Here is a 71886-nt window from a genome sequence, read left to right as displayed (position 1 = left end):
GCAGACAACCAGACTCCTTAGAACAATTAGGTGAAAATCACGGTGTCAAGTCCAGTCAGATAAGTGAAGAACCATTACCACTTCAAACAGTAAAAAAGTCAAAAGAAATTTGAAATTTAACAGGCCAGCAACTGAAGGCCATGCACTGTCTGTGAAGCATCGGATAGGTTGTGAACCTGGATTCCCCAGTCAATGGGGAAACAGGGGAGGGTCCCGGTCATCGAGAAATAAAGTATATAAACCATACTGTGTGACTAGTAGGAGCGCTCCTGCTTGTGGGACGCCTGCCATTGCAATCGCGAATAAATTACTACTTCACTGAGATCCTCGCCTGAGCCTAAGTTATTGGCTACAGAGTGTTTCTCACACTAGTACAGTGGTTAATTGAAACTGCACTATTGAAACAAATGACCATGGAGCCACCACCTTACTCAGGTAAGATGATGATATTAGAGGAGATGGAAAGCAAAGAAAGTGAAGAAGAGGAAGATATCTACCAAATTACACCTTAGAGAAAAGTTCTGCAAAAATCAACAATTTATAAAGAAAATGGGGGAATTGTGGGAATAAAAATGTTGTTTTTGCAGAGTTACATTGTTTAGAGGGAAGGAATGGGGTATTGGGATATGCTTGCAGTGATAAGAAAGCTTAACGGACAACCTTGTAAAATGCAGACAACCAGAATCCTTAGAACAATTAGGTGGAAATCACTGTCAGAAATATTACCACCTCAAAGAGTCTGTGAAGCACCGCACAGATTGTGAACCTGGATTACCCACTCAGTGGGGAAACAGGGGAGGGTCCTGGTCGTCGAAAAAAGTATATAAACTGTGTTATGGAACTAGTAGGCATGCTCCTGCTTGTGGGATGCTCGCCATTGCAATCGCAAATAAAAATGCTACTTCACTGAGATCCTCGCCTGAGCCTATGTTATTGGTTAGAGTGTTTCTCACAAAAGCAAGCCAACTAACCCAAAAAGTTGACCAAAAAGCCATTGATAATATAACTTGCCAACTTCTGTAGTGTATTCACACCAAAGCACATTGCATCGGAAGCACCCTGCTGGTGCTGTCTCCTGGGTCAGGACTTGAAGACGTGTAGTAGGCTTAATTCATCTAAACAAATGTGCAAACAGCTGCTGGGTTAAGCCAAAATGACACCTCATTTTGGGGGGCTGAGTCCTTTGCACCCATCTTTGTCAATGGAGAAGACTTCTCATGTTGCAGCAGCCAGGTATGCTGTTGGAGCAGGAGTGGTTTCACATTGTGTCTTTCTGTATTGCCTGCACTTTGTTTCAGTTTATGATGAGATTTATTGCCATTAAAATATTGCAGTCAATACAACTTCACACAAAGCTACTACAGCCTGTCATAGTTTGCCTATCCCTGTTAGCACCAGTCAGTCATGTAGTGCTGTAAGCATAGCAGGATGACTACTTCAGATACCTATTGTCAGTTTAGTTTAGTCCCTTTATTGTTGCTATTGCCTCTGGATCTGTGCTTTCACTACCATGACAATATGAGCTTTTCCTAAAAAAGTGTAAACAATCAGAAATGGGAAGTGTCATGTAGTCCCAGTCCTAGCTTCCAGGTAAAGCTGTTATGGGTAAAAATGGCACAGGGTGCTGTATAATCTGCCTCTGTTGTTCCAAGAGCAGATGTCTCTTGATAAAGTGTTTAAAATCAAAAGTTTTGGGTTTTATGGATTCTAAAAATCCCTGTTAATCAGACAGAGCCAGCAGGATAAATAAACTTCAAATGAGGATAATACCAAGTCAGCAAATTATAGACAGTGTTTCTGAAATAATTAGATAAAGGGAGGTTGCGGGATGAGGTCTCTAAAAGGGATTTGTGAGGTCTGCATAGTTTTGACTATGAAGTGAGGTAAATAGGCTCTTAGTACAGCCTTCTTGACTTTAGTATGAAAAAAATAGGAAGTTAATACCAAAAATTAGAGGTGCACTCTTTTAACTAATTCTTGGAAATTCCCAGTTGCATAATGCTGTTATATATCTTGCAAAACAAATAGAAAAATGCACAGTTCTTACTACAAGCCTGACCTTTGGAAAATAAAATGATGTCTGTTTACACAGAAGTAAAGCACAGTAAATTGCATGCATGTAAATATTAGTAATTATCACCACTGTGAAGCCAGGGATAGAAGAATGGGGGCTTGCTTAATCGCTTTAAAATAGATATTGCTGAGTGTCTTTGCTTACTACTGTGCAAATTAACCGAAACAAGGAGTCTCGGGGCCCCTCACAAAGGATGGTTCCTGACAAAAATGGGGAACCTGTCTCAAAAACCAGCTGAGACCGACCTTGTGGTTTGGACAAGAGCCAAGGAGCAGCTGAGTCTGTACAAAGGCAGGGGGTCAACTAGTGGTGATGAAGAGGAGTTATCGGCCTTCATCCCCACGACCCCCCGACGACCACCACCAGAAGGCACTGCGCAAGCGCAGACAGGAGGAGTTTATGGAAATGACTTCTTGGAGCTAATTTTAATACAAAGCAGGGACAGGTTATGAATATGTATAGGTGTATTGGGAAACGTCATGCATATGTATTTTTTTACTGCATATAACCAAAGCAAGTTGCCGCGTTAAGGTGCGCATGCCTTTGGGAGCTATCCCGCATGTGCCCGGCGCCGAAATAAACCACATACCTACTTTATAACTTATTTGCTTTGACTTATAGAGTTCTTCCACGAATCAACTGTGCAAATATCAAGGTTGTCAAGCCATTTATTCATGGAAGATGAACAAATGATCTCTCAGTACTTAATGCTTAACAGCAAGAGTAAAGACACTCCACACAAGATGGTCTCCATATAAAGAATATTAATGTAAAAAAAAATATTCTCAGACCATGACATAGCTTTTGTTTTCAAAGTTTTTTACTAACTTTCATATTAGAATAGTAATGGCAGTTCAGGTCTTTGCAATTTCTATCTGCTTTGCTTTCTTATAGGTCAATACCTGGTACACAAAGAATGCAAAGGTTTTAGGAGTATCACGTTCAGATCAACAATTCTTTATGCATTTCTAATCAAGTCCCTCAGCCTTGAAATAAATCAAAATGACTGAAAGAAAGAGATTTTTCTGCTGGATCTTAATGAGTTAACCTCTTCCACCTGCAACATTTCCTCCAAAGCTTTTTTTTTTTTTTAAAAAAAAAAAGCTTTAATCTGCTGCTACATCTGTCCTGACCTCTGGTGGTCAAACAAGCCAGTTGAGAGTCTAGTTTTTGAATAAACTCGAAGGTTCCCTCTAAGAAATTTTACCTACGTCTACTATTAAAAAAAAAAAAGTCCATGCTTGTTCAGTTTTAGTCCTTTAGAGGGAAGATTCAAAGATTTAGAGTTGATTTTTTTTGTTGTTGTTTAAACTACAGTCTTGGAGTCCTGTGGTAGTGGCAGGGATGTGCATCTTAAAGTAGGACTGATGCCACTGCATGTTAAATCACGGACTTCTCACTGTATTTTGGTGATCTCCTTTCATACACATGAAATGAAGGTCAAAGATTTGTTTTTCTTAATGCTAGCTTGCCATTTTTCTCTATGATATTTTTAGATGCACTGAACTTTGGACAAATAGAGTGCTATTTAATCTCAGTTTGAAGTTTTGTGTTCCACTGTATGTTTTCATTCTGGAAATTCTTGTCTGTTGTTCAGTAATTTTAATAGGAACACAGGTTGAGAATTTGTTTTTCCTATTTGGAAAAAAATCTTTTGAATGTTTCACTAAAGCTTTTCTGCCTTTCTCCCTCTGCCGCATGATTTGCAGTTTATCAGTCCATTTATTTTCCTTCCAGTCAAGGATATAGAAATAGGTAAAGTTCAGAGTGCCCTAAAGGATCTAATCTAAATGTATTACTGTTTCATTTTGCAGTAAATCTGATATACATAAAACAAGATCACATCTCTGTATGATAAACCACTGAAGTTTTTTTAAGTATAGACTATGAATCTGATTCTGTGAGCTAGTAGTAACATAAACAGATGTTATGTAATGGTTCACAAAGTCATTAAGAAGCATCAGGTTCTTATTAGGAAACTGCTGAGAGAAAGACTTCTACCACTCTTTTTTTTTCTCCAAGAATATGGCAAACCTTGAACATTTTTTCTGTCATGCATAATAAGTGTGGCTTCTCATAACGTCTTATAATATTTTTCAAGTGATATATGCACTAAAGATTCAATGTGCAAAATTCAATTGGAAAAGTAATCTGAAAGTTCTGCTGAAATTGCAGCTGAATCGAGCTGCCAAACAGGAGCTTCTGCACAGACATATGCAGTGCTGAAATCACAACATATAGGATGGAATATTTAGATTAGACTCCTAGAAATTACTTGGATAAAAGAAGCTATGAAACCTAAGATAGAAATCTATTATGAATAATAAAGATTTATTTTTCTTCAGCTTTTGAAACTTGTCCTGGTTTCAGCTAGAATAGAGTTAATTTTCCTCCTAGTAGCTGGCAGGGTGCTATGTTTTGGATTAGAATGAGAAGAGCGCTGATAACATGCTGATGTTTTAATTGTTGTAGAGCAGTGCTTACACCAAGCCAAGGACTTTTCAGCTTCTCGCTCTGTCCTGCCAGCGGGCAGGCTGGGGATGCAGCAGGAGCTGGGAGGGGACAGACCCAGGACAGCTGACCCAAACTGGCCAAAGGGGTATTCCATACCATCTGACGTCATGCTAAACAATATATAGGGGTGGCTAGCCGGGATGGGGGGGCCGGCTGCTCGGGGATAGGCTGGGCATCGGTCAACGGGTGGTGAGCAATTGCATTGTGCATCACTCGTTTCGTACACATTATTATTAGTAGTACTATTATCATTATTATTGTTATTATTATTTTCCTGTCTTAATAAACTGTCTTTATCTCAACTCAGAGGCTTCACTTTCCCATTTCTCTCCCCCATCCCAGAGAGGGAGGGGGGAGGGTGAGCGAACGGCTGTGTGGTGTTTAGCTGCCGGCCGGGTTAAACCACAACAGTCCTTTTTTGGCGCCCAACGTGGGGCCCGAAGGGTTGAGATAACGACAGATTTGACCAGAGTGTGTTAAACTAAAATTGGTATAAATATTAGACCTGCTTAATAGTTGCTAGTCACAATGTTGATTGCCTTAATCTCAAGTCTGCTGTGCCTGGTTTCCAAATTGAGTTGTATAGCACATTACTTTCTGTATGTGCTCCCTGTCGTGCTGTTTATCCTTTCCGGGCCCTGGTTTAAGATTGTTATGGTACTGTGTGGTGTAACAATGGCTTATGATATAATGAAATTCCTGGTCATGACTCTAACCTGGTATTTGTACTCAGCACTGTCGTCGACTCTATGCTTTGGAAACCATATCTCGGAAACTATTAGCAATTACACCTATTGCCTTTTTTCGTCAGGGAGCCAATCTGTGGAGGGGACAGGGGAAGATATTTTTTCCGACTTGTTCACTCTCCCTTTCTCCTTCACCACCCTCTTATCCTCCGAGCTAGTTACGATAGTTCTCCAAGATGTTGAATATCCTTGGAATACTCAGACCAGCATGTTCTTGTTGTTATGTCTCCTGAATGTGCTTCAGATTTTGTTTAAGGTTAAACAACTACTTAGGAGTGTCATCCAGAGATCTGTCCTGAGGCAGGATAGTTGTGAGTGGCAGGGAGTGTGGGAGGATATGGGCAGGTTTCTAGAGCAGTGGGCACCTCCAGTGTTTTGGACATTCACCCCTGAACAACTGCAAAATCCTAAAAAATTGGCAGAATGCTTGAAAAAGGGGTGTCATGACTCTGGCAGTTCCAAAGTGACACAAATCACTGTAGCGTGCTGGGGTCTGGCCTGTGCCTATCGAGCTGCAATTGATGCTACTATCAACCTAGTGACAGACCCTGCGGCCACTCCAACCCCTGCAGCCACTCCAGCTCCTGCGGCCACTCCAGCCCCCGTGGCCTCTCCAGCTCCTGTGGCCTCTCCAGCTCCTGCAGCCTCTCCAGCACCTGCGGCCTGTCCAGCTCCTGCGGCCTCTCCAGCTCCTGCGGCTTCTCCAACCCCTGTGATGGGCCCTGTGGTTGTTCCAGCTACTGTGACGGCCCCAGCGGTCATCCCAGCTCCTGTGACGGGCCCAGCGGTTGTTTCAGCTCCTGTGGCTGGCCCAGCATGTATTCCAGCCCCTGTGGCAGGCCCTGTGGCTGGGTCAGAGAAACGAGCTGTAGCAGTGCAAGTTGCCCCTGTAGACAAGGTGAAAAGATGGTATAGAGATTCAGGTAGTTTTGAATGCAGACAGTCTTCTGCTAAGACTAGGTATAGAGAAGACAAGGCCGGGCCATCAGAGGAGCAGGAGGATGAAGATGTCAAAAAAGCAACAGTGACTACCCGAAACCTATACCAGTGTGAGCTACGAGATGCGCAAAAAGATTTTGGTCGCTGCATAGGTGAGCAGCTTGTCACCTGGCTGCTCCGGTGCTGGGACAGCGGAGCCAATTGTCTGGAATTAGAGGGCAGGGAAGCCAGGCGGCTGGGATCCCTTGCTAGGGACGCAGGCATTGACAAAGCAATTGGAGATGGAGCACGATCTCACAGCCTCTGGAGGCGTCTCCTGTCAGCTGTGAAGGAAAGGTATCCCTTCAAGGAAGAACTTGTATGTCTACCAGGCAAGTGGACCACCATGGAGAAGGGAATTCAGTACCTGAGGGAATTAGCCACATGGGAGATGATTTATAGGGACCTAGACAACGAACAAATATCCACGGATCCAGATGAAGTCCAGTGTACACGACCCATGTAGCGGAATTTTGTACGGAGTGCACCATCATCATATGCCAGCTCATTGGCAGTAATGGCCTGGAAAGAGGATGAGGAACCCACAGTGGATGAACTGGCTAAACAACTCCGACAGTACGAAGAAAGTCTCTCCTCTTCCTTACAGGCCTGCATCTCGGCTGTGGAGAAACTTTCTGAAAAGGTCCACCAACTTGAAGAGAGATTATTTTCCTCCCCACCTGTACAAACCAGTGTCTCAGCTATCACGGGTAAGCGTCAATCTGAATCAAAGAATCACAGAATCACAGAATCGTCTAGGTTGGAAGAGACCTCCAAGATCACCTGGTCCAACCTCTGACCTAACACTAACAAGTCCTGCACTAAACCATATCACTAAGCTCAACATCTAAACGTCTTTTAAAGACCTCCAGGGATGGTGACTCAACCACTTCCCTGGGCAGCCCATTCCAATGCCTAACAACCCTTTCCATAAAGAAGTTCTTCCTAATATCCAACCTAAACCTCCCTGACGCAACTTTAGCCCATTCCCCCTCGTCCTGTCACCGGGCATGTGGGAGAATAGACCAACCCCCACCTCGCTACAGCCTCCTTTAAGGTACCTATAGAGAGTGATAAGGTCGCCCCTGAGCCTCCTCTTCTCCAGGCTGAACAATCCCAGCTCCCTCAGAGCAGCTCCCTCAGTGCAGCTCCCTCAGTGCAATTTGTGCAAGGAAGACGATATAGTGGGTACACACCCCACGCCACCCTGTGGTTTTACCTACGTGACCATTGAGAGGACATGAGAAAATGGGATGGAAAATCTACCTCGACCCTAGAGGCACGGGTACGTGAGTTGCAAGGAAAAACAATCGGGAAAAAGGGGTTCTCTGAGAAGCTTGCTGCTCCAACTTCCAGCAGGCAGTCCTTCAGACACAGAAATGAAGATTCTGACCAGGACTAGAGAGGCCCTGCCTACAGCCAGGGGGAGGAAAGGGACAACCGAGTTTATTGGACTGTGTGGATTCGATGGCCTGGCACGTCAGACGCACAGAAGTATAAGGCTTTAGTAGACACCGGTGCACAATGTACTCTAATGCTATCAAGCTATAAAGGGCCAGAGCCCATCTGTATTTATGGGGTGACGGGGGGATCCCAGCAGTTAACTGTATTGGAGGCTGAAGTGAGTCTAACCGGAAATGAGTGGCAAAAGCACCGTATTGTGACTGGCCCGGATGCTCCGTGCATCCTTGGCATAGACTCAGAAGAGGATATTTCGAGGACCCTAAAGGGTTCCGCTGGGCTTTTGGCATAGCTGCCTTAGAGACAGAGGACATTAAACAGTTGTCTACCTTGCCCGGTCTCTCGGAGGACCCTTCTGTTGTGGGGCTGATGAGGGTTGAAGAACAGCAGGTGCCAATCGCTACCACAACTGTGCACCGGCGGAAATATCGCACGAACCGAGACTCCCTGATTCCCATCCATAGGCTAATTCGTCAACTGGAGAGCCAAGGAGTGATCAGCAAGACTCATTCACCTTTTAATAGTCCCATATGGCCAGTGCAAAAGTCTAATGGCGAGTGGAGACTAACAGGGGACTATCGTGGCCTGAACGAAGTCACGCCACCGCTGAGTGCTGCAGTGCCGGACATGCTAGAACTCCAGTACGAACTGGAATCAAAGGCAGCCAAGTGGTACGCCACAATTGATATCGCTAATGCATTTTTCTCCATCCCTCTGGCAGCAGAGTGCAGGCCACAGTTTGCTTTCACTTGGAGGGGTGTCCAATACACTTGGAATCTGCTGAAACGGTTATTGTTCTAAGTGGTATATCCTTGTAGTATCAATGAGAAGTGTAAGGGGCCTCTTTGTGTGATTGCATGATTATGCTGTGTGAGTGAGACGCAGCATCGCTGCGAAACGAGTGCAGAGTTCCAATCCGCGGTTCTGTATTCTCCGCAAGTGGAATGGCCAGTGATGAACGAAGCGCATGACAGATCGAAAGGAAGTGCTGTTTTATCCAAGTGTTGATTGGTGGTGCCCAATATATGGGCCTGGTGGTGTGTCTTGTAATCCTTTTTTGTTCTTAAACATTTTTAGTGTGACAAAGAGAAAGGCAGTAGTGTTATCTCAGTAACAGTTTAGAAGTTTTGGTATATTCGTGTATATTCGTGTATATTGGTATATTGGTGTTTGGTCATCAGGGGGGGGGCTGACTGATCATCAAAGTGGTAGAATGGAGAGAGTCATTTCTTTGGTGGTTTGGGCTTGAGTCCCGGGAATTTGGTAAAAAGGGGGGAGAGCGAATTTATTTAGGAAGAGTGTAAAAAAAATAAAAAAGGAAATCAAGGAAATTGGTAATGCTCAGAACAAAGGCATTTTAAAGAAAAGCCCTATTGGGTGCATATTGGCACGCTGGAAGGATATTGTCGGAGCTGGGAGCACAGAAAGTAAGAGAACTCTCATTAAGTATTGCAGTCAGTGGTGGCCACTATATAAACTAAATGGTCACTCTATGGATCAATCGACTATAACAGTGTCTTGCAATTAATGTTGTTTTTGAGGAGAGAAGGAAAATGGGATGAAGTGTCGTATGCAGATATGTTTTTCACCCTCCGAAATCATTCGGAGTGGCAAAGGGACTGTGGAATGGTGCCACCACAGGACCCTATGGTACTCGCTCTTGAGCGAGAAAATAATAAACAACTTAAAGGTAATTTGAAGCGGTGCTGCTTGGTGTGTAGCTTTGGACAAAGATGTACTAAAATAAAGAAAGCCCGCCAGGCATCAGAACAAGGTCTAACTGATTTGCTTAAGCCTCCCCCTCGATCGCAGGAACAGGATGCGGACTCGGATGGAACCTCCACTCCCCCAGATAGCCCTGTATCCTCGTGTACCAGGAAAAAGTCGGCTCTAACAGTCTTACAAGCACCTCTCTGGGAGGCGGTAAGGTCGGATGGCGGGACAATGCTAATTAAGGTACCATTTTCCACCACCGATTTAGAAGCATGGAGAAGGGTTGCTAAGGATTACAGAAATGATCCGGTAAGTGTAGCCAAACATTTTCAGTTTATTATAAAACAGCATAATCCTGATTAGAGTGATGTGCAGTTATTATTAGACTACATGACTGAGACGGAGAAGCAATTAATTTTAAAAACTGCAGGAAATTTGGCTGAGAATCATTATGCAACTACTGGAGGGGATGTTAAGGAATACTTTCCCCTTCAGGATCCAAAATGGAATGCAAACAGATCCGCAGATATGGAGAGGTTACAGGCATATCAGGGGTGGATTTCAAAAGGAATGGAGAGGGCCATTCCCAAAACCATAAATTGGTCAACACTATACGCAATCAAACAAGGTCCCTCTGAGTCACCATCCGAATTCTTAGATCGACTAAGGGATGTGCTGTGCCGCAACACACCACTGGATCCTGGGTCAGAGGTAGGGATACAACAGTTAGTCTCCTTGTTTTTGGGACAGTCTACAAGTGATATTAGGCGCAAGCTTCAGAGGCTGCATCCCACAGAAAGCAGAAACCTGGAAGTATTGCTAGATGAGGCATGGAGAGTGTTCAGTAATAGAGAAGAGGATTATAGACGAGGACAAAGGAGGGTGGTGGCGGTTGTTAGGATGAAGAGAGGAAACCTAGACAAGGACTGTTTCGATTAGGCAGGGACCAGTGTGTGATATGCAAAAGGTTTGGCCACTGGAAAAATGAATGCCCAGAAAGATGGAAAGGCAAGGAGAAGGGACAAAACAACCAGAAAGGAAGAACAGTGGCTCATGTGAAGGAAGACTGACGGGGACCTGGGGAATCTACTACTACTACTACTACTACTTAGGAATGCCATCCAGAGATCTGTCCTGAGGCAGGAGTATATATAAGGCACAAACCACTCAGCCTGTGCTCTCTCCCTCCCAGACCCCATGAAGGGGTCGGGAACGGTCATCGATGGCGGGAGGCCCCTGCCCAGCATCGCCACCCGCTCTTTTGCCCCTATACCCGGGTAACCCCTTCTGTATAAATACAAGATGAACTACTGTGGTGGGTGCGCACGATTGTGGTGGGACTACCCCCCTCATGCTGCCCAGCGCTGAATAAATATACCTACTTTACAGCTTTACAGGTTGTGGAGTCTGTTTTCTGCAAGTCAGAGTATAGATATCCCACTTATATATCCTGAGTCCATTGAGGATCTAGTTACAGGTCATGTCCTGTAAGTTCTTCTATGCAGGACTTGTATAGAGCCCTTTCCTGAAGTACTCTGGTATTCAGTTGTACTATTAGGGCTTTTGTTTTTCTAAGCAATAGCAATAAAATGTGTTTACCCAATATTTGCTTTCTTCACAGAACAGCACTTTGACCAAAAGTGCACAACAAAGGTCAGAAATTTATTCCTTTTCCCATGCAAGTTCCTTTTCCTATTGTGCTTGATTTGTATAAGAAAGAACAAGAGGTTGTGGTGGTTTTACTGTGCTAGGCAGCTGAACACCACAACTGCTCTCTCACTCCCCCTCCTTAGAAGAGGAGGGGAAGAAGTAAAGGAAAGAACAACTCATGGGTTGAGATAAAGATAATTTAATTAAAGGAAAAAAAATAATTATTAAGGAAAGATTATTATTAATTAAACAATTTAACTAAAGGGAAAAAAGGGAAAGGGGAAAAGGGAGGGGGAAAGGGAAAACAAAACAAAACAAGTAAAGGCTGTGTGGAAGTGCAGAGGAAAGAAATTACTCTCTACTTCCCACAAATGAGCGATGCTTGACCACGTCCTTGAAGCAGGGCCTCAACGCACGTAGCCGGTGTTCGGGAGGACAGACGTTTTCACAACGAGAGCCCACCCCTCCCCTCTTCTTCCTTTTTCCACCTTTTATTGCTGAGTGTGACATCATATGGTATGGAATATCCCTTTGGTTGGTTTAGGTCAGCTGCCCTGGTGATGTTCCTTTCTCACTTTTTTTGTCCACCCCCTAGGAGGGTTAGAGAGAGTCCTGATGCTGTGCCAGTACTGCTCAGCAGCAGACACAACGCTGGTGTGATAGCAGTGCTGTTCTAGCTACAAGTGCAGAGCACAGCACTGTATGGGCTGCTGCAGGGAAAGTTAACATCCCAGCTAGATCCAGTACAGAGGTACGGTGTTATTTAGTTCCTATGTGAAACTAATAATAATGACCAATGAATTACGTTCAGTGAATTGGCAAGGATGTTTGGCATCTTAAATACCTATGCTTCATACGTAGCTGTAATAATGTAAACTTCGGATGAGAAATTACTTTTCTCATTTGTTTTATGAACAAAAATATCTATGTTAAAGTTTTAGAAACTAAGAAAACTGTACTTTGAGGTAAGGGAAACCTGTCATTTTGTAAGAACAGTGGGAGATCCCAAGTAGGGATGTTTTGAATAGGTGGAGATTGTGGAAAACAAATACCTCTGAAGTGATCAGTTCTGAATTAATCCAGAAGTGCGTGTTTTATGAGCCTTGGTTATTTTATGAAAACTGCACATCATAGTGCAAAACACACAAATGAAATGAAAGTATTTAAGGATTTAAGTTTTGCTGTATTCAGAATTTTGAGAAGCAGCCACTGCTCAGAGGGAAGGTTTACCTAAAGATGAAACGGTCACCAGGAGGAACAGAACTGCACAGGTGCAGGTTCAGTCACCCAGAGGTTACTTCATGGCCTGCAATATGTTGCCCAACAGTTTTTAGGAGCAATCTGATGGACTGTTGCTGCATAGAAACATCAGATAAATGTGTCCTGTACATGCAAGTCTTTACCTTGTGTGTACAATAAGCATAGGGGAACTATGGCACAGTTTGTGGACATGCATCTGTTAGCGTTCGCGAGGACACGTAACCACAGAGTGGTTATATGAAGGTGCTTTTATTAGGCGCCGGAAGTTAGGGGCATGTCTGCCCAAATCTAACTTCGTTCGATTTGTACACACAAGACATTTATACTATTTAGAAACACACATTTGCATAATATACTCGTAATCATCAGTTATCTTCATATTCATTGGATGAATGTATATTCCATCTTCTATAATCACAGCCCCTTTATTAATCTGATTGGTCCCTTTTTCAGTTACTTAGATACTTTACTGATCTCATTAGATTTCAATGGTATTTACCTTAGTTTCCAAACCATTTATTCACCTAGCAATAATCTCCCAGGTACCCCTAATATTTATCCTAACTACTATCTCTAAATCAAATGAACATTTATGGTATGCATTGTTAGCAGCAATACTGGTTTTACTACTAATACACCTGTTGCCATGTGAACTTTTACCAACACATCTGCTGTGGTACCTTGGGGACAGATCTGACTAGATGTGCACATGGCTTCAGTTGGGTGACAGTTACATTGCTTTTCACTTGTGCAGTTGTGGTAGTGCACCATGTGAGACAGGGAACAAGATAAAGGATCTTGATTCCTAGTGAGAGAGGGAGTTAGGAGAATCTTATCAAGTAGAGAGAGAGCGCTGATGGCATTAAACTAGGATGCTACTTAGTGTCTTTGCTAACTATGGTGCATTGTGCAAATTAACTAAAGCAAGAAGCCTTGGGCCCCTTACCAAGGTCAGTCTCCTAAGAAGAGAGTGAGCCTATCTTAAGAAACTGGTAGAAACTGGTCCTGCAGATGGCCAAGAGCCAAGGAGCAACTGAGTCTGTGCAAAGACAAGAGGTCATCTAGCGGTGACGAGGAAGAGTCATCAATCTTCATCCCCACGACCCCCGACGACCACCACCAGAATACACTGCACAAGCGCAGATGGGAGGAGTTTATGGAAATGACTCCTTGGAACTACTTTTAATACGAAGCGGGGACAGGTTATGAATATGTATAGGCATATTGTGAAACTTCATGCATATGTAACTCTTTACTGCATATAACCAAGGCAAGTTGCCGCGTCAGGCGCGCACGACTTTGGCGGGACTACCCCCAGTGCTGCCCAGCGCTGAATAAACATACCTACTTTACAATCTTACTGATTGTGGAGTCCATTTTCTGCAAGTCAGTTTGGCGAGCCAGCCAGGAGAAGCTCTGCTCGGCTGCGGGATCGACTGCGGAGCGGATGCCCCTAGGTGCACCCCGAGTATTTTCCTCGGAGGAGCCTCCACTCTCAGCCGCTCACCACGGGAGCAGACAAGGACCTCCTGAAGCTGCGGACAAACGGTATGTTTTAGAGTACAGGAAGGGCCTGTAAGTCGTACGCGTGGCCGGGGCAGCTGGTAAATCACGTAGAGACAGCTGGCGTGCAGCATAGTCCCCGTAAGGGAGAAGGGTACCCTACAGGCTGACTGATAGAGCAGTCAAGGGAGATTTGGTGGCTGATAGAGTCAAGGGGGATTTGCTTACTGGTAGAGCGGCCGCTAGCAATCTTGGGAGTAGATCAAGAAAATCCAAGGTTACCGCTGCATCCCAGTTTTGGGAGGCAGGACAGACCTGCTAATGACTGTATAAGAAGCAGGAGAAGGGTAAGCGGGCCTCCCAAAATTGTGACAAGGTTATCTGGGTAATATTTGAAGCTGCTGGAGGGATATTAATTGGAGTGTTAATAATTGTATGTCTTATTTGTGGATATGTGGGTATCTCAAGTTGAAAGCATTTGTGTAAGTGTTTGAGACAAAGTATTGTTGTGAAGTGAGTTACTCCACGAGGAACAAGGCCGGAGATGATACAAACAAGTTTGGTTATTGTTTTAAGTGATATATTCTTGTGGTATGAGCGAGAAGTGCAAGGGGCCTCTCTGTGTGATTGCGTGATTGTGCTGTGTGAGTGAGACTCAGCATTGCTGCGAAGCGAGTGCGGAGTTCCGATCCGCGGTTCCGTATTCTCCACGAGGGGAGCGGCCAGAGACGAACAAAGCGCATGACAGATCGAAAGGAAGGAAGTGCTTTTTTATCCAAGTGTTGATTGGTGGTGCCCAATATACGGGCCCGGCGGTGCATTTTGTAATCCTATTTTGTTCTTAAATGTTTTGAGTGTGACAAGGAGGAAAGTGGGAGCATTATCTAAGTAACAGTTTAAAAGTTTTGGTGTATTCGCGGTGGTGTTTGGTCAGTTTCCCAAGTATGGGGGGGAGGGGGGCTGACTGATTATCAAAGCGGTAGAACACAGAGAGTCACTTCTTTGGTGGTTCGGGCCTGAGCCCTGGGAATTTGGTAAGAAGGGGGAGAGTGAATTTATTTAGGCCTCAATACCTTTTAAACCCCCATCTTGACGGATACACAGGAGTGATTCCTTGTTTTGTGTGGGCTTACTAACAAAGTGCATGAGAAAAATTAGCATTCGGCTTGAAATTCGGTCTTGTTGAAATGTAAATTTTGTGGAAAAGGTGTTATTGTTTGTCTAGAAGACGGAAGGCTGAGTGCTTCAGGTGTTTTTCCGAAGTCCTGTGGATTTATGATTGGAACGGGGCTCATTAATAATCTGAAATAGTAAAGTTTGTATGTGGAAAGAAGAGTTTAATCCCAGAGAATTGGGACATTTGGGAAGAAGATTAGGAAAGATAGTAAAAACCTGCAATAAAAAGGTTTGCGTGGAAATTGAAACAAGGGACAGTAACTAATATAAATAAATAAAAGGGAATGGGAAATCAAGGACATGGGTAAAATCCAAAACAAAGACGTCCTGAAAAAAAAGCCTCCTTGGGTGCATATTGGCACATTGGAAGGGTATTGTTAGAAATGGGGGCACAGAAAGCAAGAGGACTTTCATTAAGTATTGCAATCAATGGTGGCCACTATATAAACTAAATGGCCACTTTATGGATCAATCGACTATAACAGTGTCTTGCAATTAATGTTGTTTTTGAGGAGAGAAGGAAAATAGGATGAAATGTTGTATACTGATACTTTGTTTCAGCATCTTGGAGGGAAAAGGTATGGAATTAAGTTGGACCCTGACTGAGCCTTTGGTGTTGGCATTAGAAAAGTACAGGCTGGAGGAAGATAAAAGAAGTGTTAAAAGGGTTGTTGAAGGTGTTAAAGGTTGTGTGGCATGTAGTATTTGACAGAGCTGTTTGAAGTTGAATGAGCAGGGAAAGAGGATGTAGGAATGTTAATAGTTCCGCCTCAACCCGAGGCTGAGATCTCTAAATCGCGGGTGTGAGCCCTCTGGGGCAGAGGGACCGTGATGGGTCCGAGAGAGTTGTCGTGGAAACAGAAAAGCAGCTAACTCTTAAAACAACCTGAGTTCATGTGTGAGCTCAGATTGCCAATGGGACCGCTCAGGGAACTGTCAACGATTGCATTCCACTGACCGACCCCCCCCACTGAGACCCTAATCACCCCGGAAATTATGAACGGTTATACCAAAATCTGGTTAAACTGGGAGTTGAGAATCTGTTCCAACAAGGTCCAAAAGAAACCCCTATGGAATTTTTGGACCAACTTTGAAATGCAATGAAGAGCAAAAAAAAAAGAAAAAAAACATACAAAAAATTTGGACCAGGCTTCAGAAAACAAACAGAGGCAATTAGCCAATTGCCTCTTTCTAGGGCAATCAGCCCCTGATAGCAGAAAGAAATTGTCTTAGGTTGCAGGATAAACTTACAACAGTCAGGAATGATGGGGACCTGGGGCATCTAGCCTAGCAGGTCCACTGGTTGAAATAAAGCTAGGAAACGAAGAGAGAGGCTTGAATTTTTTTGTTGGTTATGGGAGCTTCTTTCTCTGTGTTAATTAGTCTGTAAATGTAATAGGAGCAACTGGCCAACAGGAAAAGGCATTTTTTGCAATGCTTGAAATTTAAGTTGGGAAAAATGATTGGAATTACAAACTGAGAAAAACAGTCAAGTTTGGTTCATGGTACTAGATTTAAAGGACGCCTTTTTCTGCCTGCCCATGGCAACTGAAAGCCAGAAACTCTTTGCCTTTGAATGGGAAAATCCTAATAGAGGATGGAAAACTTAGCTTACTTGGACAGTGTTACCACAGGGGTTCAAGAATAGCCCCACCATACTCGGGAAACAACTAGCCTGTGATCTTGAAGCTTGAAAGTCCCCTTCAGGAAAAGGGGACACTGTTGCAATACGAAGAAGAAAAGGGATGTGTATAATGGACTATTAGGTTACTAATTTTTTTTTTGGCACTAATACTGTGAACCCAGCCTCTTTCCTTAGTAACAGAGTTTCCAGATCACCCATTCATGATTGCATCAAGACCATGGACACGGTATACTCCAGCTGACCAGACCTAAAGGATACACCCCAGAAGATGCGGAGGATTGGTATATAGATGGCAGCAGCTTCGTCCGCCAGGGACTTCGCCTCACAGGATATGCGGTAACAAACATCAGCCCAAAAGGTGGATATCATCGCCTTGATAAGAGCTTTTGAGCTGGCAAACATTTGGACAGATTTGAAATATGCCTTTGGTGTGGTGCATGCACACAGGGCAATTTGGAAGGAGAGAGAGGACTTTTATCTTCCTCAATTAAACATGCAGAAGAGATACTGAAATTACTCCAAGCAGTATACCTGCCTACTAAAGTTGACATTAAAGGACATCAACTAGGGGATACTGATATTGAAAAGGGAAATAGATTGGCTGATGCAGGAGCCAAAGGGGTGGCTGAACGGGCATCTGAGAGTCAAATTTTGGCACTAGTACCAAGAACAGAAAATCAGGCATTAACAAAAGCTTTAAAAAATGAAGTAGAATATTCTAAGATGTAAATGGAAAATGTTACCTGCAGGTTTAACGTAAATAAATGATGGGAGAATTGTGATACCATATTAAATTGAATGGTAATTGGAGAACATCATAAAGCATGCTGGGGAGCTGAAGTAGTATAAGAGTTTTTAAATAGAAAATGGATAGGGCCTAATTTGTATACCATTGTTAGACAGGTATAAAAGTAATCAAGCTCCAAACAGCAACAATTTTTTTTTTTTTTGAACTCCCAAGAAAAGGGGGGTATCAGTATTTATCGGTATTAACTGACACCTTTTCAGGATGGCCAAAAGCATTCCCGACTAGAACAGCCAAGGCTCGGGAGGTAATTAAGATACAAGAAATAATACCACATTTTGGAGTTCCAGCAACTATATCCTCTGACAGGGGACCACACTTTATCTCAAGAGTGGTACAAGAAATTAGCCATCATTTGGGTATAGACTGGCAACTTCATACTCCATATCGCCCTCAGTCGAGTGGCCAAGTAGAAAAAATGAACCACTTAATCAAACAGCAAATTGTGAAACTGGGACAAGATGCAAATTTGGTCTGGCCTCAGTCTCTTCCTTTAGCCCTTTTGCGTATACCAAGGGCAAAGGAAGGGTTAAGCTCCTTTGAAATCTTATATGGATGACCCTATGCAATACAAAGAGGGATATCCATGCAAGCTGGGGATGAAATTATGACCTCCTATATGGTGGCCTTAGGTAAACAGCTCGATGAAATTGGACAGCATGTGAGTGGGACTCGGGGTAGAGGGTTAGATGGACCAGTGCACAATATACAACCTGGAGATTATGTGTATGTAAAGTCTCTTGCAGAGAAGACCTTGGAATCTCAGTGGGAAGGACTGTTCCAGGTCACAGCGATCAGAATCAAGGAGCAGAATGCCTGGATCCATCACAACAGTGTGAAAAAGGCACCCAAGACCCCATGGAAGGTTACTCAGGTGCGACCTGGAAGGTTACATTTCTCACGGTCTTAATGGTATCATTGGTCAAGGAAACTGAACAGTGGGTGCACAATACCTATGTGAAACTCACCCAGGCAGTGAGTGATAGTTTCAGCCTTTCTGACTGTTGGGTGTGCACACTGCTGCCTAGAGGCAACCTAGAATTCCCCGTATGGGGCATACCCAGTATGAATTGGACATTGACCTTTGCGCACCCAAGAAATGGAACATGTCCATTTGGCAAGGATGATCGTGAACATCTAGGGGAGAGATTTGAACTACTCCCACGAGAAAATGTTAACATATACACCAGATGCTTAAACGATAAAATCCCATGCGTAGGTACAGGTCCACTTAGTTATTTAGCCCAGGAACCTGACAACTGTAGTATGGCAGAATATGTAGGCTTACTAAAATTAGAGATTATGGTGTAGGTGTCAACGAACTCAGGATCTCACGGCCTCAATTTTCTCACGCAAATCTGCAAGCTACAAAAAGGATTCTATTGGCTATGTGGAGATGATCATGCTAGAAAAAGCTTACCCTTAAATCGGAAGGGTCATTGTATTGGGGGCTATCTTAGCCCTCGAGGGGATATATTCAAATAACCCCTTCGTGATGAGACCCACAGGATTCCATAGTTTTGTAAGGTGGTTGATTCCATCTCTGGGAATAAGTGAATTAGAAAAAGCTGTCGTAAATATCTCAGCCACAGCTGATGCTCTTTCGGCATTACAGGAAGAAATTTCCTCCCTACACAAAGTAGTGCTTCAGAATAGGATGGGATTAGATATACTTTTAGCCAAGGAGGGAGGATTGTGTACAGTCATAAACCAAACTTGCTGTGTATATGTCAACAAAAACAGATTGAGACTGACCTGGAGAAGATTTGGGAAAAGAATAAAATTTTGCATGCAGTAGCTCAGGATGATACATCCTGGGGATTTATAGACTTGGTAGAAAAATTAACTTCCTGGTTGCCAAACCTAACCTGGCTGAAACAGTTGTTTATCACAATAATCGTGGTCGTGGTTTTGTTCATGGTTCTTTGTGTAGTGATCCCATGTACCTTATGGTGTTTTAAGAGTACAGGAAACTCCTACAGCGAGTGGAAAAAAACAACTCAGACGGAAACTGGAGTCTAACAGATATTTTGAAAGAGTGATAGATAGAGAAACACTATATTGAACCTAGAAATAGTAAAAGAATTTACTAACTTTTTAGAAAAGGGAGCACTGAGAGAGGGAGTTAGGAGAATCTTATCAAGTAGAGAGAGAGCGCTGACGGCATTAAACTAGGATGCTACTTAGTGTCTTTGCTAACTATGGTGCATTGTGCAAATTAACTAAAGCAAGAAGCCTTGGGCCCCTTACCAAGGTCAGTCTCCTAAGAAGAGAGTGAGCCTATCTTAAGAAACTGGTAGAAACTGGTCCTGCAGATGGCCAAGAGCCAAGGAGCAACTGAGTCTGCGCAAAGACAAGAGGTCATCTAGCAGTGACGAGGAAGAGTCATCAATCTTCATCCCCACGACCCCCGACGACCACCACCAGAATACACTGCACAAGCGCAGATGGGAGGAGTTTATGGAAATGACTCCTTGGAACTACTTTTAATACGAAGCGGGGACAGGTTATGAATATGTATAGGCATATTGTGAAACTTCATGCATATGTAACTGCATATAACCAAGGCAAGTTGCCGCGTCAGGCGCGCACGACTTTGGCGGGACTACCCCCAGTGCTGCCCAGCGCTGAATAAACATACCTACTTTACAATCTTACTGATTGTGGAGTCCATTTTCCGCAAGTCACTAGGTCTTAGCTAGCACAATTGTATGTTAATGACCCCAAAGATAAGGGAGTAAAAGATTGTATGCGTAGATAAGGGAACCAGAAAGAACTGGCTTGACTGCTGAAGTCTGTCAAAGACAGGAAAGGCCAGAAGATTAGCAGCAAGGAAGACTTCTGGCCTTCAACAGAAGACCACCAGAGTACGCTGAATGACCACCCAAGGACTCCAGTACGCATGCAAATAGAGACGGAACCTATGTTAATGATTCTTCTTGGGAGACCTGATGAATATACAAGAGACTAATGGGAAATGAAATTAATATGTATTTATACAACTAATATAAGCACACTGCCAGTAACCGTTGGTGCGCAAGTTAGGTGGAGCCCAGCGTGTGTGCGCAGCGCCGAATAAACATACCCGCTTTATAACTATTCCGAGGTTATAGAATCTGATTTCCGCAAGTCACATGGGGCCCAGGTAAATCTTAAGCTTGGTCGTTGCAAATTAAGCCAAGACATAGGTTTTGCAGTGAGCTCTGCATGTGTATGGTAGCCATGCATGCTGCCTTCTGGCCATGTAGCCTTGCAAGCACAGAAACTGGGTACTTGCTGTGTATGTCAGGGTTTGGGTGGGAATGTGCTTCAGTGGGACAGCCAGGTGGTACTGACACATCCAGTACGTTCACAGGGACAAATAGCGGTACGTGGCAAGTGTGACGGTGACCCCTTTCACCTGGACTTCGGCTACTTGGGTTACCAACTGCTGTGTGTTCTGCCTGCATAGGCAGGAATGAGAAATCGGCCCTATAGTTTGCCATATAAGTTAAGGGGTACGTCTGTGGTGTGATTATGGGCGCAAAACACGGTAATGGAGGGAATAAGGAGGGCGGTACATGCAGCACTCCCTCCCGCCCGGGCCTCATGGAGCAGGACTACACTTCCCAAGAGCCTTTGCACATCCCGCGCATGCGCGGCAGCTCCTGCGGCGTCAAGCACGCGCTTCTGCGGGCGAGGGCAGCAACGGGCCGAACTACAACTCCCAGCGGCCCCTCGCACATCTCGCGTGTGCGTACGGCGCCGGCCCGGCCGCATTCCACTGTTGTCGCCGTAGGTGGGTGGGGATAAGGGAGTGATTGTGGTTGTGAGGGGGGGGGGGGGGGGGGGGGGAGGAGGAGGAGAGGAGAGGAGAGGAGAGGAGAGGAGAGGAGAGGAGAGGAGAGTTCAGTTCAGTTCAGTTCAGACCAGACATCCTTGCTGTTGCTACCTCGGACTCATGATTCCCATATGCCCGGTAGTTTCGTTCACCTATGGTAAGTAACAGCGCTTGGGGGGGCGGCTGCGAGGCGGGGGAGGGGGGAAGTGGGGGTCCTGAGGCACCGCGTCTGACTAGGCGCTGCCGTGCTCTTTCTGTCTCTTGTCCGTCTGTCCGCTTCTCTTACCCCCCGCCTTCTCTCCCTCCTTCCTCCTGTTATGGCCCCGTCTGCCGCCGCTGTCTCTTCTCGGTTACCGCCGCCGCAGTGCCCAGCCGGCTGGGAGAAGATGCCAAAATGGCTACCGGCAACTACTTTGGATTCACCCATAGTGGGGCTGCTGCTCAGTACAGGTAACTGTCGCCACTCTTCACTTCCCCGCCCCGCCCTCCCTCTCTTCTGGCCGGGCCCGCAGCTCCCTTCTCCCCTTCTCTGTCCGTGAGGGGGCTCTCCTCGCCCCCTCGGGGGAAGCCTGTGGCTTGCCGCCTTTGCCTGTCCCCCTCTGGGGGCCTCCGCTGCACCCCGTCTCCCCGGGCTGGTTGTACTAGGGACCCTTCTGCTCGCCCGCACTGCCGCGGGTGTGTTTGTTTATCCTGCTGCTACCCGTGTCCCCTGTGGTGTGGGGGTGGAGAGGTGGAACTGGGCACCACGGAGGAGGAGGAGAATCAGTGGCAGCATCAGGGCTCAAGGCCTTTAATTTAAAATGGCTACTTGCAGTCAACAACACCAGAGAGTTACCGCCTGATGCCCTGGGCCCTTCTCCTTCAGCTCCAGCGAGGATGGGGCTTGCTCCCTAGGTCTTTGCTTTCCCCTCTGTCAGAGTGGGAGGACAGAATCCTTCCTAACGTATGTCAAAATGATACCAGCCCAACCTATGGAACACTGGATGAGTAAGGCAAGAGCTAAAGCTCCAGAAAATACAGGGGATCGTCATATTCTACTGAAGCAATGTTATAATTTATGTTCTGTCTGAGAAAATAGAGAATGTACTTTCAGGGTCAAGCAAGCACCTTTTAAAAAGATTTTCTTATTTGGATATCTAGGACCAGGGGCAAGTCTTAGAGTGGAGCTCAGGGACCTGAAACTGTACCGCTTCTATGTATTATGACATACTCCCTTAAATCTTGGTATCTTTGTGCATCAAAGATGTATTAGAGTTGGGGAAAAAAAAGTAATAATTGGTAGCATCTATTGTCTCTTTCTGAAATGAATGTACTTAATTTGGCAAAAAATAAATAAATAACCAGTAACATCTTTACATTTTTAATTTGTATTTGAGTAGCACCTTGAAGCCAACATTTGAATCCCCATTATTTGTTTCATATATCTCTAATAAAGATCATCTTCGACACCTAAATTTGACTAATGGGAAAGACAGAAGAATAAAGCAAATATATCAGAGGTTATTAACAAACAAATACAAATGTGTGCTACTGTTAACCAGCTAGTCAAACTTGCATACGTGGCGTAGTTTCAGGAGAGTACAATTTTATGGAGGTCTTGCAGTGACGCTCAAGTTGGTGCATGTGTTCTTTCCTGGAAATGGACGTAAAATACGTTTATTTTCATTTACTTCCAATGTTGAATAGTTAAAGGAAGGGATTAAACTTAGCATGTCTTCTAGTTCTTTTAAGATGAGTTGCTCACGGCATATTTGTGTTACTTGACAGTTATAGTGAAATCTGAAACTGGGTCCTCGTGGGATGTAGAACAGTTTTTAAATAGCATAGAGGATTTTATTTTCTTGATAAGAAAATAAATGATCTTTAAGTGAATAAAAAACTGAGATCCATACGACTGCAGTTATGAAGTGGAGATGAATTTTTAAAATTATTTTTCCTTTTGTTGTGGAGCTGAGGAGGTGTATAGATTTAAGAACCCAAACAACTCAGTTGGAGTTTCCTTCTGCATTGCAGTATTAAAGTATAATTGGAATAAAGTTCAAGTTCAGAACTCTTTTCCTAGTTAATCACAAATGCATTCTTGAGAAAATGGAAAAACTGATCAAAAGGTTTTTCCTTTCCTACCACAAGTATATCAGTAAGACTCTGTTCTATAAATGGTTTGTATGTGTATCATGTCTGAGTGTGATGAGAGACAGTGATTGGTGTTCAAGTGGTCTTTTCATAAGAGAGAAATTTAATGTTTTGAGCAAAAAACACAGAAATTGCTTAAAGTATCTGAAAGGGGGTCTTACCTTCATAAAGCAGGTTTGACAGGTCCTTAGTAGCTTATTTACTGAGTACTACAAAATGTATGTTCTACTCTAGCATATTTTAGAGGTAATGGCATCAAGGTAAGATAATTGAAGATGTAATATTGCAACAAGCTTTTTAAGATTGTTACCAGTATTCAAAGTATCATAACATAAAAATAATAAAATTCCTGCCTCATTAGAGAACAGGCTTGTAGAGAATACAAATGAATGTTTATCTGCTAGCTATCACGCAGGTGGGCCTCATAACTCTACAGTAGACTTTTTCTGGCCACAGAACTACTCCGTGGTTTTCAAAAAATTGATCAAAATAGCAGGTTGTTTTAGGAGAGTAAATCAGACGCTTGCAACTGCAGACCTTATTTTTTTGACATAGGCTTTTTAGAAGTTTTATTCCTGTGGGTATTATAGAATGTAACAAATGTTCATAATAAACATGATTAGTCACATTTTTGGGTTCTCTCTTGACAAAATGGCTGTCAAAAATTCTGATGCATTGGGAGAACTTCAGGATAGAACTTTAAAAGGAATCTCAGTGCTTCTTTATGATGATTTATAGAATCCTGTTGATTTCAGCACTTCAGTTAAGTGCAAAAAAGTCTTTGCAGTTCTTTTTAGATATAGGCCTTACTTGGAATATCTCAAAGTGAAAAAAACTGTTAAATCTTCAGTTGAAAACATGCAGATGGGGAAAAAAAGAACTTTGCATCAAAAAGTAGAGTCTAAATAGTTTGAGATATAATTTCAAAGGAGAAAATCTGACATGCTAACTAAGTGATATTTGAAAGGTGTTTGCAATAGAGGTTTTCCATGCTTAATTGTAGACTCATAGATGACCAGAATGAAGCCTGTTGGAATTCTATTTTATCAAAATGATAGGTCTAATTTGCTTTAATGGTAGTTAAGATCCAATGTATTAAAAGTGTTGGGCTCAAGGAAATAGCTTTGTAACATCAAGAAATGAAAAGATAATTAAGCTATTATTGGTATAGAAATTACTATGCATCTTCCTATTATTCTAGGTTGTTTGTGGCCATGGTGGATCACTTAAATACTCTCCCATCCTTTGTGTGCTGGGTGAATGATTGGTAGCTGCTCAGATGTTAGAACTTGGGTTTGGGAGATTCATGAGCAGAGCGTTCAGGAGTTGATAACATGTTTACTGTTGTAACATGTAAGCAGTATAGCTCCTGAAATGACTAGATAAGAAAGGGAATAGATGTCTTTTTTTATTTGCTCATAAATATTAGTTTTCATAAAGCATGTTTGAAATCTCTACCTTATTTCATACTTAAGGGCAGGAAAAAGAGCTAAGTGCCCTTTAAACCTATAAATAATGGATTAGAAGCGTTCTTGTTTCTTTTATTGTTGTTACTGCATAAAATTTCCTGCTGCCCACTTCATTTAGAATTCTTCTATGAACTGCACATTAATAATATCATGACTTAATGAGAGAAGAACTAGATTATGCAAATACCCATACAGGAAATTTCTCTGCAATAGCTTTACTTTCTGCTGATGGTGGTATTAGGACCTAACATAAATCTGCATGCAGTGCAAAACTCATCTGTTACTTATTTCAGTAACTGTATTAATCTATTTAGGAGTCTGAAATAAATGTGTAATTTGGTGATACCAGTCCTCTTCTCTTGTGTGCGCACACTCCATAACTCACGTGAACCACTGTGTATCTCCAATTTGAAATGAAGAGCTTAATATTGGCTTGTCTTTCACGTGTAAAAAAAAAACAATATTCGCATTCTTGATTTGGTGCTGTAGAGTCATTGTTATGCTTTTATTTTAAAGTTGGCTGATTGAAACGTGGGGATGCTGGTGGAGAGATGAGAGCATTGAGAAACATTTGGATAGAGAAGTGAGCTTTTCTTTGCTTGCAAATGTGATGGTCTCATTTAACCAACCTTGTGTTAAAATTTTGGTTTCAAGAAGATAGAGTAACTCTTCGAATTTCATCTTAGTGATGTTCTTACCAAGGCTCTGCTGTAATGAGACAGGTGGGAGATCCTTGGGTAGTTAGGAGTGATTTGTTAACTTTAAATTGCCATCAAGTAGTGTGAATATTATACGTTCAGTATTGTGAGCTGTAACACATAAGGGCAAAGGAAGCTATTTGGGTCCAGAGCAGATCATGATGCCTGTGAGTTTAGGTTACGATGCAGTCTTCTAGGCAGCCATGTGGAAGTGAATTCTTGCAATTATAGCTAGTCTGGCATTCAGGTGCTGTGCTTAAAATGAATGGGGAACAAAAGTAATTGTAATTTTATCACAGGATGAACCTACTTATATTAGAGTGTAAAAATTGTAAATGCTTTCTTTCTGTGAATTTTATGACTGTGGTGCCTTGAATTGCATCACATCTTAAAGGTTATACGTTTTTAGCAAAAAGAGCTTCTTAATATGATCAAGCTGTGTATGGTGCTGATTCTCCTTTGCTCAATCTATGATAGTCTTAAGTGTTGTCTTAAACATGCTGTTCTGTCTTGCTTAATGTACACAAGAAGCCTCCATTAAGTTAGTGCTGTTTATGCAAAGATTTTGGTAGACTTGTTTCCAAACCAGTGAGGTGCCACCCTCAAGTGAGATATGCCAACATTAGTAAGGCAGTAAGGAGCTCTGGGTTTGTTAGCATGGGCTGTGTGCCAGTACTGCAGTCGACTATTGACAGGGAATCAGAGGAGGTGGTGGTAACTGGGGAGGAAAGGTGCCTCAGTAATCAGAGGAAGCTTTGTCATTTGTAAGAGTGAAGTCTGCAAATGAGGTGAAATTTGCAACAGGCTCATGACTTTAAGAACCGAGCACTTGGGAAAACTTTTCTGTTAATGTTGAAGTCCTTTGTAGTTGTAACCTCAAAATATATTGATGATTGCAGGTTTAACTCTGGGGTGTTAAATTATTTGTAAAAACTTGTTACCTAGATGCAAAAATGGTAGGGTAAAGTGTAGTTGCGTTATTGGTACCTAGAAAAGCAAAGTAGTGGCTAAAGGCAGGAAATATAGAATGCTTCAAGAATTGAATACGTTTTTCCTTACTAGTGAAGTTTCTCTCACCTAATAGAGAGCTTGCCAATTTTATTTTATTTTATTTTTTTTCTGACAGGGAAAATGTTAGTAGCTAGTATTTTTTCAGGCAGATGTGACATCTTGAGCTCAGTTCTTTTTGTGTTGTGCTATCATCGTGAACATGGCTGTTAACTAGACTCTTGAATAAAAGCAATGTTTTGATGATGAAGGAAGTAATATACGGAAGAGTCATCTGTTGTGTGCAACTGAGTATGGGGGTGGTAGATACATAGCATTTATTGCATCACTGTTGTAGATGCTTGCAGTTATGGTCTGATGTACAGAGATAAACGTTACCTGATTTGATTGGTTTTAAAGCAAGTAGTGAGAATAAATGTGAAGATTAAACAGTAAAAGTATATTCAAAACATGAACATATTAATCTTTGAGATGAATTATTGATAGCACGTGATTTAGCTATATGGTAGCAATCAGTACTTTTTGTTTGTAATAGAATGATAGAAGGATGTTTTTAGAAACAAAGAAGAGAAAGTTAAAATTGCTATAAGGAACTGTCTTTTTCAGGTCATGTGTAGTTGGACTGTAGAATGCGTTACCAGGAGCTGCTAAAATTTAACAGGATTCAAGAGAGTTGTACACTTGCATACCTTCAGGTCTCCCTTTGGTTTCTTAGTGAATTGCATTACAGTCAATATTTTGTTCACAGAATTGTAATAATAGGAAATATTTTTTGTTAAAGTTCTAAAAAGTTATATTCAATCTTCATTAAAGTTTGATGCTTGTATCGAGTGACAGGCTGTAGAAAAACAGAAGTAAAGTCTCTTCTAAAATACAAAATAACTTACTGTAACCGAATATTTTATTTGACCATTTTATGCTGTTTATTGTTAAGTGTGTTCAGGAGAAAAGAGTTGAATGATGATTATTATTTTTCACTCTGCCCAACTTTCATTAGCACACCTGAAACTTCATCTGACCAGTTATTCAGTAGTTCCTCTTTATCTGCTTCTCTAAAGAAGCAGCAGGTTGTAGTGCTTCATTCAGTTTTTGGAGAGTTAGGTCATACTTGTTTCAATCTTAATATCACTGAAAGAAAAACTGCACAATTATGTTCTTAGACAGAGCTTTGCTATTCTGCTATTGATAGAATAGTCTATGAAACTGAAAAATCCTGCAGTTGGGTCTCAATAAGTACAGTTTCCTTAATGCCAAAATGTTCTAAGAAGTTAAAGGTTTTCAAGAAATAAGGCTTAATTGTTTTGTCTCAAGTTCTAGATATTTGTATTTTTAAAATTATGCTTAAGAGTAGTTTAAATGTCGTGTTAAGCTAGCCTGCAAATCGCTTCTTTAAATGAAAAAATATGCAAGAAACATAGTTAAGAAGTTATTTCTGAGGAAGTTCATAATTTGGATCGAGACAATTGGTTTTAGCCTTAGTTTTAAATCTGTCAGAATAGCACTCTTCAGAAAGTTAAAACTAAATATACAACAATGTCCTTTGCCTCTAGAAAGAGTTTTCTGTGTTCAGTGCTCTAAACCAAGCTGGAATAGCAGCAGTTAAAATGTACATGTTGGTTGTTAGTACATAGATATATAGGAGATGAGCATTTTTATATTCCTTGGGCTTACGTGCACATGAACCGTAATTCATTAAGTTAAATCAGTTGGTGTGATGAAATGCAAGGCTTATAGGGAGCCTTATTTGTGCTATCCTTTTTATCTTTCACGTGCAGCGTACTCTGTATGGAAATACTGTTTTCTTCTGAAAGTAAATTCCCTTGACAATAAATGCTAAAGATATTGTATTAAGTTTCTTAATGCACGGCTTACTTTATTTTCCACATTAGGATGTCTGTGGAGTATCTTACAATCTCAAGTCACCTGAAGTTATTACCTGATAAAATAGACAGCATTATATCCATGTGTTAAATTCTCCTGATATTAATAAATAAATGAAATAAAACAATAAATAAATCTTTCTACCTTCAATGTATTATTTTTTTTAGCAAAGCTTCACTTTTAATAGAAAAGGCCAATATCTGGAAAAGGACAGGAGCAAAGTGTTCTCAGGGGAGGGTTTAATATTTATTTCTTAAATTTAAATGCTCTTAATTCTCTGTCATTCTTGGGCTGATAAATCACAGGAAATCGAAGCCTTCTATCAGTGTTGATCTATAAAAGTAACAAGGGACGTTTCTGCTGTATTAGATCTAACAGTTATAAGTTCTCATCTAAGCTTGTTTTTGTGAAAGGATGTTGCTCACTTGAAAACCTTTATTATGTAGATATTTAAATTAGACAAACCTGTATTGTTTTGGAACTGGACAATAATGTTTTGCGAAGTGGACACCAATTCTTCATTAATTGCTGTTGATCAGCAACATCTGCTGCTTAGTCAACTTCTGATCTAAAATAATTTTAAGCTTTCTACCATCATATGGAAAAAGAAATACGGACTTTCAAAGTGGAAAAAACACTTTAGAAGTCTGTGTTTCTTTTTCTATATCAAAAACACTGCTGCAGTTTCATTGGTGAAGATCTTTGTGCAGTTCAAAAGAGGTTTTCAATTGTTTCTTGAATTTTTTTTTTTTTTTTGAAAGGGGAATAAATCTGACTGCCCAACAGAACCAGAGTTTTAAGGAATTTGTTCTCAGGGTGTGGACTTCTTGGTGGTGGTGTTTTAATTCAACTTAACCAAATGTAAGTGTTCAGGCAGGAATTTTCCAGGCTAAATATCTACATAGAAGCATGCTTTTCTTTTTTTTTTTTAACTATACTGCAGCTTAATGGATTTTGCAGTGTAGAATTGGGCAGAGGTCGTCATTAACCCTTCAGGGCCTCTGTGTTTTGGAATGGGTCCAGTCTTGTTTAACATCTTCATTATTGATCTGGGCAATGGGGTAGAGTGCATCCTCAGTAAATTTGCAGGTGATGCAAAACTGGGAGAGTGGTTGACTCACCAGAGGACCACGCAGCCATCCAGAGTGACTTTGACAGGCTGGAGATGTGGGCTGACAAGGATCTGATGGAAAGAAGCATAACAAGAAATTCAACAAGGAGAAGCACAAAGTCCTGCACCTGGGGAGGAACAACCCCAGGCGCTAGTACATTAGGAGCTAGGACACTAGGACAGTGTCCTAGACACTAGTGTCCTTTAGACACTAGTGTCCTAGGAGCTAGGACACTAGGTCAGCTCTTCAGAAAAGGATCTAGGGGTCCTGGTGGACACAAAGTTGAACACGAGTCAGCAATGTGCCCTTGCTGTGAAGAAGGCTAATGAAATTCTTGGCTGTATTAGGTGAAGTATTGCCAGCAGGTCAAGAGAAGTGATCCTTCCCCTCTACTCAGTGTAGGTGTGGCTACAACCTGAGTACTGTATCTGGTTCTGTACTCATCAGTACAAGAGAGGCATGGGCATACTGGAAAGAGTCCAATGGAGTGCCACTTAGTGGGCCACCGAGATGATGAAGGGACTGCAGCACCTCTCCTATGAGGAGAACCTGAGAGAGCTGTGACTGCTCAGCCTGGAGAAGAGGCGGCTTGGGGATTTCATCAATGTCTAGAAATACCTCAGGGGAGTGTACAAAGGGGATGGAGTCATTCTCTTTTTAGTGGCACCCAGTGCCAGGACAAGAGGCAATGGGCACAAACTGGAGCACAGGAGGTTCCCTCTGAGCATCAGGAAGCACTTCTGTGTTGTGTGGGTGACAGAGCACTGGGACAGGTTGCCCAGAGAAGTTGTAGAGTTTCTCTCCTTGGAGATCTTCACACCTGGACGTGGTTCTGGGCATCCTACTTTGGGTGTCCCTGCTTGGGCAGAGGGTTGGACCAGATGCCCTCCAGAGGTCCCTTTCAACCTTGGCCATTCTGGGATTCTATGACTTAAAATTTGCAAAGGGAAAAAAGATTTCTACATGTTACACTGGTTGAGAATCACAGTTCTGAGTATACGCAATACCAAATGCTGATACTAACGCTGCAGTTACATTCACGGTCTTAAGTCCAGCTTACAATGTACAAAAGCAAAACACATCTGCCTTGGGAATACTTTATTTCACTTGGTGAAAGAATTTTCATACAGCAGACAGCAATATGGGCAAGGCTATTTTTTGCAGTGGTCTTTGCTCTGGGATGAATTCTACAAGATTGCAAAACAGTGCATCCCTTCACCCCCCAGAAAATCAAGTCGACATGGGATTGGAGATTAGTGTGGAGAAAGACATGGTCGCAGCTCACTGCAGAGAGTCTTATCTAGGAGGTTCAGTATCATGGTGGTATTTCATATGTGGTATTTTTCCTGATGTTAATGCAATAGAAAGATTTGATTAGTATTTTCCTTCATTAATGTCAGTAAAAACTAGTATAGATGTTCTTCAAAGACTGTCAGCTTTTTTTTTTTTATAAAAAATACTTTTCTCATGCACTGTAGTCCAATAATTGTGAATAAAGACTTCATTCTCAATCTCAAGGTTTCTTAGGTTATGGAAGATAAGAGCAAGCTAGGTATACAATGAGATATAAAACTTGAAAAGAAGCAAGTTCATTTGGCAGGATGAAGCAAAGAGCATGGGGAAATAGGCATATGCATAGTAGCGGTTTAGGGCAGGTAGGGAAAGAAATTAGGAGGTATGGTGCTAGAAATGGTCTTTTTAAGTTGACTGAAACATCTATAGAACCTGGAGCAGAAGACTTTAGTGCAGTGTGTAGACTGTAAACTGGCTGTGACTGGGATAGTGAAAATACAGTGAAATTAGAACTGGAAGATCCTTATTGATTAATGTACATTGTTCCTAGAAAATAGAAATTGAAGTGAGCTTGGTGGGAAAGCACTGTTGCTATTATGATCAGCTAAAGAAATAGGTTGGCGTGAATCAAAAATACTTTTTGAATGAAAATCTCTAGCAGATGAGGTATTTTTAGACCAATGCAGCAGAAGTACAATTTGAAGCTGCCAAGTCCTTTACTAATAATTTAAATCAAAGAATTATGTTTGTTTTGATTTTCATCTGATAGTAAGCTAAAACACTAAGAATTGTAATATGAAATTGCCTTGAATTGAGTGGCCACAAGCTGGATTTACTTTAAGTAAACGTTCATCTAGAACTCCTTTGCTTTCCTGGAGGTAATCAGAAAGTGACTGGAGAAAACCCTGAGAAACATAATCTAACTTCAAAATTAGCTGGGCTTTGAGCATAGGATTAGAACAGATGACCTCCAATGGTTTGTTTCAACCTAAATTATTGCGTGACTTTAAGTTTTGCCTGTTTAGTAAAGCCAGTTGGTCTCAGTAGCTTTTGATATGAAGAGAGCTGGAACTCCAAATTCAGAGATGCTTATGAGGATGTTAGAATTTATTTTGGGGAAGAAAAGAATTGACCCACACAGAAAACTGGCTAAGTTACCAGGGCATTGAATTAGTTTGTGTTAGCTGTGCTGCAGTAATTGTTTGCATGTTCTTAGCTCATAGAACATACGGAGGAATTTAGTTCAACCTTTTCCCACTGTGTTGGATGATTAAGCTAAACTGAATTACTTTTTGTTGTGTTGGAGAACATGCACTTTTTTTTTAACCATAGCTCAGCTGACATATTCATTGTTGCTCTAATAACTTGATCACATGCCTAAGTCTTTGGGTCTTGTTCGGTGGGACTAAGTTGAAATACTTGATGAGGTGCAGTATGGAAAATTATTATTTAATGTAGAGATTAATAAAAGAATTGTAGAGAAGTACTGGTAGAGGTGGTTATTATAATTAGAAGAGTGATCATCAAATAGGAATAATTACACTGGAGTTATCCAGGGATTGGTCTTGATTCTTATTTTAGTATGGCATGTCTTAGTATTTGATGCAAAGAAAGTATTGTCAATACGTAAGTAGCTTTACAAGAAGCTGTTCTGAGGAAACCAGACTGGAAAGAAAGCACTGGATAGTACAGCTGAACCTTCATCTGAATTGACGGTTGTGGCCCTCCACAGTCATAAAAGACGAGTAGGTAGTAAATAGGTGCAAAGATGCACTGCAAGAAAGATCTGTGGAACAGAGGGGGTCTGGCTGAATAGTCTGAGAGGAGGTAAGTTGTGTGATGATTGCTTGTCACTGGACAAGGATAAAACCTCTCGTAAGTTAATTGACAAATTTGACACAAAAATCTTTAGATATAAATTAATTACATGGAAGTGTCTGGTCATCTTAATGTTAAAAGGTTTTCGGCAAGAAAATGGGAGAAAAAGGAAGACCATAAATTTGGAAAAGATGTTGTGAATTTCTGTAACATAATGAGTAGTTCCTTCAAAAAGGAAGAAGCAGGCAGTTCTAGAATGTTTCTTGTAATCTTGCAAACTCAATCACTAGCTCTTCATGATGTTGCAGAAGCAAGAGGAACAGTTTTGCTAAAGTGAAAATGGTAATAGAACTAAGCCTTAGAAATCAAATGATTGGGGCTGTTCATTCTATACCATGATAAGGAAATTTAATACAAAAATAGCAAAGAAGAAATGAGACTGAGCAGAATCTTGTTAATAGTACCATCACGATCTGGCAGTCAGACTGTTCTGTGAACTCCAATGTTTCTAACAGTTCTACCATGTCAAAAAATGGGCCAAGCAAAAAAAAAATAAAAATCTCGTACTTTTCTGCTAGATTGAGTTAAATCAGTAGCTCAACTAATAGCAGAGCTAGCCCAAGGGATGGAATAGGATGTCATGGCCAGATTTGATATATGGGAGGAGGGAAGAGTGAGAATGAGGATAGGGTGGAGCAAGACTGTCCCTTCATTGACAGTATTGCACTGTTGATGAGTTCAGTTGCAATCCAAGTGAAAGTATAAGGCTTCCTTTCCTGTTTTCTCAGTATAATATATTTTGAGTAGATGCATGTGATACTGTGAATTACCTTAGAACTTGTGAATATTTTACACTTCTATGCTGTTAGGTACATAAATAATGCAGCCTAATTTTATAGATTATCATTCACTTTTACCATCATAAAATAGTTTTCATGAGTTTTCTGACCCTAAGCTGACAAAACAAAGGCACTACCTATATAGATCAAGTAGGAGGAATTGTTTCAAGCAGTGACTCGAGCTACACCAAAGTATTTTAGGTCTTATCCTTCCACTGTTGTCCTGGTTTCAGTTAGGACAGAGTTAATTTTCCTCCTAGTAGCTGGCAGGGTGCTATGTTTTGAATTAGGATGAGAAGAGCGCTGATAACATGCTGATGTTTTAATTGTTGTAGAGCAGTGCTTACACCAAGCCAAGGACTTTTCAGCTTCTCGCTCTGTCCTGCTAGCGAGCAGGCTAGGGATGCAGCAGGAGCTGGGAGGGGACAGACCCAGGACAGCTGACCCAAACTGGCCAAAGGGGTATTCCATCCCATCTGACGTCATGCTGAACAATATATAGGGGTGGCTAGCCGGGGTGGAGGGGGGGGGCCGGCTGCTCGGGGATAGGCTGGGCATCGGTCAACGGGTGGTGAGCAATTGCATTGTGCATCGCTTATTTCGTACACGTTATTACTATTAATACTATTATTATTATTGTTGTTGTTGTTATTCTTTTCCCTGTCTTAATAAACTGTCTTTATCTCAACTCACAGGCTTCACTTTCCTGTTTCTCTCCCCCATCCCAGAGAGGGAGGGGGGAGGGTGAGCGAACGGCTGTGTGGTGTTTGACTGCCAGCCGGGCTAAACCACAACAACTGTTACACCAAGAAGCTGAAAATAAAATGTAATATAATCATGAGTACAACTCACAACTGAGTTGAGTTTGGATGTAATGTAAATGGTCTTTTAAGCAATGAAATATCAGGGGACTATGGTGGGAAGAAGGTAGAGTCCAGCCATGGAAGTCCAGTAGTAATAAAACTTTCTCTGTGTTTCTGCCATAAAAATGGCTTTTTGATATGTTAAAGTCAATGTGTACTGCTGTAATTAAATGACAAATTTTATTTTTAATTACTAAACACAGTGGAGTTATGGAAATGTTTTTAGCAAAAATATCTACAGCAAAAAGGTGCTTTGTTTCTGGTAGTTATGTCAGAGATAATATTGCTGTCTTTTGGAAAAGCTATCGTGACTTCTTGTTCCTTTTGGTTTTGAGCATAACCATGCTGCAATTCCACTGTGCCATTGTGTATGTTTCTTTCAAGTAAGATATCATTTCTGTTTTCTTTAAAATAGCGTATACTATCTCCTTGATAGACACGAAATTGGGTTTGAATTATCTTTTAATAGTTCTATGGAGTTGTAGAACCCTATAATGATTCTTAAATATTATTGAACAGAAGTGCTGGAAATGTATGGAAAAAAAAAATCAGAATGATCACTGAATCCCCGTTTCATATAATTGTTATACATAGTGATATTTAGCCCAGTTCACTGTATTTGTTCAAAAAATCAAAACAGCTATTGTAAGCTTTTAATCATAATGCACGGGTAGGGATTGAAATAGGACAATAACATTTGTTTCTGTTCAAATAATTAAACCCATTATTAATTTTCTGTTTCCACTGTTAGTAATTACTTGTTGTTAGTAAATAGCCACATATTAATGTCCTACCTGCAAATTTTAGAAAGGCATGTTAGTCTCAGCATGTGCCTGGAAGATTGCCAGAGCTCTGGTGGAAGTCTTCCTGCTTGATCTGGCTGTCTTTTGATGATCCTTCATGCGGTGAGGCAGTGGACTTCTGTTCAAGTGGGGCCAGTATTTTATAATTGTAAACTTTTGTGGGAAAAGCCTGGTATCAGAGGTATGTTTTTAAAGTGTCTCTGCTTTAACTTTAAGAGTTCTGAGCTAATTTTCATGGAAGTCTTTACAAGCTCATAGCTTTAATATAGTTTACTGAAAAACATAATGGAAGTGCAGGTCAATAACGAGCTGTCATAGAAAAGTAGTATTTTTCTTAATTTGTCAGGTGGTTTTATTGAAGAACTAATGAAGCACTTATAAGCTTGTCGGACATGAAAAGATAATAGTTTAAAACGTTGAATGAAAGACTTCTGTTCCACTGCTTCAGGGAAAAAAAAAACACAAAACCAACCCACAAACCCTCTCTAAGAAGAAAGTCATTAGCCACTTGATATTTCTATATCCACAGAAACATCAAAATGATAGTGTTTTTCTAATGTGAGTAGAAGAGAGGTAATACTAGCTATTGAAGTGTATATACAGGTAGATAGCCATTCCTGCTTTGTTTGTAGAACAGACAAATATTAATGAAATCCAGGATTTTGAAATGCTTATGTATTAGCTTAATATGTTGAATTAACCTAATTATTTACTTACTGTCTTTTTTCCATGTAGCCAGCAGCCAGCGTCGGGTGTAGCCTATTCCCATCCAACTACAGTTGCTAGCTACACTGTCCACCAGGCCCCAGTTGCCGCTCACACGGTTACTGCAGCCTATGCCCCAGCAGCAGCTACGGTTGCAGTAGCTAGGCCTGCTCCAGTAGCTGTCGCAGCTGCTGCAACAGCTGCTGCATATGGAGGCTACCCTACAGCGCACACAGCTACGGATTATGGTTATACACAGAGGCAACAAGAAGCTCCACCACCACCACCTCCTGTCACTACGCAGAATTACCAGGTATGTTTAAAAAAATTCTTCTGCTTAATGGTTTTTAAATTTGTATGTTAAAAGGAAGAGGCCTGTTTGGAGAGAGATTTGCTGGTACTTCAGACAGCTTCCCATTCTTGGACTGGCTTAAATGTAGTATGACAGCATCCTGTTACTGGATTGTATTCCTTCTCAGTTCATGAGTAAGTAAACTTGCAGTATAAATCAGAGTGCTACATTGATTTTGCAGCTGGAAGATTTCAGTCTGTAGAGGTCATCTTGGGACTTTCTAACGTATGTCTTTATTCCTGTTCAGATTTTAGAAGAGTCAGAAGTTGCAGTTCTTCCTGTCTGTCTAGATTCACATAATACAGGTGTATATGCACGTCAGCAATCCTAGCCCGTTGGTTTCAATCAGACAGTCTAGATGCAGAAAGAGGAGGAGTTTTACATGGCCAGGTAGTTTTCCATTGGAAATGTGAGCTTTATTTGCATTTTTAACAGCTTTTTTTCTACATTAGCATTTGTTAGTCCAAGCCTTCAGTGGATATCTCTAGGCTGGTGTGTTCATGCACAAGAATTACATAAATTTTGTGGCATGGCTCATATTTAAAATTTGCATTTACTAGTGAGACAGAGGACATTGAGACAGTATGTCCCTTGTAATATTTCCTTAATATATTAGTTGTAAAATTATCAAGGCGTTATATAGATTCTAATTAGTGTTTTTTTTGTTTAAAAGGATGATTCTGTTGCTTTAGGTTATCAGTTCTTTTGTGCACCTTTTAGAATTTGTTACATATAGTAATGAATTGTAACCTGGGAGTCCTTCCAGCTGGGTGTATATTCACAACGTCATTAAGGTAGTCAGTTACTCGATGTATTCAGACAGAAAAGAGTACCCTAAATTAAAGAAAATTTCATGTCAGTAGACTTCAGCTAACGTAGTTTATGCCCTGCTACCCATCAGTTGGTCAGCTAGTTGCACTTTACCGTAAATATGGTATGGATGAGAAAATATGTATACATATGTAGTGGTTTCCAGGCTCACCTCTTCTAAGCTTACTAGCCATCTTCTGAGTTCTGGCTGTGTTGAATGGGCTACTTGCCTTACCCTTGTAGACTAGTTATGGTTCCCTAACGGAACAGCTGATATGTCAAAAAATGAAGAAGACTTTGAAAGTGTCACTTCCACACTCTAACAAATATAACCAAGAAAACCATTATAACCATTTTTAATGAATGGATTTTTAAGGCAAATATAGGATGATGTTTGTAACCTTGTGACTTTATTGTGGTTTATAGAAATTAACATTTTGTGGAGATTGGTGTTGTTTTTTTCCTTCACATTTTTTTTAGGAATTTGATATAGTTCCTATGAAAAACTAATGACAGTAGTTGCTTTTCAGTTATGAAATAGTTTGGAAGGGAAAGTGATTTAATTAAGTGAGGTTAATTTCTATATAAAGTCTGAAAAAGACCATCAGGTTTGTATTCTGGCCAGAAGTACTTGTAAACATTTAATTTCTTTAATGCATATATCTATGTATATTGTCTCTGTAAATAATTTCTAAAAAAAACTATCTCCTTTAGTGTAGACTAGAAGGAAATATATTGTTTTTATTTTTTGACTCTGGTAATAAGCTTTATTACTCCAGATGCCTATTTTAAGGAGAAAATCACTGTTTTCTTCTTTGAAAATTTTTAGGATTCCTATTCTTATGTTCGATCTACTGCCCCAGCTGTAGCTTATGACAGCAAACAATACTATCAACAGCCAACAGCAACTGCTGTGGCTGCTGCCCAGCCTCAGCCTTCAGTAGCTGAATCATACTACCAGACAGGTGGGTTGCACGCTTCCAACTCCTGTCATTATACAGTGTGGGTACTACACTAATACCTTAAAAATGTCTTTGAACATATCACATTACCCAGATTTTAGTTTTCTCACGTAATTCTTGATAATGTGTAGAAGAATATGCTACATCTAGAACTTGAATGTTATTGCTGTAACTTTCTTTGGATAACTGGACGTTGCTGTAACTATCTTTGAATTTTGGATTGTTATTAAATGCACACAAAACATACTTCTAGGCAAACGTTTTGCTGATTTGTCTAGAAAGTTTGCTGAACTATGTGCAAATAGTGGTGGGTTCAGATGATAATTTGGTTAGACTTTATTTGTAATTTTGCGCTTACTTAATGATGTATGTAGTTATTTAATTATTGGTATCATGACTGCTACAAAGCGTGAGTCTTTTTTTATGTTAATGAGAAGTAATATGGAGGTTTAGATGTTCTTTAGCTTAGTGTATTCCAGTAAAAACTGAATTCAAAGGTTATTTGAGAACATGGCAGCGTAGTTGAAAAAAATCTGAGGCTTACTAATGTGACCCGAGACATAATTACAGTTGTGTGTTTTTTACACAATTACATAATGCATAACCATGACTGTTAAAATAATACTAATAAAGGAACCAACCAAAAAAACACCTCTCCTTGTTATGTTTAATTGCCAGAATGTTATTAGGTATCATTAAGCATTATTTAATATGGTTTACACTTCATTCAACTAAAGCCTATGTTTGTATACTTCTGTTTTCTATCCTCATTAGCTCAGAAAGCAGGATATAGCCAAGGGGCAGCTCAATATACTCAAGCCCAACAAACGCGACAAGTGACGGCTATAAAACCTGCAACCCCAAGTCCAGCAACAACTACATTTTCTATATATCCAGTATCCTCTACTGTACAGCCAGTAGCAGCTGCAGCTACTGTTGTTCCATCCTATACTCAAAGTGCAACGTACAGTACAGCAGCAGTTACTTACTCTGGTAAGAGTTGTGTGTATTATGCTGCTGGGATCTTTGTCACAGAAGATTACAGATGTTCAATTGCATCATAGTCTACTGAGAAGCATCAACCAGTTGCATCAAAATGTTTTGCAAGTATAATGATTTATCTTTAAAAGAGTTTTGATGCTTAAGTATGCCTATTTTGTTACATGTGAAAATATAGAAAGTATTAGCATGCCTATGTACATGGTGTTTTGTGACTTGCTGTGAGTTTTGGAGAGAAAAGATGGGGGAATAGAAAAAAATTGAGAGATACCCACACAAATAAAACCCAGGGAAACTGGAAGAGAGCATGATGCTATCAAACAACAGGGAGAACCAATCCAATATAAATCTTGTAATTTCGGGTTCTCTTGGCCCAAAATGGGAGGAGAATGGGTGCTAAAAAAAACAAACAAGCAAACAAAAAAAAAAAACACTTTAAACATTAGAATCCAAAACCTAGTTAAAGGTGAAAAGAAACTTCAGGTTTATGGCCAGATGGTGATCAACTGGCATGTTATAGCTACCTTGAAATTTTTTGGTTTTCTGTTTAAAAAGGGATTTTAAAGGGACTTCCTTGAAAGAGAACCTGATCAGAGGATTAAAATAGTTGAACCAGTAGATGTAAAAAGTTTATGGGAAAACTGTCTCAAAGGTATGGAAGCCCAGTTTCCTTGATTTATTCAGCTTTGATACTAGAAATCAAGGAGTGCATATCTAGGGTGTGCTGCAGAGGTTTTAGCAGACAAGTAGCTTTGCATTAAAACAATTTAAATCACTGAAGTAGAATGTAATAATAGCACTAGCAGTTCTATCTTTTGTATTCATTTTTTTTGCCTTCCTCTACACAATTTGTCTTCCTTTTCATTTTGGATCTTGAACAATAAATCCGGTTCCAAAAGACTATTTATTCCATTTGGCCTTTGAGAAATATTTTGTTCTTGTTATGTCGTGAATGTGAGCCAGCAGCATGCCCAGGTGGCCAAGAAGGCCAACGGCATCCTGGCTTGTATCAGGAATAGTGTAGCCAGCAGGACCAGGGAGGTGATCGTCCCCCCGTACTCTGCTCTGGTAAGGCCACACCTCGAGTACTGTGTTCAGCTTTGGACCTCTCATTACAAGAAGGACATCGAGGCCCTGGAGCATGTCCAGAGAAGGGCCATGAAGCTGGTGAAGGGCCTGGACCACAAGTCCTATGAGGAGCGGCTAGGGGAACGTGGGTTGTCTAGTCTGGAGAAGAGGAGGTTCAGGGGAGACCTTATCGCACTCTCTACAGCTACCTGAAAGGAGGTTGTGGAGAGCTGGGGGTCAGTCTCTTCTTGCAGATAACCAGTGATAGAAATAGAGGGAATGGCCTCAAGTTGCGCCAGGGGAGGTTTAGGTTGGAAATTGGGAGACATTTCTTCTCAGAAAGAGTAGTCAGGCATTGGAACGGGTTGCCCAGGGAGGTGGTGGAGTCCCTATCCCTGGGGGTGTTCAAGGAAAGGTTGGACATGGTGCTTAGGGACATGGTTTGGTGGGTGACGTTGGTAGTAAGGGGGATGGTTGGACCAGATGATCTTGGAGGTCTTTTCCAACCTTAATGATTCTATGAATCAGTCTTGCCAGATGTACCAGGAATTTTCACATATTCTTTAGGGATGATTTGATATATCCAGCAATATAACTATGTGTCTGCGAAGATGTCCAAAAAGAAAAGATACAAGTGGTATGCTATATATTTGTGATATTTGTGTACTGTGAAACATCAAGAAAAACTTGGACTATGTAACAAGATATCAATAAATTGTTTATATCCTGCCCCCCACCTCTGTTACGCAGTGTGCTTGTAAGTAGTGTTATGGAATTGATACATGATGTACTATACAGTGATGTAATATTTATTTTACTTTGATCTTTGAGGTACCTCTTATTCTGGCTATGAAGCTGCTGTGTATTCAGCTGCATCGTCCTATTACCAGCAGCAGCAGCAACAGAAACAGGCAGCAGCAGCTGCTGCAGCAGCAACAGCTGCTTGGACAGGAACCACCTTTACAAAAAAGGCACCATTCCAGAATAAGCAACTGAAAGCAAAACAACCTCCCAAACCACCCCAGATCCACTACTGTGATGTTTGTAAGATCAGCTGTGCTGGACCACAGGTACTTGTATTATGTAATATTCTGCTATATGTTTTCGTCATAATTTCTTCAGAAAAAAATGACCCCTTTTAGAATACTCCTTAAATTTTAAGGACCTGATTCTGCAGCTTTATTAAAGGAATAATTAAATGAAAGTCTGTGCTATTATAGAGTTACTATGTGAAGACAAAAGATGCATCCTGTTAGCTTGTACAGAGAAGCTTCAACAATACTTTGAACTCCAGAAGTATTATAAACTATGAATTTGATTTGCTTTTTTAGCATAGCAAACTTCTTTAGAAAACGCTTTTTTTTCAAAACTACTCAATTACATAAATTTTGTGAATGGTAAGCCTGAAAATTTATTTTTCATGGTATTCTGTCATCCCAGTTTAGTTTCACAGTGGGTACAAGTGTGTAAATTGTAGACATCAAGTCATGTAGTATGTGTGTGTGTTTGGCTCAACAGTTCTTTAAGTAAGTCTGTCATTATTTCCCACCCTGTCTCTCTAGGTTGTCAGTGATGGTATAGGAGCAAATCTCAACTTCTGCATTTCATTTTCACCACAGCTTTTTGTGCTACATTATTTTGAATCAAATTTTTAGCTCTCAGGATACACTTAATCAGTGTCATCATGCAGGTTGAGGAAAATTCAAAATCAAGAATAATTCAATGTAGTACAGGAAACTGCAACTGAGATACAGTTTTGTGATCATCTCAAGTTTTCAATATTAATATCTTTTGAACTGTAGTTGATTGAGGAAGTGAGCAGGTAGGGGAGGAGAACCCAGGTTGTATTACTTCTAAAAGTGGAATTCTGGTTGTCCTGGTTTCAGCTAGAATAGAGTTAATTTTCCTCCTAGTAGCTGGCAGGGTGCTATGTTTTGGATTAGAATGAGAAGAGCGCTGATAACATGCTGATGTTTTAATTGTTGTAGAGCAGTGCTTACACCAAGCCAAGGACTTTTCAGCCTCTCTCTGTCCTGCTAGCGAGCAGGCTAGGGATGCAGCAGGAGCTGGGAGGGGACAGACCCAGGACAGCTGACCCAAACTGGCCAAAGGGGTATTCCATCCCATCTGACGTCATGCTGAACAAGATATAGGGGTGGCTAGCCGGGGTGGAGGGGGGGGCCGGCTGCTCGGGGATAGGCTGGGCATCGGTCAACGGGTGGTGAGCAATTGCATTGTGCATCACTTATTTCGTACACATTATTACTATTAATACTATTATTGTTGTTGTTGTTGTTGTTATTCTTTTCCCTGTCTTAATAAACTGTCTTTATCTCAACTCACAGACTTCACTTTCCCGTTTCTCTCCCCCATCCCGGAGAGGGAGGGGGGAGGGTGAGCGAACGGCTGTGTGGTGTTTGACTGCCAGCCGGGCTAAACCACAACACTGGTGGTGGTGAAGAAAATTTCTTGTTCTTACAAGTGGCCTGTTTATGCCTTAGAGCATGTCATACAAAGTAAATGTTCAAAGTAGGAAGTAGTTCTTATACAAAGCATGTATTTTGTTATGGTCTCTTCTCCATGTATTCACTTGAAAGATGAACAAGCAGTACAAAGGTAGCTTACTGTGTGTATTATTTATTTAATCAGACTTATAAAGAACACTTAGAAGGCCAGAAACACAAAAAGAAAGAAGCAGCATTAAAAGCTTCCCAGAACACCAATAACAGCAGCACATCTGCTCGTGGATCTCAAAATCAGTTGCGCTGTGAGCTTTGCGATGTGTCTTGTACAGGAGCAGATGCATATGCTGCCCATATCCGTGGAGCAAAACATCAGAAAGTAAGAGCCTTCTTTGTTCTTATTACACAAGTCAGTTGTATATTTTTCCCCTCATCTTAGAGGGGAGAAAATAAGCAGAAACAATATAGTTTGAATAATTTTGTTTTAAAATGTTTATTTCTGCTTTTTGTTTCAAATGTAACTTTAAGCTCGCTATTAGAAGGGCGTTGTCAGGAGAAAGGGGAAAAATACTGCCGCTGCATCAATAAGAAGGGGATGTATTAGGGAAAGTATGGAAATTGTAGCATGAAGGTGGGGAAAAGAGTCAGTGAAGACATGCAGTAACATGCTTGTCTTCAGTAACTCTTTCCAAGACTTTTCTCGGTAGTCAGCTTACTTGCTTGGTGCTGTGAAGTTCACAGTGCGCTTTGAGATGCTGTAAGCTGAGTCAGTGCCAAGGGACAGGACAATTATGCATCACACCTTGGCATTTCTTGCAAACAAAATTTGGTATATGGGAGCACAGAACAGTGCACTGTAGTAGTAGGCTTCATAGTGTGTGTTTGGAATACTTTGGGTAAGCATGCTTTCCCTACTGTCTGGGTGCAGGTATGTAGGTATTCTGGAAAGAAGACTCGGTCTTCACTGTGAACCCCTGTGACCTGTGTTTTGAATTTGGCCATAAATAAAATAGCACTGTAGTGTGTGTTTATATATTACAGATTTTCTTCGTAACTTGGGCAAGATTAATGTCGGTAACAAATACAGTATTAATATTCAGCTTTTACAGCTCTTACCTTTCTAACCCAGAGCACTGTACAAAGTGGCATCAGTAACATCATTCCTATTAAAATAAATAAATCTCACAACGCATTTAAGTTTCCTCAATATGATTTTTGTTAGTGCAAGAACAAATATAATTTAGATGTGTCTAGTGTTTTTTCATAAATATGTTGAGCCATTAATTTTTTTGTGGTGTCCCTAGTAATTGGATAGGTATATGGAGTGTGGTATGTTATCTTCGTACATGCAGATGTAGCTTTATTTTCCCTATAGGTAGTCACTATCTACTGCTAATTTAGGTTGTCATCTGCATAAAACTGAAATCTCAAAGAAATCTATTACTTTGGTACACTATGAAGAATCTTGTGCATTCTACTGCAGAAGTCATTTTGAAGAGTTGCTTAAACTTGAATTTATAGTCTGTATTCCAATGGGGGAAATATGATTTACTTAAAAAAAAAAAAAGCAAAAACCCAAGAAGCGTATGTATACTGTTGTATGCGTATTATTGTTGTCTACACTTTTGCATTAAAGGTGTGTCTAGCAGATGTCTTTATTGCTATTTTCAAATCTTTCTCAATCTTTAGCTTTCATTTTGCATGTTTAGTTTTTATGGACTGCTTGTATTCCTTTTTCAGGTGATGGTCAGCTCTTTCAAAAAAAAATTAGTTTAATGTATTAAAGAAGAAAAAGCAACCAGGCAGCAAAACAGTGACATGGAAACATTTTGAGCAAAATTCCTCCTTCAGTTTTACTGGCCTTTCAGTTTATTGGCTATCTCATCCATGTAGCTTTTGGAGTAAATACTGACTTTGCGATGGAAACAAGCAATCTGAGATGACAATTAACAATTTCCTTGTTACAGATGACAAAAACTTCTACACGTTCATCTTTTTTTTGCCAAGATCACTTTCTATTTTTTATTTTTCGACGTTATATTTGTTTGTGTTACAGCCTCCATAATGTATAATAAGTTCATTTTTTTCTAGTTGTCCTAGGGAGAGTATATGAATTTCTCTTTATTCTTATAGGTAGTAAAATTGCACACAAAACTTGGCAAACCCATTCCTTCAACTGAACCAAATGTGGTTACCCAGGCTACTTCCTCAACATCCACATCTGCTTCCAAACCAGCTGCATCTGCTTCAAACATATCAACTAGCAGCAGTACTGTGAACTCTTCTGTTGCATCCTCTGCAGTGAAAATTCTTACTACCGTGTCAAGCACAGCACTTAACACGGTGTTCAACAACAAAACATCTTCAACTGCTGCTAATATAGCTGTAAAGAAAACATCTACACCGAAAATAAACTTTGTTGGCAAGTACAGAAGTCAGTCTTCATTTTGAAACCTAACCTATTCCATATATTTTTTTAAAGATCTTAGTTTAGCAAATACAAATGTATTGAGTTAATTATGCATGAGTAATTACTGATAGGCGAAAATAAAACTGCGTATAGAAGTTCTGCTTCATAATTTATGGTGCAAGATGATGGGGCTGGATGGGATCCACCTGAGGGTACTGAGAGAACTGGCGGAGGAGCTGACCAAGCCGCTTTCCATCATTTATCGGCAGTCCTGGCTATCAGGGGAGGTCCCAGTCGACTGGCAGCTAGCAAATGGGATGCCCATCTACAAGAAGGGCCGGAGGGTACACCCAGGAAACTATAGGCCTGTTAGTTTGACCTCAGTGCCAAGGAAGCTCATGGAGCAGATTGTCTTGAGTGTCATCACACGGCACTTGCAAGGCAAGCAGGCGATCAGGCCCAGTCAGCATGGGTTTATGAAAGGCAGGTCCTGCTTGATGAACCTGATCTCCTTCTATGACAAAGTGACACGCTTAGTGGATGAGGGAAAGGCTGTGGATGTGGTCTACCTTGACTTCAGTAAGGCTTTTGACACTGTTTCCCACAGCATTCTCCTCAAGAAACTGGCTGCTCATGGCTTGGACTGGCGTACGCTTCGTTGGGTTAAAAACTGGCTGGATGGCCGGGCCCAAAGAGTTGTGGTGAATGGAGTCAAATCCAGTTGGAGGCCGGTTACTAGTGGAGTCCCCCAGGGCTCAGTACTAGGGCCAGTCCTCTTTAATATCTTTATCGATGATCTGGATGAGGGGATCCAGTGTACCCTCAGTAAGTTTGCAGAGGACACCAAGTTAGGTGCGTGTGTCGATCTGCTCGAGGGTAGGAAGGCTCTGCAGGAGGATCTGGATAGGCTGTACCGATGGGCTGAGGCCAACTGTATGAAGTTCAACAAGGCCAAGTGCCAGGTCCTGCACCTGGGGAGCAACAACCCCAAGCAGAGCTACAGGCTGGGAGATGAGTGGTTGGAAAGCTGCCTGGCAGAGAAGGACCTGGGAGTACTGGTTGATAGTCAGCTGAATATGAGCCAGCAGTGTGCTCAGGTGGCCAAGAAGGCCAACAGCATCCTGGCTTGTATAAGAAGCAGCGTGGCTAGCAGGGCTAGGGAAGTGATTGTCCCCCTGTACTCGGCTGTGGTGAGGCCGCACCCCGAGTACTGTGTTCAGTTTTGGGCCCCTCACTACAGGAAGGACATGGAGGTGCTCGAGAGAGTGCAGAGAAGGGCGATGAAGCTGGTTAGGGGTCTGGAGAACAAGTCTTACGAGGAGCGGCTGAGGGAGTTGGGGTTGTTCAGCCTGGAGGAGGCTCAGGGGCAACCTTTTCGCTCTCTATAGGTACCTTAAAGGAGGCTGTAGCGAGGTGGGGATTGGTCTATTCTCTCACGTGCCTGGTGACAGGATGAGGGGGAATGGGCTAAAGTTGCGCCAGGGGATGTTTAGGTTGGATATTAGGAAGAACTTCTTTATGGAAAGGGTTGTTAGGCCTTGGAATGGGCTGCCCAGGGAAGTGGTTGAGTCACCATCCCTGGAGGTCTTTAAAAGACGTTTAGATGTTGAGCTTAGTGATATGGTTTGGTGCAGAACTTGTTAGTGTTTGGACAGAGGTTGGACCAGGTGATCTTGGAGGTCTCTTCCAACCTAGATGATTCTGTTTTCTATCTTGTTGTCTCCACATGACTTTTTCTGGAGGCTTCTTCCTCCTCCTTAAGAGTGTTTTGGTTTCTTACGTAGTAGCTGATGGAGTGTTGCAGTTTATAGTCCAGTTGGTCCTAATTTCAGTTTACAGCCTGGACTTCTATGGCAGACAGGCAGTTGATTACTGGGCAGCTGAAACATCCTTGTAACAGTGGAAGCGTGAAGTGGAAACTTTTTGAATTTAGCGTGATAGACGTACAGAGATGGGAAGTAGATGTTCTGAAATAAGCTGTCCTCCTCTTGAAGGAAAAACCTATGCAGTTACAACATTGAGAGCGTATTACCTTTGTTAATACACGAATTATATGGTTTTTAAATATGTTTTTGGATCCATTTACAAAAAAAAAATTATTAAAATGTCTTTGTCCCTTTCGGTCCTGTTTCTTTTGAGAAACCATGCAAGTGAATGATGAAAATTACGTAAAGTAGTAGGTTTTTGTGCTAAAATAAAAAGATAATACTAAGTGCTTTAAACAAACTTGAATGTTTTCAAACTTTTATTTATTAAAAAACCCAACACTTATATTTTAAATATGTTTAAGTTTTAATTAGTTTTAAAAGACTGATAAAGCTTTGGCCAGAACACTGATACTTGCAAATAAACTCTTCAGTCTGTACATCATGTGTAATCATGTTTGCATTTTATGGAAGTTAAAAAATTTTAATGTTTTAATATGTAGGTGGTAATAAGCTTCAGACAACAGGAAGTAAACTGGAAGAAATGAAATCAGCTGAAAGTGTTAAAACAACTCTTGTTGCCACGGTACAAACACAGGAAGTAAAACCAGACACAGCAACTGAACCAGTGACTCCTGCGACTCTTGCTGCCCTGCAAAGTGATGTACAGCCAGTGGGCCATGACTACGTGGAAGAGGTATTGATCCAAAAATGTGTATTATTTTAACTATTTCAGTGAAAAATTGTTCATTATGAAAGAAGGCATTACACCTGCAAAGGCTTGTGCATATATTCACATTTTTGGATTGTGTATGTTTTGAACTGAGTGGGGGACTCTTCACGTTGGTGTTATGAGACGTGGATCAAGTCAATAGGATCAGAATCTGATGTAAATCTTTCATTATTTTTCATTATTTGATTTTTTTTTTAATTTTTTTAAATTTTCATTATTTTTGGTTTGCTATTATTAATTTCTGCTCAATATGTTCAGGTTCAAGTTTAAAGCTGTGTGCTCATTGGAATGGAAGAACTCGGTTCATTATGGAGCACAATGGTGTTTCTCTGGCAGAATTGAAAGCTTGCCATCTTTTGGTTACTGTGTGAACTTTTTAGTATGTGTTAAGATGAATAGACATTATCCAATGTCACTGAATTAAATTCATTCTTACATCATTTTTGGGTTTAAAACAAAAACAGCAAAAACAATGAAAAAAACACAAAAACAATTGTGTTAAACTTTATTTTCCAGGTAAGAAATGATGAAGGAAAGGTGATCCGCTTTCACTGTAAACTTTGTGAATGCAGTTTTAATGATCCAAATGCCAAGGAGATGCACTTAAAAGGGAGGCGGCACAGACTTCAGTATAAGGTTAGTAGAAATGTTTATGCTTCTATCTGAAAATCCATCAGATTGTCAGTTAATTGAGCAGTCTTACATTTAAAGAATAGCCAAACTAAGTACTCTGAGTAAACAGCACATTAAAGAAGGTAGAGAAATATATTGATTTTCTTTGGAGTATAGTCTTCAAAGCAGTAATGCAGACTATGAAACTGCATTTTGATTTTGTTTGTTTTTTAACATTTTGAATGTTGCTTTTGGGAACCTTTGCAACATTAAAATATGGTACAACATATGCAAGCAACAGTAGGTTCTTTTATGTTGTTTACCATTAATTTCAAGCAGTGTAATAGAATAGTGCTTAATGTTTTTGGCAGGATAGACCACACAAACCTTTTGTGGAGACATTTGAGAAATGAGCATTGGAGCTTTTTTTCCAGTCATGAGTGGAGAGCCACCTGTATTGATATATGGTGTGCGTTTTGATTATTATGAAACAATGTAAGAAGAATCTACTGTGGTCTCAGGAGATGTAATGGGCCTGTGTAATCATGAAAGGGATGAAAAAAGAGAATTGCTAGAAACATGTGTTCAGTAACTCATGGTTATACATCTGTATGAGGTACCTTTCAGGAATTAGGGTGTCAGGAAGCACATGGTAGTTGAGAGGAAATGTTTTTTCAGGCTACAGATTAGTCACCTGGCTACAGAATGAACAGCAAATTACTTGGTCTTTCATGTAACATTTTCATCTTAAATTACTTTGTTCCTGATGTAGGTAAAGAGGGGATTCATGCTATTTGTAATATGTTATTTCTTTAAAATACTGGACACGATTTTCTTCAACTACTCATTCAGTGTAGTTCTAAAACTGCATTTTACTCCCCTTGATTTTATTGTAGACAAGTAGTGTGTATTAAACATTCCAGGAAAAACTCTGTAAATTTGAGATGACGAGGAAAACCAGCATTTCATTCATTTTTTTCTGAACTAGAAAAAAGTAAACCCAGATTTACAAGTAGAAATAAAGCCCAGTATTCGAGCAAGAAAAATTCAAGAAGAAAAGATGAGGAAACAGATGCAGAAAGAAGAATACTGGAGAAGGCGAGAAGAGGAAGAACGCTGGAGAATGGAAATGAGGTAATGCATTGTTTTATCAGTAAATGAGACAAAGCTGAAGTCAGATTAAAACTAACTCTGCTTCTGTAGTTAGTTCTTTTAAATGATGTGGGAACTCTGTACTGTCTTGTTTTAAATTAAATTGTCATTAACTCACTGGGGTTTGCGTTTGCTGGTCTTCGAGCCCTCTGAGGAATGTGGACTTACTAGTTGCTATAAACAGACTCACTTTCAAAAAGCCATTCCTTTTTACTTACCCTCTGGAATTCCCTGGTATTTGCACAATTACTAGAAACGAGTTAGTGAGGACATCCAAGACTTCATTTAGAATGTTTGGAAGTACTAACAGCTATGTAAAGAGAATGTTTTGTTTCATGCACTTCAGGCGATATGAAGAAGACATGTACTGGAGGAGAATGGAGGAAGAGCAGCATCACTGGGATGACCGTCGCAGAATACCAGATGGAGGATATCCTCATGGTCCTCCAGGACCTCTAGGCCTGCTGGGAGTTAGACCAGGAATACCTCCTCAGCCCCAAGGACCAGCTGTGAGTTTCTTAACTTGAGGGGAAAACAATGAAATCTTACTTACCAGGAGGCACAGTTAAGGACTATAAATTATTCAGTGCTGAGTTGTCTCCATCCTTTCTTAATAAAGGATTCGTAAAGGTTAAGAAAAAATTATATGCTAATGAAATTATGTAGATGAACCTTTCTTCCAAAATAAGTCCACTTAATATGACGATAAGATGCCTCGAAGACAAATACTGATGCTTCTGAAATACAAGTCTTTCCGGATTTGTGTATTACTTTTATTTAATTGCATTATACAACGTTATTTTCTTGATCTTTAAAGGTCCCTTCCAACTCAAACCATTCTATAATTGTGGACAAATATATTGGGTTAAAAGGGGTTGGATCATGAGTCCCAGAGGATAATGGTTAGTGGTGGGTACTACTCTCCTTTGAGGTTGGTAACAAGTGGAGTACCACATGGGTTTATCCTAGGATTTGTCTTGTTAGTACCTTATCAGTCATCTGAAAGGTGATGGAGTTTAGTGCGTGCTCATCAGGTTTGCTGCTGACATGAAACTTAATCGGCTCAGGGTGGGGAGAAGAACCTGTACCTTTAAGGACAGGGCTTCTGTCCAGATAGACCTAGGCAAGCTGGAGGAATGGGTTGACAGGAGCTTTACACAATTCTGCAAGGACAAATAGCTAGTGCTGCACTTGGGCAGGAGTAACCCATTGCACTGGTGAAGGCTGGGAAGTGACAGGCTGGGTAGTAGCCCTACAGAAGGGAACCTGGGGATCTTTGCAGAGAACAAGCTGAACATGAGCCAGCAATGTGCTCTGACAGCAAGGAACACCAACAGTATCCTGATTTGTATTAACAGGAGCATAATCAATAGATGATAGGAAGCAGTCAGCTTTCATTAGACCCAAACTGCAATACTGCATTCAGTTTAGGGCTTTCTAGTACAAGAAAGATATTGATAAATCATAGCAGGTTCAGTGTGGGGTCACCAGAATGACTGGGGACTGCAGCATGTGTGCTGCATGGAGAGACAGGGATCTTGCCACTTTCAGCCTGGAGAAGAGAGAGCTTCAGTAGGTCTTAAGAGCCTTCTAATGTCTGTGCCTTAGAAAGACAATGGAGCCGGGTTCTTTGTAGTGGTGAGAGCAAGATAGAGCCAGCTTAAGCTGAGATAAGTTCAGACTGAATACAGGAAGTAACTTTTTCACAGAGACGTTGTGCAGCCTCCATCTTTGGTGTTTTTTCAAGACATGACTGGATAAATCCCTAAACAATGTGATCTGATCTTATAGCTAACCGTGGTTTGCACAGGAAGTTGGACTAGAGACCTCCTGAGGCCCCTTGCTATTTGAATTCTTTCTCTGAAAGCAACTATAGATACTTTATTTTGCAGCAGTGAATAAGTATGCAAGTATTTAGCGGTTAATGAAAAGACAATAGATACTTATTTGGGAGAGAGAGGAGTACTTTGGATCTGTGGATTTCATAATTTGTTTTATTTCCATAGTTTCTTCAGACATGATTGTTTGTGAGCAGTGTAAGTTGTTAAGGACATCTCAGTTCATGTTTTGTTACATTTCAGTCATTTGAGGCTTGAATATTCTATGAACTTTGAAGTGTTCCCACATTTCAGAAATACACTTTATCTCTGTTTAGCCTCTACGCCGCCCTGATTCCTCTGACGACCGCTACGTGATGACCAAACATGCGGCAATATATCCAACAGAGGAGGAACTTCAGGCAGTCCAAAAAATCGTTTCTATTACTGAGCGTGCTTTGAAACTTGTTTCTGACAATATGACTGACCATGAAAAAAACAAGAGCAAAGAGGGAGATGATAAAAAAGATGGCAGTAAAGACAGGTATTTTTATTTTTTTAAAGAAATGCGTCTTTTGTTTCTAAAATCATCTTATGTTTTTCCTTGTACTGTTCTCAGTGCTTCCAAGGATCCTGTTCTCTTTAAGTTTTTATACAGCAAATTTTGATTAGGACTGTGTCCTCAAGAGTATGTGGAGTATTCCTATTTCATTTCATTTTTCTATCTTCAGGACTAGCATTTAAAATAATATTAAAACCTTAAAGCAACTTCTAACTGTAATTTACTTCACAGGGCTTTGAAAGGAGTTTTACGGGTAGGCGTTTTGGCTAAAGGTTTGCTGCTCCGTGGAGACAGAAATGTCAATCTTGTTTTGTTATGTGCTGAGAAGCCTTCAAAGACTTTACTCAGTTGTATTGCTGAAAGTCTTCCCAAACAACTTGCAGTAAGTAGAGTTTAGATTCTTTCATCTGATTTTTTTTTGTAAAGATACTTAAAAAAAAAAAAAAAAATCTGTCCTCAAGTCATATGTCTGCAGGGCTGACAGCTGCATTCCATAGCTCAAGTTGAGTTTCTTTTGTTTTTCTGGGTGTTTCCATCTGAATTCAGTGACCACACTGCATGTTTTGCTTTCTGTACATTGTGTTTACTAGTGTCTAGGTGTTTATGCTAGTGGTGTAGTATCAGTCATCGTTTAATAGAGTTCATTTAATTGGAAAATATATAAATAATAGAATAAATGAATAGAAGAAATGGATAATTAAATGAATAGAATAAATGAGTAGAAGATGACTTTCTATTGTCCAGTTACCACCAGTGACAGAGGTAATTTGTGCAGTGTTATAGAAAGCTTACTGCCTGAAGGTCAGAGTTCTCCATTAATGCCAGTGTGTTTCCAGTATGTATGCTTCATAGTTCCACAGTTAACAAATTAAGTCTTGTTGCTTTTTAATGTGGTACCGTTCTTAAAAGTTACCAAAAAAAAAAATCTTAAACCATTCAGTGGAACTCATATAAACTATTTGCTATATTTCCATAAGAAATGTGTAAAAGTCTTTAACTCCATTGCTCCCTACTGAAATAAAGCCTACCCACCTTCATTATAGAAAGGTTGCTTGTAGCATCAGTGTTTCAGTACAGTCTGGTAAATTGCTTGGCAGAATCAGTGGCATGGTAGAAGCATTAGCAGGATCAGATTAATTAGGAAATAATCTTGGGTCCTGCTCAAAGTAACAAAGCAAGAAAAGCTAAAAATTGCACATCTTGGTCTGTCTTTGTGGAGAACTGACTTCTAGTTTGTGAAAGGAGATGACAGAGGTGCCTACAGCATCCTCTTGAGATAATTAGAACTATTAAATCACTAGCAAGAACCAATTCAGAATAACCACCTTGTTATTCTTATGTTTTCCCCTGGTGTTTATCTTGCTCTTTGTTCTTATCTGAGGATGTTGCGACAGCCAAGTATAGAATGTGCCTAGCAGTAGGCAACCTATAAGTGAGAGCTGGAGGGAGGGGAACCGCTGCAGCTTTGTGCTTTTTAAAGACTCGTATGTTTAAACGGGAAACATACCCAGTAGCCGTTTCAAGTGGCACTGAAGCTTTTCTTTATTTTAAATGCTGTTCATTATCTACACTAATGCACGCAGCATGGGTAACAAACAAGAGGAGCTGGAACCCATCGTGCAGCAGGCAGGCTATGACTTAGTTGCCATCACGGAAACGTGGTGGGACCACTCTCATGACTGGAGTGCTGCAATGCCTGGCTATAGGCTCTTCAGAAGGGACAGGCAGCACAGAAGGGGTGGTGGTGTGGCTCTCTATATTAGAGAGTGTTTTGATGTTGTGGAACTTGAGGCTGGTAATGATAAGGTTGAGTCCCTATGGGTTAGGATCAGTGGGAAGGCCAACAAGGCAAGCATCCTGGTGGGGGTCTGTTATATACTGCTGAACCAGGATGAGGAGACGGATGAGGAATTCTACAGGCAGCTGGCAGAAGTGAAATCGTCAGCGCTTGTTCTCATGGGGGACTTCAACTTCCCAGACATATCCTGGAAGCACAACACAGCCCAGAGAAAGCAGTCTAGGAGGTTTCTGGAGAGCGTGGAAGATAGCTTCCTGACGCAGCTGGTTAGAGAGCCTACCAGGGGAGGTGCCCCGCTAGACCTTCTGTTCACAAACAGTGACGGACTGGTGGGAGATGTGGTGGTCGGGAGCTGTCTTGGGCAGAGTGACCACGAAATGGTAGAGTTCTCTATTCTTGGCGAAGTCAGAAAGGGGACCAGTAAAACCACTGTCTTGGACTTCCGGAGGGCTGACTTTGAGCTGTTCAGGACACTGGTTGGCAGAGTCCCTTGGGAGGTGGTTCTGAAGGGCAGAGGAGTCCAGGAAGGCTGGGCACTCTTCAAGAGGGAAATCTTAATGGCTCAGGAGCAGTCTGTCCCCACGTGCCCAAAGACGAGCCAGTGCGGAAGAAGACCAGCCTGGCTGAACAGAGAGTTGTGGCTTGAGATTAGGAGAAAAAAGAGGGTTTATGACCTTTGGAAAAGAGGGCGGGCCACTCAGGAGGACTATAAGGATGTTGTAAGGCTGTGCAGGGACAAAATTAGAAAGGCCGAAGCTCATCTGGAGCTCAATCTGGCTACTGTTGTTAAAGATAACAGAAAATGTTTTTATAAATCCATAAACACAAAAAGGAGGACTAAGGAGAATTTCTGTCCTTTACTGGATGCGGGGGGAAACTTAGTGACGAGAGATGAGGAAAAGGCTGAGGTGCTTAATGCCTTCTTTGCCTCAGTCTTCAGCGGCAAGACCAGTTGTTCTCTGGATACCCAGTACCCTGAGCTGGTGGAAGGGGATGGGGAGCAGAATGTGGTCCTCATAATCCAAGAGGAAATGGTTGGCGACCTGCTACAGCACTTGGATGTATGCAAGTCGATGGGGCCGGATGGGATCCACCCGAGGGTACTGAGAGAACTGGCAGAGGAGCTGGCCAAGCCGCTTTCCATCATTTATTGTCAGTCCTGGCTTTCAGGGGAGGTCCCAGTCGACTGGTGGCTAGCAAACGTGATGCCCATCTACAAGAAGGGCCGGAGGGTAGACCCGGGGAACTATAGGCCTGTTAGTTTGACCTCAGTGCCAGGGAAGCTCATGGAGCAGATTGTCTTGAGTGTCATCACACGGCACTTGCAAGGCAAGCAGGCGATCAGGCCCAGTCAGCATGGGTTTATGAAAGGCAGGTCCTGCTTGATGAACCTGATCTCCTTCTATGACAAAGTGACACGCTTAGTGGATGAGGGAAAGGCTGTGGATGTGGTCTACCTTGACTTCAGTAAGGCTTTTGACACTGTTTCCCACAGCATTCTCCTCAAGAAACTGGCTGCTCATGGCTTGGACTGGCGTACGCTTCGTTGGGTTAAAAACTGGCTGGATGGCCGGGCCCAAAGAGTTGTGGTGAATGGAGTCAAATCCAGTTGGAGGCCGGTTACTAGTGGAGTCCCCCAGGGCTCAGTACTAGGGCCAGTCCTCTTTAATATCTTTATCGATGATCTGGATGAGGGGATCCAGTGTACCCTCAGTAAGTTTGCAGAGGACACCAAGTTAGGTGCGTGTGTCGATCTGCTCGAGGGTAGGAAGGCTCTGCAGGAGGATCTGGATAGGCTGTACCGATGGGCTGAGGCCAACTGTATGAAGTTCAACAAGGCCAAGTGCCAGGTCCTGCACCTGGGGAGCAACAACCCCAAGCAGAGCTACAGGCTGGGAGATGAGTGGTTGGAAAGCTGCCTGGCAGAGAAGGACCTGGGAGTACTGGTTGATAGTCAGCTGAATATGAGCCAGCAGTGTGCTCAGGTGGCCAAGAAGGCCAACAGCATCCTGGCTTGCATAAGAAGCAGCGTGGCTAGCAGGGCTAGGGAAGTGATTGTCCCCCTGTACTCGGCTGTGGTGAGGCCGCACCCCGAGTACTGTGTTCAGTTTTGGGCCCCTCACTACAGGAAGGACATGGAGGTGCTCGAGAGAGTGCAGAGAAGGGCGATGAAGCTGGTTAGGGGTCTGGAGAACAAGTCTTATGAGGAGCGGCTGAGGGAGCTGGGGTTGTTCAGCCTGGAGAAGAGGAGGCTCAGGGGCGACCTTATCACACTCTATAGGTACCTTAAAGGAGGCTGTAGCGAGGTGGGGGTTGGTCTATTCTCTCACGTGCCTGGTGACAGGACGAGGGGGAATGGGCTAAAGTTGCTCCAGGGGAGGTTTAGGTTGGATATTAGGAAGAACTTTTTTATGGAAAGGGGTTGTTAGGCATTGGAATGGGCTGCCCAGGGAAGTGGTTGAGTCACCATCCCTGGAGGTCTTTAAAAGACGTTTAGATGTTGAGCTTAGTGATATGGTTTAGTGCAGGACTTGTTAGTGTTAGGTCAGAGGTTGGACTAGGTGATCATGGAGGTCTCTTCCAACCTAGATGATTCTGTGATTCACGTTAAGTAATTTACTTGGCGTATGAATTTCCTTTATGGGTAGTTTTCCCTTTTCTTTTGCATGTTTGGTGACTGCTTTGTATTTTCATTAATGATTTGGTAACAGTAAGTCCACAGATCTTTTTACGTCTGTATGTTTATATATATTTTTTAATTGCATATACTGTGGCTTTTATGAATACAGAGGTATCTGCTGTTTATGATTAATACTGCATTTTTGTCTTTCTGTTTAAAAAGGCTATGTTGAAGTCCATTTTCTTCTCCATACTTTTCTTGGTGCTAATAGAAATCTGTTTCCCAATATTTAGGTAATAAGTCCTGAGAAATACGATATCAAGTGTGCAGTCCCAGAAGCAGCAATAGTTTTAAATTCATGTGTGGAACCCAAAATGCAAGTTACTATCATGCTGACATCTCCAGTCATTCGGGAGGAGAACATGAGGGATGGAGGTTGGGAAGTTGTTGAAGATGTTACTTCTTTCTTATGTATTTTATATGCTTATCTATTCTGCTTAAGATGGCATTAAGGTCCTGGAAGGTAACATGCTGGCACAACTAATACCGATTGAAACCTTGTTTTTCAACAACCAGTCTCAGTAGTCAACAGTTGGTTAAAAATAAATGCTTATATGATGCATTTATTTAATTTTTTTGAAATTGTAACTTTATGTCCAACCTCAGCTTTCTGGAAAAGGTACAAACTTGACTATTTTTTCCCCTCTTATAAAATTACTTAAAAACTAGGTATTTTACAGCAAATGGCTATAAACTGGCTTTGTAGAGCAGTCTTGCCCTAAGATAAAGATTGTATCCTTTTAGAAAATCAAATCATATGGTCTTGGATTTAAACTGGATCAGTATTACCATCACTTACATGTTCCAATTAGCAGTACCACTTAAAATACACTTGCGTAATAATTTTGATGGTAATGGTGCTTCTAACCTTAAAAGACAGTGTGATTTTTTCCAGCTCTCTGAGGTTGCTTTTTGGTCTGGAGTGCTTTTTGAGTATATTTAAGCTCCTTGCATTACAGTCAGTCTTCTATCCAACCGGCGAACCCAGACTAGTACAGTAAGAAATGGCTTTGTCATTGAGCTGAAGCAGAAGGTGGAGCTTATAAATCAATTTACATTTCTGAAGTCCACAGTTTCTCTGGTGCCAGCAGTGTTGCTTTAGGGTCTGTTCTGTAACACTTTCAAAGCTCCAGAAGCTTTTAAGCCAACAAGCATGATTAATGTCTGAAGTACATTGGTTCTTTTTGTTTACGGGTCAGATAAAATTAACTTTTGTTTCCTTTTAATCCTGTATTTTCATGGTTGAAAGACATCATGGCAAACAGAGTTCTGGTGTATGACAATGAACCTACAAATAGGAAATCAGGTTATCTTAACGTTTTTCATGCAGGTTTAAAAAAAAAAAAGTGTTTATGTATGCATGTACTTGTGTATATACATATTTATATAAGCCACAGCTTTTTATTTCATCTCATCATTACATGTCCTCTAAAATACTTGAGGTTTTATACTGCATTACTAAATGTTCTGTAGCTGTGACTAGTGCATCAAAAGCAAACTGTGTTAACAGAATCATCCTATGTAATCAGAATAAATTCAAGATGCATTCTGTAGTTTGGATGACTTCTGAAGAGTATTTGAGTGCTTTGTACATGATTTTTAAGCTGCGCGTATCATACCTAGCTATAAATGCTTTGTACATTTACTGTCACACCCAACCAATACTACTTGGTTTTTGGCAATCTTAAGTGTTGCACGACTCTTGGTTTGTTTGTGCTGAATCAGACTTCGTATATTGCTTAAGTCCATAAAGAATACTTTCACTTAAAACCTTTGATTATTAAATTAGATTAATCATTAAAAGAAGTTAACCTGAAAATGTTAATTTCTTAGTGTACTGTGCAAAAGTGCAGTATTGATTCCTGCCACAATTTCAATTGAATTGTTTCTGGCCTAAAATTTTATGATGTGGACTAAAAATAAATTTCAAATGCCTACAGTTAATCCCTTAATTTATGCCTCCTAAAGGAAACAAATATGTTTTTTTTTGTCTGACCCACACTTGAGTTAAAATGATCGTTATGAGTTTATTCACTGCTGAATACAGTACTGCCTCTAGGCAAGCCAAATCGTTAGATTTCTCTTCAAGACACTGAGCAGCGTAAAATGGATCTGCAGTAAAGTTTGCTCTTGAAACAAGAAAATACAAGACTCAATTGCAAATTATTGCAGCAAAGATGGCCTTATTATGAAGACTGCTTCTTATTTGCTGTAGAGTTAACAAGTATATGTGTGTGTGTGTTTTTTCTTGCTGCAACTTCTCATGCTCTGTGTCTTACAATGGTTTAAAGTTTTCATTTTTTTTTAGCTCGCTTGGGGAACTGGTTCAGGTGATAAGGAAGGCTTTACCGGAAGAACCAATTTGAATAAAGATGAGACTGAGACTTGCACGTGGAGTAGAATTGTGTTTGATGTGTAATAATCCAATTACATGATAAAAGGCTAAAAAAAAAAAAAAAACAACACACAAATAGTGTGAAATAAAATTGTTAACCGCATAGCTACTGTTCCTTACAGTGTTGTGCATTTGACAGTTTCCCAAATCTGGTATGTTCAAAGTGATCTAACCCCTGCTGTGGAATCTTTCCTTCAGCAAACAAAGTGTACATATTTATAAACGCATATGTGTGCACATGTGTTTTTTCTATCCTTAGCTAACAGCCCCGGTCCAAAGCCTTCTAGCAGAGGGACTTGATTCCTGTCAGGGGTTGCTGCCAAGACATCGGAAGGATTTTTGACCAAGGTTTTCTAAAGCTCAGTGTCACACCTGCCATACTTTATAAAGGAGGGGGGTTTGGATGCATAGTCCTAGCATCTCCTGTTTCTTTGTGTTTGGCTTTTTTTTTTTCCTTTTAATCTTTGTCTTTCTCTTAGAATTAAGCAGTGTTCACACTAGTTTTGAAATAGTTGACTGGGTAATATGTATTTTGCATAATAAAACTTACCAAAATTAATATACCTGTTAACTTTTAATGAAGTAGTAGTGTGGACACAGCATGTATAACTGAAGATTAACCCCTTATATTTAGGCTAGTAATAAATATGTAGGGTGAGAATTCATGATTGTGTTTTGTAGATTAATTCAGTTTTGTTTTTTAGCTTTAACAGGGTGGTAGGTTAGGAGTCTGAACTTAGTTAAATAGTCTTTAAGGGGTTAGTCCTAAAATGTAAAACAGATGCAAAAATCCACAGATTAAATATTACAAGAGTTCCCTTATTTTTTTTTTTTTCAGTCAATATATTCTCTGTTCAATAGGTGCCTTGGCAACTTCTGACTTTCAGTCTTTTTTAGTTTCAAGGGTATTCATATGATTTCTATTAGTAGTAGTACACTTTAGATTGACATTTCCAGCACTAAGTGCACTTCTGTGTGCTTGCAATGTAGTAGTTTTCAGTAAAATTATTTTCCAAATTGAAGTTTTTGAGACCCAGAAGTCAAGTAATCAAAGTTTTAAATTACGTAGTGAATTATTGTGATAAAAATTTGCAGTGCACCTTTCTTGTATTGGTTTGTGTTGACTTCTTTTTGTTGTTCCTTTTTTTTTGTTTGGAGTTTTTTGATTTTGTTTTAAATGAACCACTTTAAATGTCTTCATTTGCTCTGTAAATGCTTTGTTAGTTTCTTCTTTCTACTTTAACATATGGTCCATAAGTCTGAGTATCTTTGAGAGAGATGTTCTTTGCAACTTGGTTCTTATTTTGAAATCCTTCTCTTTTTAACCCTGTGCAGAGCAATAAGAATGTCATATAAAAATGCCTAAATCTAGTACCTTAGATTAAATTCAGTTATAATACTGGAAAATTGTAGCACCGTGCTCATTTACAGCTTTTTTGCTCTCAGTATAGTGAAGTATCCTACTGTTCATTATATATTTGTATATAAGTATATGGCAGCTTCAGAGCTGTCTCTGCAGCATCCCTAAAATTTTCTCTGTTGGCCTGTTTCATAAGTCTCTCTGTTTTTTTTAATTTGGTTCTCTGACTTAACCTAAATTTGTATCTTGCTGCAATAAACCATATAGTTTCACACAGTCAATTGCTGTGAAATAAGTACCATTGAGAGGTGGCTTTTCGTTTTTTCTTATCTGGTATATTACCAGTCATGCTACCGTTTTTTTGTGTTACTAGTCACAATAACCATTTTCATAAATAATAAAATAAAGATATGTTAAAGCTGATTACTGCATCATATCCTTATAATTTTAAGTAACCTGAAAATACCGTTTCAGATTGTTCAGTGGTTCCTGTTTTGTTGATTAAACCAATTCTAAAATGATCTTGTGGTCTATTCTATTTAGCTAACAAAGCAGTCAGCTTGGTAACTTAATTAAATCATTTTCTGAATATTTAATATACGAGTTCTTCTATATTTTCTTTCAGACATTCTGCTTTTGTTTTTTTATACTATTCCTTGCTTTTCTTTTTCCTGCTGAATCTTAAGTAAAGCAGTCCCCTTTCAGATCTTTCTTTACGTCCAAAGTTATATTGGAGCACATATATTATGGGTTGAGGAATTTGAGTAAGAGGGGATACTAGAAGGTAGTGGAACTCAGTAATATTGAAGAGCATTTCAGATTCCTTTAATTAGCTTTTAAAGCAAAATCATTGCATTCTAAGGTTAAGGTATAATAAAAATAACATAATTACTAAGCATCTAGTGCTTTTGAGATTTGTTATACTTCTTTTGAAGACTAGGTCCCAAATAACAGGTAGCAGTTAAAATATGCAAGAAACTAAGATTTAATATTACTACTTGGTTAAAGTGGATTTTTGTGTTCCTTCTGTCTTGTGTTCTCTGTGCTGGTGCACTGTGTCCAACCATCCTTCCTTCCCTATTTAATTTTAGGGGATATGTATTTTTCCAGTGGTAGCTTAAATAAAGAAGCACTAAGCATTGCGTAATCTGCAATGCATTTGAAAATAACCTGAGAGCTAAAGTTTATTATGCTCTTGATCTTCATGCTGGGTTGGTACCCTAATCCTAATTGAATACCTTGTATGGAACATTTTCACTTGTTGTTCAAAGGTTTAAACTTCAAATGGCACGTGTGACATTGAAGCTACTTTCAGGAACTGTCTTGCTCACCTGGTCAAACACCCATTCCTCACTGCATTTTGCCAATTCAATCCATTTTAGATGTAACCTCGGGTATGGTGAAAGACCCACCGGACGTCTTGGACAGGCAAAAATGCCTTGACGCTCTGGCTGCTCTACGCCACGCTAAGTGGTTCCAGGTTTGGAACGTCATTTTACTTTCTTCTTGTAGCCTTATGAGAGATTAGTTCAGTTGCAATATAAATGTTTAATTGTGTGAAAACACTCAGCGTTGTTCATGCTAATAATACTTATTATTTTTCTGGTCCCTAAATTTAAATGTAGAAAGTTGAGTATGGAGGAACTGCTTTATGCAGTTAATTGCTCATTTGACATGATTTTTTTTTTTCTGGTCATTGAGAAGGCGATGTTGAAAGTTTGACTCGCTTGGGGTGATCATATGTTGTATATTTGTTATATATTCCATAAGGCTGCAGAGTAACTTTGCTTTAAATGATGGAATATGTGTTTAAAGCTTTGTGTTTAGATTTAAGACTTTTTTTCCTATTTCTTTAAGTGCATTAAGTGTAGGGAATGAAAGGTGAGAAGCAACTGTTTGGCTTAGTGACTTTGCATTCTGGCAAAGGCACGATAAAGAAACCAAACAGATTTCCTTGACCTTTCAGTCTCTATACCTATTTTTTAGACCTTTACTTCATCCTTTTTATTTCTAATATAGAAAGATACTGTATTTATTGTTATAAGTGAACATAGGTCAAAGTGTACAGGGGATCAAGAAATGTTATTCTTGTATAACCTGTGCACTTTGACTTTTACAACCTTAAATTACTAACCCTGTATAAAATACTGCTGTAAATGGCAGCTCACGGAATAAACTTGTAGAATGATTTGTATCAATCTTGTATCTGAGCTTCCATTGAACAGTGGTGTTTTAGTCTTTCAACAAGGCCTATTTGCTGTAGGTGCTGGGATTGATTAATTTGATTTTGTATTGCTCTCAAGGCTAGAGCTAATGGTCTGCAGTCCTGTGTGATTATCATACGTATTCTTCGTGACCTCTGTCAGCGTGTTCCAACCTGGTCTGATTTTCCAAGCTGGGTGAGTAATACTCTTTTTGAATGAGTCTTTTCAATACACATGGTACTACAAGTAGGGCACTGGAAAGTGTTACTGCAGTTAAATGTAAACTTTTTCAAGAAGTAATGTGCTTTTTGTGCTTGTATTTACAGGTAAAGTAGAGAGTCCCTCTAAAAACTTAATTTTCTGAAATTTAGTCATTTGGAGCTGGATTTTTTTTTTCCAAAAGAATTTTCTTGTTCTTTTGAGTTCTTTGTGCTTAGCATCCTTATTCTAGATTTTAGGTGTTGCTTTTTTAACTGTACATAAAGAAATATTTTTTTTTTTACCACCTACTGGTGGTTAGAAATTCCTTGGGTTTTACTGAAATTGATTTAAAGTGATGTCAGCTGTGCCCAGATACCTCTGTGATAACAAAAAGGTTACTTAAAGTAAAAGAAAAAATCACAGTAATTCCTGTGATTGTTAATGTGACCCTTCTCCGAGATGAAATACCACAGTACTAGTCAGTGGATGTGTCAAAATTAGTATCTTTAATCAGTGTCACTTAGAAAAAGATCTCTAGGTTCAACCCGTTTACTTCTGATAATTCCTGCAGCTGAGCATTCTTCAAACATTCCTTTTGCATTGACTGTTTTAAAAGATGCTCTTCAGGAATGTAATTTGTTTTCCAATCTGTGGACCAGCCACAATTAGTCTGAAAGAAAATTTCAGAAATGTGTGTAGATAAACTGACCGTTTTGTTTCACAAACCAAATTCTGTTGCACTATGCTGCTTCCCAGTGTAAACTTTTTGGTTTTGACAAGAGCACTAAGTTGGCATTCTTTGAATGAGAAATGTGTTAGGCTTGCAGATGATTTTATTAAATTAGTTCTGATAATATTGATTATTTCTGGAAAAAATGTAGAAAGTTATATATGTTTTTAAAGTATTAATAGTAATATATATCCTGCCAGTTTCTGTGCTACATTTCTGAAAGATGCACTGTATAAATAAAGCTTAAAAGAAGCTAGAAAAGTGTGTAACTGTCCTCTTAATTATCACTGTGATGCTGAGTTGCCAAAGAATAAAAACTGGAGTGCTTGCAGGAAAGCACCCTTATAACTCTTGCAACACACATGAAGATGAAGAACAAAGAACGTTGTTTCTTCTTTGTCACATTGTCTGTTCTAAGGCACATCTGAAAGGGAATAGAGGTGTGTGTCAAGTCTAGCTGCATCTCGGCTCTCTACAAGAGTGCTCTCTGGTTTGCTGAATTGATTTTTGACAATGCTGGGATGCATTGTCAGTGACATGGATCAGCACTGAAGTCTGTGTAGTCAGTTGTTCTTCTGGTCTATTGGCAAAGTCTTACTTGACAAAAGCAGTGGCAGAATGAAAATTTGTGATTTTAAATATCTGTAATTTCTGCTAGTCACAGGTGGAATTTCAGATAGAAGAAACAGACTTTTCTGAATATAGAACTTCTCTTGACCTGTGTGCTAGAAGCCTGTCACAAGCCAAGGAGCTTTTCAAAAAGAGCCTAAGTGTTTGTAATAGTAGAAAATAGTAGGAAGTTTAAACACAATTAGTAGTGCCCTCCCTATATACCTAAAAATAAAAACTAAATTGGAAGAATTTTGTCAATTTCCTACAAGTTGGAAGTAATGATTATTCAAGGTTGATTTTTCTGACATGAAATCCAGCATTTCATGCACACAAACACCAGGTCATTGTCCTGGGCTAGGAATGAGCATCCTTACTGAAGAATTGTAATCAACACTGCCTATAGTTACTGCATGCATCAGAATAGGCATTTACTCTTAGTGAAAATAAAAGGCAACGTTTGAAAAAGTGTAAATTCAGAGGAAGGGGGGAAAAAAGACATTGTTTGAAAATGAAACTTGCAAATGAAGTGGTAGTGAAACATCTTAATGCTGAAACAGCTAAGGAAAGCTATTCCTTACTATTGCAAATCTTTTTTACAGTCTATTGAAAAAATGTCTAATAAAAGGAAACAATGGAAATAGTCACAGAGGAAAAAACAGTATTTAAAATACACCTTTTTAAACCGTCATTTAAAATTTTTTGATGTGTACATTTTTGAAAATCTGTTGATTGATAAGATTTTTTTACGCTTGTTTATCATCTGAGTTAGTGTTAGGCTACATCCAGGAAAAAAAAAAGTGAGCTTCAGTTTTGTTAATCTGAGGAACTAGTAATCATTTAGACTAAACTTCAAACAAAAGACCATTATATTTTTGATGATTTGTGTTCTTATAGAAAAAACAATATATTTTTTGTCATATTCTTTTACTCTTATTAGATACACTGTGTGCTGTTTATTCATCTGGCTGCCAGGTTTAGATAACCCATCATTTTTCATGCGTTCCCAAAAAATTGTTGGACAAATTGGTTACCTGCATATGTATAGTTACTAATGTATAAATTTCTAATAAATAAATAAAATAAAAATAATAATTAAAAAAAAACGTTTGGGCAATCTGGGATGAGAAGAGGCATGTCTGTATTGGTACCCAGTGTTAATCTTGCACCAGTCTTTTTTTAATTCACTTTTACAAAATACGCTTTTTTTTTTTTTCCCATTTTAACTGAAATTGTTCTGTGATGTTCTTCAAAATTTCTATGTCAAAAGTTGTTGAGTGAACCTAATGAGGTTCAACAAGGCCAAGTTGCAGGATGCTGCACCTGGGTCAGGGCAATCCCAGACGTGTACAGACTGGGAGAAGAACCCATTGAGAGCAGCCCTGCGGAGGAGGACTTGGGAGTTCTGGTGGACGAAAGGCTTGACATGAGCCAGCAGTGCATGCTTGCAGCCCAGAAGGCCAACTGCATCCTGGGCTGCATCAACAGAGGAGTGGCCAGCAGGTCGAGGGAGGGGATTGTCCCCCTCTTCTCTGCCCTTGTGAGGCCCCACTTGGAGTACTGCATCCAGGTCTGGAGCCCCCATCACAAGAAGGATGTTGATCTGTTAGAACGGGTCCAGAGGAGGGCTACAAAGATGATCAGAGGGCTGGAGCACCTCTCCTATGAAGAAAGGCTGAGAGAGCTGGGGCTGTTCAGCCTACAGAAGAGAAGGCTCCAGGGTGACCTCATTGCAACCTTTCAGTACTTGAAGGGGGCTTATAAAAAACATGGAGAACAACTCTTTGCTCAGTCGGATAATGACAGGACGAGGGGGAATGGTTTTAAACTAAAAGAGAGGAGATTTACATTAGAGGTTAGGAGGAAATTCTTCACTCAGAGGGTGGTGAGGCACTGGAACAGGCTGTCCAGAGGTTGTGGATGCCCCATCCCTGGAGGTGTTCAAGACCAGGTTAGATAAGGCCCTGGGCAACCTGGTCTTAGTGGGTGGCATCCGTGCCTATGGCAGGGGGGTTGGAACTAGATGGTCTTTAAGGTCCTTTCCAACCCAAACCATTCTATGAAAAGTTCTGTATTGAACAACAGTAGTGGCTTTTTTCTGTTTCAATCAGTCTTCTGAATTAACTGGATTTTGTTATTGTTGTTACAGGCTATGGAGTTGCTTGTGGAAAAAGCAATCAGCAGTGCTACTGGACCACAGAGTCCTGGGGATGCACTTAGAAGAGTTTTTGAGTGTATATCTTCAGGAATCATCCTTAAAGGCAAGTTGAATTTGATCAATGTACTTATGCTGAAGTAATATAAAATATATAGTCTTGGTCAAAATAAGGTAGAGATGTTCTACTAATTAGCCTAACCATTCTAGGTGGTCCTGGCCTTCTGGACCCTTGTGAGAAAGATCCTTTTGATACACTTGCTGTAATGACAGATCAGCAACGAGAAGATATTACTTCAAGTGCACAGGTAAGGGAAAGTATGTGTAACATAACTAAAGTTGAAGACATTTGTGGTTTTTTTTTTTTTTGAATGAGGCTATATGGATATGAATTTTCCTTTCTTATAAGAACATAGTCCATTTTTTTAGATGATGAGCCTTAAGCTAGGCAATGAAAATGTCGCAGGAGAGGATGCGGAGCAGTGTTATGTTTTGCACTGAAATAAATGTGACAAGTTTGGAACGTTCCTTTCTATATATATCCATAAGGATGCTCTGTCTACAGTAGTATTCTATTAGATTTAAAATGTTGTTGGAACTTAAGACCATACAAATAAATTTGTTTAAATTTTAATATGTATTGTTTCTGTTCATAGTATTGATCACTCATGCTTGCAGCTGAATAGCTCACTGTCTCTACGTGTTCATTTGATCCTTTTGCCAAAGATTACTAGCATGTAATGGGATGTGTGAAAAGCCTTGGCTGCTTCAGTTGCAAGTCCAGCAGTTAAAACATATTATTTTGAAGCTGAGATGCTGGACTTTGTACAGAGATAGCAAATGTAACCTGCATATATTACTGTGTTGATGTTGTGGGAAGGAAGAGGATGGATAGTAAGAGCTAAGGATGATATCTTACACCACTTCTCTGTTGTTTGACAAAATACTCTAAATTGACATTTGTTTCTAACTGAAATATCTTCTTTCTACCCTTTTTGTAGTTTGCATTGAGACTCCTTGCATTCCGTCAAATACACAAAGTTTTAGGAATGGATCCATTACCACAGATGAATCAACGCTTCAACATCCATAACAATCGTAAAAGGAGAAGGGACAGTGATGGTGTTGATGGATTTGAAGCAGAGGGGAAAAAAGACAAAAAAGATTATGATAACTTTTAAAAAAAAAAAAAAGTTTTTCATTTATGCTAAGATTGAAGGTGATAAAAAGTCCATTTGTTGCCTTGCTTTTACTTCATAATAATGTCTGTTTAAAACATCCAAAACCAACTTGGGAATTAGAACAACCTAGCTTTTCTGTGAGATTCTGAACATTGTAATGGATGTGCTGTATCAGACAAATTATGAATGGAAAGACTACAAATGGAAACTGTCATTGGGGGGAAAATAGTTTGATTTTTTCCCCCTCATTGCGTTTCCTTTAAATGTATTGCTAACTTCAGTAACTTTTCTTCTTTTTTGACCTTTTTTATTAACAAGTGTTTTGTCTTATCTTGACTGTATTTAATGCAGCATTTGTGCTTCTGTTGCTATGTGTATTTTGACATTTTATTTAGAAGTTTTTTTTGTTTGCCCTTGACACTAGTTGTATAAGTTACTTTGTGTTAGATAGTATAAACTGTTCCTCTCCCAATTAATATTTTACAGAACTTTTTTTTTGTAAAGTGAGACTGCAGGATTATGCTTTTTTTCCCTAAATGTGAAGGGGTTACAACAGAATTAGCCTGCCATTTGAGTGCTCAGAATTAAATGTTTTTGCCAATCTTGTGGCATTTGTCATCTTAGTGTGATATAACAGTTTAATTAAAACAAATTTGTGTTAATCTAATCAAGTTTGCTGTTAGTTGTGCATTAGCAATATAAAAGCTAATATATACAGTATGGTCTTGCAACAGTTTTAAAGCAGCTACATAACTGATCAAAGTTTAGCATGATTTTGTTTTTAATAGAAGGGCTTTTAAAACTATCATTTTAGGTTAAATGCGTAGTTCTTTGTATGATAGACTTTGTGACATAGCAAGGCCAAAAAATAACTTTCTGAATTTCTTAACATATAAGCAGAAACGGGCATTTCCTATTTGGACAAAGTTAGTCATTCTTTTCAATCAGCTTTGTCAATATAATATTAATGCTTCTTAGACCTTAAAAATAGATGTTTGTCATATCAGTGCCTGTAAGGTTATTCCTTATAGCTATTCCTGTATAAAATTTCTGTGACTTTTTTTCAATAAATCAAAATTTAAAAGTGAAGTATTACTAAAAGAAGGTTATCAAAGAAAAAAAAAACAAAAAAAAATATTTGATGTGGCCATAGTGTATGCTTATGTCTCTTTCAAAAAGCTAAATATAGCAGTGGTGTAAGTAAAGTTACATCATACTGTTGATGTATGCTCTGGTACGCAGGTGTGATTTATTGTAACAGCACTAAAGTGGAACACTCAAAAGCTAAAATTTATTAAATGACTTAAATTCATTATACACTGGAAACTGAAGTTTCACTTATTCTGTTCAATGTGTATTACGCTTTGTTGCAAACCCATAAAACACATAGATAACATAGACTAACATTCTGGTATCTACTTAATCACTGGCTGTATGAGAGCATCAGACATCACAAAGATCATTTGTCATTTCACAGAATTGTAGGGATTGGAAGTGACCTAAAGAGATCATCGGGTCCAACCCCCCTGCCAAACCATTTCTGATACCATTTATTAAAAACTTCTGTTCCCGTTTGTGGTATAATTTATCTTTGACCTTTTTAATAAAATAAGTTTTGGAGTAGGGGGATACTTTTGTCTTGCAACACCTACTGCTAACAGCATGGGTCTATACAGTGCAAATAAAATATTTTAGAAAATAGAGGGAGTCTTAAAGAAAAATTTTAATAGTGTTCTTCAAGCATCAGAGTGCAATTTTAAAAGGAGTGAATATTAATGGTTAGCAAATAAAGAGAAAGCAATCTCATTAAGAAAAACTTTTTAAATAATTTCAGTGTCAGAAATACAATAATTAGTGTGTGCTTTAAAGTGACTAAAAAAAAATTTACAGTAGTTTCTGTTGTCCAGCCTTGAGGCATAGCTTCCAAGCACATGCTTGTTCTTAGTTTTTTGTTTTTTTTAAAGAGGAGTGTCTTGCTGCCATGGTGTCTAGTTAGCCATTACTATTTATTTTGAATGCTACAGGTGCTATTCATGTGGCTAGTTTAACTCCATACAAAAGTTTTTCCTCATAAAGCTAAAACTTGTCAAAACTTGTCTATTCAGGCATGTGACCCTCAAATTTAGGATTAAAAAGGTCAAAGATGTAGTTTGGATTTCCTGTATTTTTGTTCTGCTGGCTTTTATCTCTTAACTAGTTTCTGGATCTTTTGAAATATTGTATACTTAAAGTGATTCCACATTAAACATGAAGCTGTGACTGTGATTTTTGTGCTGTGTGGTGAAGAGTGAATTTCAGTTTGTTGCTGTTTTTCCTGCCCATTTTAACGGGCTGTTTTAACTAGGTAACTCCTGGCTCTGTCAAAGCTAAGGAGAGTGGAAAAACAACACTTTAAAAAGTAAAGCGATAGTTTTGACTTTTAAATATTACATTGTGTGCTTATGAAGACAAAACTTCCATTTTCTTTATTTTTTTCTCTGAAGGCTGTAAGCCAAAGAGTTTTCTAGCCCAAAAGGCTACAAATTAAATTTCTTCTGATAGATTATTTTATAAATCTTCTCAAGAGTTTATTTTTTTTATTCAGCGTGGTCTTTCTCAGCCTTTTTTGAATGAAACAGCTATCAAATCTTTTGAGGGTGGGGGAGAAATCCAAGAAGTGTCATTTGTAGTATAGTGTTAGCTCAGAGGTTCTCACAACCAAATAAAAATCAGGCTTAATTCTGTAAGTATCTGTTAATTTGTATTCCCGTTTTGTACCATTTTCTCATTTGGATTTATGAAAATGTGCGATTGTACATATATGTTCATAGTACTGGAAGATGTTTCCAGTTGTTCATTGGACTACTTTCTGGTGTTTGCCATTCGCATTTTAAGAAATGCTACCCTAATAATACTTGGCAAGTGTAAACTTCCTAACGGTAGAGTGCATCATTTTTCATAGGTACCTGATTGGCAGTGGGGGATTTTTGTCCTACACAGTATGTACTTTCCCACTTAATGTTGCCTTAACGTACCAGCATTAGCAATGGTCTTCTTCTTTAATACATATATTTTCTTAAATCATTTTGCAAAGACATGTATATTAATATTTATTCTGAAGCCAGTGATTAATTTACTGCAGGACAGTTTAAAGCCTGACAGCTTTTAGAGGCTTAGCCTAGCTTAAATACTTTCAAATACATTCTACATCAATCCTATTTCAAGTTGATATCCTAAAATCCAAAGACACGTAGAAGGTATCAAGAAATCTCAATTTTTGAAGCTTCCTACATTTTAAAATCTAAATTTGCAGAATGGAATAGCTGACCAAGAGAAAATAAATCACTCATTCTACAGTGGAAGGTTACTTTATCATTAAAAAGAGATGAAAAGTCTTGTTTCTACATGAGTCATAAACCTTGCTCCTTATGTAAGTCTTTCCTTTGCTGCATGCTCTTATCATGTTTACATCAATTGTATGCATATGATTAGGAAGTTCTGTCCAGAATATGAGATACCTTTATCACAGACCTAACTTGAGGCATACATTTAGATTTATCTGTAATTTGCTGGTTATGCAAGTTAACGGTTTGTTATTAAGACAGGAAGTTGAGCTGAATTGCTGACAATGCAAGTCAGAACAATATGGGAGAGGTTATGGTGCCTAAATACAGGGGTTTAGTACCATTTTATGTGCTCCTAGGGTATGTGGTGCTGCAAAAGAGGACAGGTTTCGCAGAGGTCCATGACTGTATTGGCCAGCCTTGTGTCACAGAATGTCTGAGGTTGGAAGGGACCTCTGAAGATCATCTAGTCCAACCCCCCTGCCGAGCAGGATCACCTAGAGCACATTGTGCAGGATGTCATCCAGGTGGGTTTTGAATATCCAAAGGAGACTCCACAACCTCTTTGGGCAACCTGTTCCAGTGCTCTGTCACCCTCACAGTAAAGAAGTGCCCCCTCATATTCAGCCACAACTTCCTGTGCTTCAGTTTGTGCCTGTTGCCTCTTGTCCTGTTGCTTTTACTTTCTTGTTAGGCTTCTAATGAGAGGTGATGGGCACAAACTGCAATATTCAGAAAAAAAATCTCCATGAAAGGGGCCCAGGAGTGGAGCTCTTGACTGCGGGAGAGCTGCGAGTGCAGGGATAATGTGAGCCTTGCTGGGGCAGATAGTAGGGCTGGCCACCCTGCCTCCCCACTAGCCCTCCAGTGCAAGCTGCTATTTTCCATCTAGGCTTTGCTACAGGGGAGTATAAAATAAATATATAAAAAAAATAAGTATTTCAGAGGTTTTTTTAATATAGTTTAAGGAAACGCTAACATAATAAACTTACAGGGTGAGAGATTTTGTGTACAAGCAGCAAAGACACGAAGCAACATCTGCACAAGATGTCATGATGAATATTTCATATGCCTGATGACATCTAAAATGGCGTTGTTTAGGTAACTACCATGTATTTATATGCATGAAAGTAAAGTGTTAGCATTTTTACCTTTTGAGAGTTTGTGCCAGCATGGGACAGAGCACTGCCAATATAGTCACAAGAAACAGCTACAAGGTTGTATAATCAAGAAAGCACTGGTATTAGCAATGGCACATGCTTGTCACAGAAGCTCAAATGCCTGTGATAATTAAATACCATTCCAATTTCTCCAAGTAATTATGATTTTTTTTAGCATGTGTTTTGTGATTTACACCTGTCCAAGGTTTTGAGAATACGTAGGAATCATGGTCTACAGCTTCCTCCTGAGGGGAGCGGA

General features: G+C 40.1%; 1 protein-coding gene, 1 long non-coding RNA gene and 1 other non-coding gene across 7 annotated transcripts in view; all 3 read left to right on the top strand.

The window, feature by feature from the left end:
- The window catches only part of LOC121062897, a 6727-nt gene extending 6186 nt beyond the window's left edge, over window positions 1–541 (top strand). Inside the window, exon 2 of the long non-coding RNA XR_005815723.1 lies at window positions 420–541. This is a non-coding gene — a long non-coding RNA (uncharacterized LOC121062897). The remainder of the gene's footprint in view (window positions 1–419) is intronic.
- A 20571-nt stretch (window positions 542–21112) lies between these two features.
- LOC121062886 (zinc finger RNA-binding protein-like) lies at window positions 21113–69403 on the top strand. 5 transcript variants are annotated; one of them, XM_040543172.1, is made up of 20 exons: window positions 21113–21303; window positions 21711–21795; window positions 35998–36280; window positions 37959–38094; window positions 38866–39084; window positions 40990–41228; window positions 42808–42999; window positions 44754–45042; window positions 47459–47652; window positions 48205–48324; window positions 49289–49434; window positions 49799–49961; window positions 51608–51813; window positions 52063–52213; window positions 56543–56684; window positions 61447–61544; window positions 62368–62463; window positions 65958–66069; window positions 66174–66271; window positions 66965–69403. In XM_040543172.1, the coding sequence occupies exons 1-20, from the start codon at window positions 21114–21116 to the stop codon at window positions 67142–67144; spliced, it is 3339 nt and encodes a 1112-aa protein (XP_040399106.1). In that variant the 5' UTR covers window position 21113; the 3' UTR covers window positions 67145–69403. The 5 variants fall into 5 exon arrangements, 4 of the variants coding, with proteins under 4 accessions (XP_040399106.1, XP_040399105.1, XP_040399108.1 ...); XM_040543171.1 differs by having other exon boundaries at window positions 44754–45054; XM_040543174.1 differs by lacking the exon at window positions 21113–21303 and adding an exon at window positions 21410–21502.
- Window positions 33029–33161, top strand: LOC121062910. The gene has a single exon (XR_005815731.1). It is a non-coding gene; the product is annotated as a small nucleolar RNA SNORA66 (small nucleolar RNA).
- Window positions 69404–71886: the final 2483 nt, after the last annotated feature.

This window comes from Cygnus olor, assembly GCF_009769625.2.
Source record: "Cygnus olor isolate bCygOlo1 chromosome W unlocalized genomic scaffold, bCygOlo1.pri.v2 SUPER_W1, whole genome shotgun sequence".
In the NCBI taxonomy this organism is placed as follows: domain Eukaryota; kingdom Metazoa; phylum Chordata; class Aves; order Anseriformes; family Anatidae; genus Cygnus; species Cygnus olor.
The sequence above is the reverse complement of the archived record's forward strand: the minus strand, read 5'-3'. Positions and strand labels throughout refer to the sequence as shown.

Bases quoted from the DNA above. Each gene is read 5' to 3' on its own strand.
- LOC121062886 (XM_040543171.1), top strand. From the start codon at position 21,114: ATGGAGCAGGACTACACTTCCCAAGAGCCTTTGCACATCCCGCGCATG. The intron at 21,304-21,710 runs GTGGGTGGGGAT...CCGCCGCCGCAG, and splicing joins TTCCACTGTTGTCGCCGTAG to TGCCCAGCCGGCTGGGAGAA. The intron at 21,796-35,997 runs GTAACTGTCGCC...TTTTCCATGTAG, and splicing joins GGGGCTGCTGCTCAGTACAG to CCAGCAGCCAGCGTCGGGTG.